We start from the raw sequence: 72,089 nt of genomic DNA on the forward strand, positions 1-72,089 counted from the left end.
ATATTGGGCGTAGGCCAGTTGCACAGCTAAAGCTGTCTGACAGAAAGTAACTGAAATTATGATACATTATATAAATCTATAATTGTTAATATTCTAATGATAATTGACAAAAATAAATAATTAAGTAATAAAACATTTTACTCAATTTAACATGCTTTTTAAATTTCTAATTATCGCCTCAAAGTGATTTCACAAAAACTTAAACGAGACGATTTTATTATGAGACTGTCAATTTGGGCCGGTCCAATTTGCACGTGTAACAATATCATACGCTTTCCCTCGTTTTTTTCATTTTCTAGGTATTTATTAATTTTGACCTTAAAGATATCAATTTCGACCTTAAAGGTATCAATTTCAACGTAAAGTAAAACTTAAACAGATCAATTAAAATAAAAAAAATTAATTTGGACCTATAAGTGATCAATTTTAATGTTAAACTGATCAATTTCTACCTAAATATGGTTTTGTTTCACAATTTTAGAATGAAATTATATAAAATGGTAATATTCTATCATTCTATGGATGAATTTCAAACAACAAATGAATGGTCAATAAAACTATCAATAATAGTGTTAAAACTATTAACATATTAAATTTAAACTAAATGCTATATAATATTTCTATACAATTTAAATACTTATTTTTAAAAAGATAATTGATAATTGGAAGTTCAAAATTGAGTTAGATTATGAAACATCATTGTCAAATTATATGTTATAATTTAACTATTAACATATTCAATTTGAACTAAAATCTATACAAGATCATTATAGACTTTGAATACTTATTTTGAAAATGATAATTGATGATTATACGTTCAAAATTGAGATAGATCATAAAACATCAATTGTGATAATTTAACTATTAACATATTCAATTTGAACTATTTACAAATATATATATATATAAATGTGTTGAGGAAAGAGTAATATCACTATTATTGATCGATAATTAAAGAGTACAAGTACTCTTATATTCCATTAGAACCATCATGTTGCATTGAATAAGAGTACTTGTATTGTGTAGTACAATGTTTTAACACTATTATTGATAGTGTTATTGACCATTCATTTTTTTTGTTTGAAATTCATTTATAGAATGATAAAATAATATTATTTTATTAATTTCCTTCTCAAATTATGAAACAGAACCGTATTTAGGTAGAAATCGATCAGTTTAATGTCAAAATTGATCACTTATAGGTCAAAATTAAAATTTTTTATTTTAATTGATCTGTTTAAAGTTTACTTTAAGTTGAAATTGATACTTTTAAATTCAAAATTGATACATTTAAGATCATAATTGAAAAATGCCCAGAAAATGAAAATAACGAGAGAAAACATATGAGGTTGTTACACGCGCAAATTAGGCCAGCCCAAATTGACAGTCTCATTATAAGGTCGTCTCGTCCAAGACGAGCTGAAGTGATTTACCAATGCCGGCATTCGAGTTTGTTAAGGATGGTGAAACTCACAACTAGGAGATAAATGTGGATGAAATATGGCATGGTAAAACAAATGTAAAAAAATTGTATACCCGGTGTTTTGAGAGATCGTGAGACAGGCCCAAGCTCATTAAATCTTAATTAAACTAAAAAATTATAATGGGATGATATCTCAAAGAGATCGTTTCTCACAAGAATTTGTGAAAATGTAATATTAATACAAATTGATTAATAAATAAAATCTTAAGAGTTCTATCTATAGTAAAAATTGTACTACTAATTATTAATTTCGTTATATAAAAGTAACAGTGAGATTTTATTTAGTAATTATAGTTCAAGTTAACGTTCCTCTTTGTTTCTGAGTTTAAAATTAATAATTGATGATATGGTAATCATGTTTGAAGCAAAAAAATAGAAGTTATGTAGTCTAATTGATTTAGTGTGTTAATATGTTTTATTGGTGGGTGAGATGTCGTTATCATCCTATCTAATATATCCCGCTCTTAGAAAACTAAGATCAGGGTCTGGGGAGGGAAAGACGACGGCAACTCATACCCATAAAGGAGGGCGCGGCTAAAGGAGTCTCCCTGCTCGAGGAAGATAACGGGACGTGATTACATGTGAAAGATAACATAGAGGCCTATAAAAGGTAGAACCACTATAAAAGGAAAACAAAGGACTAATAGAAAAGAAACGATACAAGCAAGAGGTTAAGGACACTAAAAGGTAGACTGAGAGGACATCAGTAATCTAAGACATGGATATGGTGTCTCCAACTACTCCTATCCCTAGTTAGTTCCGCAGAGAGGCTTAACTCATGCAAATCAACTTTTATTTGCTCATCCCAAGTTTTTCTGGGTCTTCCTCGACTCCTCTTACCCTCTACTATGATGCTTTCTATCCTCCTCACAGGGGCGTTGAAAGTCTTTCTTTGCACATGACCGAACCACCTCAATCTATTTTCACGCATTTTTCTAGATATAGGGGCTACCCCTAGTTTATCCCTAAACTCTTGGTTCCTAATTCGATCCATCAATGTGTGCCCACACATCCACCTCAGCATAAGCATTTCTGTAACTTCCATCTAATGTTCGAAAATCTTTTTACTGGCCAAAATTCAGTCCCATATAGCAGAGCAAGTCTGATTGCCGCCCGGTAGAATTTTCCTTTTAACTTGCTTGAGAATTTCTTATCACATAGCACTGCGGTGGCTGCTCGCCACTTGAGCCAACCCGACTGTATATGATGATTTACATCTCCGTCAATCTCCCCATCCCTTTGAATGATCGATCCCAAACACTTGTACTTGGTTATACTCTTAACTACTGTTTCATCTATGGACATCTCTGGTTCACCTACCGGTGATGTCCCGCTAAAGTCACAGCGCTACTCGGTCTTCATACGGCTAATGCACAGTCCTTTGCCTTCTAAAGCTTCCCTCTACTCATCCAATGTGTTACTGACCTCCTCTCTAGTTTCTGCTATCAGCACAATGTCGTCTGCGAAAATCATGCACCATGGTACCATCTCTCAAATAAATTTTGAAATCTCTTTCATTATGACAGTAAAAATGAAAGGGCTTAGAGTCGATCTCTATGTAGTCTCACTTTAACCGGAAAAGGCTCTGTTATCCCCACTGGTGTTTGAATGCTAGTTGAAACTCTGTCATACATATCCCGTATCGCTTCAATGTACACTGAAGAAATACCTCTAGCCTTTAGGCTATCCTAGATAACACGTCGTGGTATGCTACCATATGCTTTCTCCAAGTCAATAAACACCATATGCAGATCTTTCTTTCGGGGGGTGAGATATCAATATTCATTATTATGGAAAGAATATAGGTGGAACTTTATTTTATAAAGTAGTGGCATCATTTTGAGTTTTAGACTCATGAACACTTGATGGTGATTTCTAATTTTTTTTATTAATTTTGTATACACTTAATTTATTAGTTTATTTGGAAAGAATAAATTTTACTAAAATTCAAATATTAAAAATTCTTATTTAAATTTCTTATTTAATAGAAGTAATAATTATGAAAATTTAAATTTCTTATTTAAAATTGTCTAACCGAGAGATGCTCTCTCATAAATAAAGTATTAGTTGTCGCATAAATTTTTTAAATGAAACGGTCCTATGGTGAGAAGATCTCTATTAAAGAGGCCCAATATACACTTATTGTCTTAAAGTTATCACTTATATAACTTTACAGTAAATACTAAAGTTTTAAAGTGATCGATTTTTATAATCTTAAAGTGATTACTTATGACCTTAAAATGATCACTTATAAATTTAAAAATAATTAATTAAAAATTAATTATATTTTATATAAGTTCGTTCCATAGTGAGACGATTTCATATAAAGCTACTCTTGTGATTGTCTTTCAAAGAAACAACCTCAAAACAAGAAGCTGACATATTCTTGTTTCCTATTTTATTTGTATTAAATGGTCTATTTAGCCCATATATCTAATACATCTTTTAAAGAGACTGTCTCTCATAATAATTTGTATTTCATATAAGGCTTATTGATAATGTCGTAGTGGAAGAAAATATGTATTTTGGGCTTCCTTGTTGTATTTGGCCCATTAGGATAGTAGAACTTTATGTTAGGCTTCTTTGGGACCTCTGTTGGTGGGCATCAGTGGGGACTGGGGAGGAAGTTTTGATCGGCTATTACTACTACTAAGGGGTGTGAAAATTTGAAAACAACAATTTTTTTGGGAAAATTTTTTCGAAATAAGCTTTGGAAAATTTTATTTTTCAAAATAAATGTCTCCATTTCAAAGTTGAAGTCAAGTATTTATTCACTGTTACTAACAGCAAACAAAGAAGCTGGTAAAATACGTTAAAAATTTTTGTTAGCTGTTACTATCAGCGAACAAAAGAAAAACAATATCATAACATTTTAAAGAACAAAAAAAAGTCATTTCATAGTTTGTTGTCAATAACATTGAACTAACATGTATTTGTTTTTTTGTCATTTTCAACGTTATAACATTGTCTTTCTTTTGTTCGTTACTAGTAACAGTAAATTAAAGATTTTGACCTTTTTTTACTAGCTTCTTTATTTGTTGTTAGTAATAGCGAATAAGTCATGACTTTATGCTCGGGCACAAAAACGCTTATTTTAAGTATTAAGATTTTTTGAAAGCTCATTTGGGGAATTTTTTTCTAAAAAAGCTTATTTTATTTAATTTTTTCCAGATTTTAATTGGCCTGGTCTTGGAAGTTATAACTTATAAGATAGTAAGTAAACGCTTTAAAATTATAATTGTATATTACATTAATTCAATTAACACAAATGGTTTTACCGCCATCTCACTTGACAATTTTTGTTGATTTAATGCTAAATAAATGTAGAAAAATTGAAATAGATAAGCTAATTTATAAAAAAAATAAAAAAATAAAAAAAAACCATGAAATAAGATGCAAATCAATTTATTTCAAAAAATAAACGTTTAATTTCCAAACCTGAGGTTTGGGTCTGTTCAAAGTTAGTGCTTAATTTTTTTAAAAGGCAAAAAAGTTGTTCGCAGTTACTACTGTTAACTTTTTTGACCCTGTTCGTAGTCACTAACAGGCCCATTATGCTCGATGGTGTTCGCAGTTAGTAATTGCGAACAGGGTCAAAAAAGTCAACGGCCCTGTTCGCAATTACTAACTGCGAACAACTTCTTTGCCTTTTTAAAAAATTAAGCACATGTTCGCAGTTAGCCAACTACTAACTGCGAACAGTACCAAACCTCAGGTTTGAAAATTAGACGCTTATTTTTGAAAATAAGTTAATTTTTGTCTTATTTCGTATTTTTTTTTAATAATTTAGCTAATCTATTTATTTTTTCAATAAATGTAATAGAGAGGGCTAAAGACCAGGCCCATTGACCAATAAGGCCTCATGTCCTCGGCTATTGGGTCCATGACTAACATCAAAAGTTTACTAAGCATTTTTTAAATGCCCAATATCGCAAATAAGCCCAACTAAATCTCAGAACGAGGTTAAGTCCACAACCGTGTGAAATTAGGAACTTTTGACAAAATTGAGTCTTATTTATAAAACCATTAAAAATTCAGTAAATCTTGTATGAGACCGTCTCACTATAAGATATGTCCATACAAATAGTCCATCAATACAAAAATAATAATAAAACAATAAAACTTGAATTTATTTTAAAATAGTTTGGACGGACCTAATTGAATTCGTCTAACGGTGAGACGACCTTAATAAAGAATTAGTGTTTAAAAATTAGACTTTATTTTTGAACTATTTTAAAAACCACATATTCTTGTATGAGGCGGTCTCACGTAAGACGACTCCATACTTTAGAAGCCTAATAAGAGAAATTTCACGTGGTAATTTTGAGGTATTGGGTTTTACACATAGTAACCAACGCTTTTTAAAAATCCACGTGGTAACCCTGAGGTTCCAAATTATTTTCCCCTGACCTTTTTACACAAAAATGTTTGAAAACGTTAATTACAAAGTTTAAACCTTATTGTACGACTATTTGTTTGTTTCATCGGATCAAATTGCATCAGTTTTATAAATTTCCTTCAAAACATAAACCCTATCTCTACCAACTTTCCTTCAAATCACATAAATTCTCCCAAATTCAAACCCTAGTTTTTTTTTTCAATCTCTTCTACTATTAAATTATGAAACTGATGCAATTTAATCTGGTGAAATGAATAAATAGGCATACAACAAGGTTTAAGTTTTGTAATTAAAGTTTTCAAGCATTTTTTGGGTAAAAAGGTCACGGAAAAAGAATTTGATAAACCTCAAGTTTACCGCATGAATTTTTAAAAATGTTGGTTACCACATAGAAAACCCAATACCTCAGTCAATATAGTAATACTCTATTTCTTTTCTTCTCAATATTTGATTAATTTTGACATCATTAATTTTATTGTAAATCAAATTTGACTAATTTTTCTTGGCTAATTATCTTATGTCAGCTGAATTAATATATGACTAACGCGTCCTATTTATTATCAATTTAAATTTATATAACTTGACAATTTATATCCACATCTTCCATATATACTCGATTCTTTTGCCATGACTCCATATCTTTTTACATAACTATTCCCTCATCTATAATCTATAATTCTCTCTAATTTACTACACCATTTTCTTCTAATTAATATCAAACTATTTGATATTTATATTGTTTTGGTTACAAGTCATATACGTTTGGTGTTGAGCATCTAGAATGATATCGATTAAAAATGAAAAATGTCCAAAAGGTTATAAGGGCTAATATTGGTAAATCAAACAACTGCTTTTGTGAGAGATCCTTATTTAGTGAAACGGTCTAAAAAGAAAGAGTTAATTTTCTGTTTTTAATTTATTTACATTAGTTGGGCTATTTAGTTTTTATATAACATGTGATTCACAATGAGACCGATTAATAATATAACAACTTATGTAAGTCAAATGTCCAAGAAGTTATGTATGTATTTTTTTTTTCTTGAATTTAGGTTATGTATAGTTTAATTAATTGAATTAGTAATCTTTTTGTAATACAAATCCGTTAATTCAACCCTAATTAATAAAAACAGATTTAGAATTCATTGCCATCTCTATAGCCAATAATTGTTCAACTTCATAAAGAAGCTTGCACAAATCATAAAAACCATTAAAACTTGTAAATGACAAATGAGTTTTGCAAAATGTCTTAATTATTACAATATCCTTTGATTACGCGACAATAGCCAATTATGTCCGACTACAAAAAAGGGAAAATAAAAAAAATCAGCGATTGGTATCTTTGGGGAATAATCTATATATACCTTAATAGGAGTATTAGATATTTAAGTAAAATATAATGTTAAATTAATTTTATTTATTAATAGTTGTTAATAGTATTATTTTAGGAAAATTTTAAAATATTAATTAGCGATCCAATTGATCCTGGTTCATTCTAGCAACCAATATTTTATTCTAAAACTAGATACAACAATTCTTTATTATCATATTTATTCTTTACTGCTTAGATGATTCTAGAAAATAATTTGGTCTCGATATTAGAAAAATATTTAAACTTTTTATTTTTAAAAACTAATACAAAAGTTTACCTATTGTGAGTATATACAATAAATTTTAAATTAGATTTTCGGTATTAAGCCAAATCACTAAGATAAAACAATTAATTTCTTTATCTAATGGATTAGAGTTATTCTTTTTATTTATTTTTATTTCAAACTAATTACGACAATTCATGTTAGTGCCAAAACTCATGACTTTGTTCACATAATCGAACACGCTTTATCATGCACCTTAGAGGTGGATGGAGATTTATCGAATTATGGTGAATTGGTGTTTGGAACGATCAATGAAGTGATCACTATGGATGTTTGAGGCTTCACTAAAGGGTGAGAAACCATGTCTTGAACAAGGCAAAGCATGGGAAGTGAGTTGCTCGAACAAGGCAACGCGCACTACAAAAACATATCAATTTGGCGACAAAACTTAATTCTGAAAAAAGAGGTTAAGTGACAAAACGCTTTGTCGCAGGCTGGCGACAAAACACTTTTGTCGCTAAAAAATAAAAAGGACACTATCAGAGAAAATGAGCGAAAAAAAGTAAATTTTGAACTGTGAAAAGGTTTTAGCGATAAAGCTTTTGTCACCTACTTTGTCGCTTCGTTTTGAAATTTAAAATGGTAAAAATTTAGCGACAGAGCAGGCGACAAAGCTTTTGTCGCAAAGTTTTTAATCCGGATTTTAAATTTACTTCAATCTCTTTCTCAATTCATTTTTCAAACTTATTCATCTTCTTCTCCAATACTTCACTCAACTTACTAAAAATTTCTCCTCCTTCTCTCTACTTCAAGCCACTTAATCCAACGAATAGAGCAATTTTTCAGCCACTTTTCTTGTCTTTCCTTAGGTAATCTCATCTCATACTTTATAATGTTAATATACATTGTTGTTTATACAATTTAATGGCTCTTTTTATTTTTATTTTTCGAATTGCATGTTGTTGATTTTTATTCAATATTTTTTGTTCTTCATATCTTCATGTTCATGTTTATTTTTGAATTGAAAGTCGGTTTCTTAGGTTGCATGTTCATGTTCATGTATTTTGTCTTTAATTTTTCGAATTGCATGTTCATGTTCATGTTTTTGGTCTTTAATTTTTCGAATTGTATGTAGATTTTCATGTTTTCGTCTTTCATTTTCGAATTGTATGTAGATTTTAATATTTTTGGTCTTCCATTTTTCATGTTGTTGTTTCATGTTATTGTTCCATCTTTCTTTTTTTAAAAAAAAATTTATGGCTTTTATTTTTCAAATATTTATGGTTATTCATGTTTACAATTGTTGTTGTTTATGGCTGTAACTATTTATGTTTTTAGAGTATTTAGTAATTATTTTTTTAATTTATTTTTTATTGTATTACTTAGTGTTGATTACATATGGGAGGTAGCCTTGGTGGATTTGGTGGTTCCCGAGGCTCGCATAATACCCGCGGTGGTGGTAGTTGCTCTAGTCGTGGTGGTTATTTTTAATTTTTGTATTTCTACGTTTATTATTGTTTATACATTGATGTAAACAATTTTGTAGTATATATATATATATATATATATATATATATATATATATATATATATATATATATATGTATATATATATATATATATGTATATATATATATATATATATGTATATATATATATATATATGTATATATATATATATATATATATATGTATATATATATATATATATGTATATATATATGTATATATATATATATGTATATATATATATATATATATGTATATATATATATATATATATATATATATATATATATATATATATACATATATATATATATATATATATATATATATATATATATATATACATATATATATATATGTATATATATATATATATATATATATATATATATATATATATATATATATATATATATATATATATATATATATAAAATTTTTAATTTAATATTAATTTATTCATTAAATTTCAATTTAATTACTTTTGTTGTTTATATATAGTGTTTGAGTATCATTTTTTAAAAAAATTGAATATTTGTTATTATTGTTAAATAATAATAGTAATAATTACTATTAATATTTAATAATAATGACAAATATTTATTTTTTTTATAATCAGAAAATCAATTTAGCTACAAAATAGGCTACAAAACCTTAGCTTTGTCGCCAAGTCAGTGACAAAATAGGCGACAAAATCTTGATTATGCAACAAAAAATTAAGCGACAAAGCATTTTGTTGCCTATTTTGTCACTAAATGCCTTTTGTGACAAAAAAGCTTTATCGCATAAATGCTTTATATTTAATGTGGCGTAAAAATAATGCAGAAGCAGCAGTTAAAGTTGCTCGGTCGAACACTGCTAGGCTCGTTCGAGTAGATCTACTAAAAACTCTCCCGAAGACTTACTTTCATGACTTGTTAAGTGGGAAGCAATAAATCATATTACATTATATCTTATAATCATATAATATCATATAATTATATTATATAATAAAACAGTTGAAAAATGAAAAATAATAACTTTTCTATCATTGTTATCTTGCTAATTTTTTATTACATTATCATTAACAAACATCTCTAATTTCTTGATATTCTTAAAGATCACACTTTTGTAATTAATTTAAGATCCAAATTGTGGTGTAGAAAAGAATTCCTATGGTGCAAGAATGGCTGATGGAAAAAAAAAATTAAGAATTCATTCTTAATTACGCATATATATTACTATGATTAAAAATTCTCACTACAACATAATATTAATTTTACTAAATTTTGTATCAATTTTGCTTCATAGAAAAATATTAAGAAATAGAGGGAATAGAGTATTGAAATATAACAAAATGCAACTTCTTAATTCAAACCTTGTCAAATATATTAATTTAATAATAGAGTTAAAACTGATTATGTGACACTTTATTTTCCTAAATTAATTTAAAGTTAAATTAGGTTTAATATTTAAAAGATTTTTTTACATTAACTAGATAGTGCTCGTGTGATGCACGACTTTATCAAACTTTCTGACATATTTGTATAAATTAAGAAATTAAAATTTTAAAAATAAATTGTACATTATAGTTATATTACGTTTCACTCTGAATAGTTGTATACATTACGTATATTATATCATATTTTACAATAAGCACAATATAATTATATTTATACTTTTACTTTTTTTATTTTAAATAAAAGAGCAAATGTATCTTGAGTACAATGAGAAATTATGAGTTTTTTAATAAAAAAAATAACATACCAATTTTTTCTAACAAAAGTAACTATTACCTTAGTTTATAAAAGTATTAAATATTACTCCATTACTATTAATTACACACTTTAAAATCAAATATAGATACATATAATTATGTAAAATTATTTTTGTTAGTTTAAAAGACAAAGATAATTTTTTTCTCATAAAAATATAAGTGACTTATATAAAGATAATCATAACCTAAATCATATTAGAATTAATCATTGCATTTAAGTAACCAAGAGTATAAATAATAAAAAAAAATCCTAATAAAAATATTATTATATTTTAACCATCTCAAATATCCAATACACTAAATAATGTTCATTTAATAAATAAAATTGAAAATTTCTTATACACAATTGAAATAAATGAAATATAATATATAGTTTTCTAATACATTGAATGCGATTTAACCTAAAAAATAAAAAACAATTAATAGGAATAATAATATACTCAAAATAAGAAAGTAGTAACTCAAAGAAATCATAATAACAATGACATCTTTATTAATTTTTAGAGGAAAATTTTTTAATAAAGAAGCGACACGAAAGCATTTTTAAAAGGTGATGATGTCAGTTGTGTTTTGTTTTAGTAATAGTTATAGATCCTTTACATTTAAATACGAATCTAATAAGATTAAGAAATATATATATATATATATATATATATATATATATATATATATATATATATATATATATATATAATTTCATAAAAAAAATGAATATCTTTTTATATGAATGGTAAAGTTCATATTATTTATTATTGTGAAATTGATTACTAAATATATAAGAAAAGTTAAATAATATATTATTCTATTGAATTGTCATATGTAATAATAAAATAGACAGCCAAGGAGGTAGTTTAGACAATGAATTAATGTAATTCATTCGTTAATCGTACATAAATGTGACATATTATAACTAGTTAGAAATATAGTGTAATGCATTTCATATTGATTACGTTTATATATATTCATTATTTAATTATATTTATTTAATATATAGGGGTCGAATCCCAAACTTTATGCTCTACATGCAGATGTTCTATCCATATATATATATATATATATATCTATATATATATATATATATATATATATATATATATATATATATATATATATATATATATATATATATATATATATATATATACTCGTTAATTATGTTGTCATAGTTATTTTATTTCGCTATTAATAAGTATATAAAATAAAATTGAAAATAAATACTTATAATAATCTAAAATGTAAGATCACCGAACGTGTATTGTACGAGAATATATACTAGTATGATAATATTAGTAATGAACTAATTATTGTAAAAAGGACTACACCTTATCAAACTATTTTACAATGACTTGGTCCAACCCTAGTTGTGTTAAACGATTTTATTTAGGTAGTACTTCCTTCTATTCAATTTAGATGTTTTATTTATTTTTTGGATACTATTCATCAATTACTTCTAAATTGTATTTTATTAATAATTTAAAAGTTAAAACATTATCATGTGGAATTTTATTTGATTCGTTTTAATGTAAAAAGTTTATTAATATCAACTTTATATAATTTTTAATTATACATAGTTAGATATATTATAGATTGAATAAGTGTATTAGATATAATGCATAAAGTAAATGAGACACTTAAGAATTTGAAAAATTTTAAAATCATATATTTTAATTCAAAATTACTAATTAATCATTGTGATTTGTAAATCACCATAATAAGACAAAAAATAATAATAAAATAGACAACACCAAAAAGAATAAGAATAATTTACGAATTACAGCCTTAAAATTTAACACTTTGCGAAATACAGCCTCAATGTTTATTTTTTGCGAATTACAAACGTCAAAGTATAAAAGTGCAAACTTCCGACGACCAAAATGAATTGGAATTCTGTATTTTGGCCTGAAAGTGCAAACTTTAATACTTTGGCGGCTTTATTTCGCAAAAAATAAATATTGAGACTACAATTTACAAAAATGCTAAACTTTAAGGTAATAATTTGCAAATTATGCAAAAAATAAATTAAAATCACAAAATCTTCACCCTATTAAATCCTACCATTTAAGAATAATTTATTAACTTTAGACACCAATGTTATTTACTAAAATCTCGGCTATTTTAATTTGGTTTTGATTTGATGTAATTTTAATATCTAAGTCGAACCAATCAACTTAAATATTCTAAGTATGAGTATGTCACGTGCCACCTGTAAATCCTTCTGGACCCCACTTTTCTTTGTAAAAGCCACACAAATGAGAAACTTGGAGATGGAGAAAAAGGGTCAGCCCGGCCGCTCTCTGACTTGCTCCACGTCTCCACCCCACTTTGTGAAGTACTCCATTTTTTGAGTTTAATTTTTTTTTTTGAGTGTAAATCTATTTTATTTTGTTTGCCGTAAATTTCGTGCAATATATTTTCACTTATTCCATTTCAAAAAAAATATTCAATAAGTTTCATCCAAATATGAAACCATGATAATTTAAAGATATTAAAAAAAATTAATATTAATAATATAATATTTTTTCATTCCGCTAAATAATTAATTTTAGATTATTTTTTAATAAGTTAAGTTTTGCCTTTAGTTTAATAGGGAATGTTGATAGTAAACTTAGGACAAATGTTCAATTATAATAAAATAAAAGGTTATATTGATAGCAAACTATAGCCAAAGGTTGAATTAATAAAAATAATTCAAAAGTGGATTATTGCAGAATCACAACGGATGAGTAAAAAGGTTCGATTGTTAACATTAATTTTTCTTATTTTTTATGGTATTACAATATTTTAAATTTAAACTTATACTCTCATCGTTCTATAGAAATTACAATAAGTATATTTAAGCGTAGGTTTAAAAAGGTGTCTTTTAAGACAAAGTGAGAGAAAAATATAGATCACAAAGAAAATAAGATAATCATCTGGATGAAAATTAAAGAATAAGTTTGAGTCATAATAAATTATTATGTTATCTATTTTAAGCCAAGTAGCCAACTCATTCTAAGAATTTGAGAATTGAGTTTGTGCAATCCAAACAATCATGATAAGAGATGATTCACTAATAAGGCCATATGATGATAACTAGTTCAATAGTTAAAATCAAGTAGTAGAATTTACTCTTCAATTTATAAAGTGATATGTTTTATCTTTTTTCGATGTAAAATTACACACATGTTGGCAACAAATGAGAGTTCAACACTCTCAGTATATATGAATGTTCTTATAATTTTAGTCCACCAAAAAGGTGAAATTCTAATGAAAACGAACTTGTGGAACCCAAAGGAGAAGAGGTTATTCACTTATTAGTCCAGAGGAGGTTTACTAACCAATTGTTGATAGTAAATGTTACTTTTTAAGTTTCTAAAGTAGTATATATACCCTTCTCTTTCAATGGGAAATAATTCAAATATAGACAATAATAAACACTTCAATAACCATCACATATTTTTTATAGCACTTTTTTAAATGGCCTCATAATAATATTGCTTATAAAACTCTTTATTATGTTTAATATGTAGAGTTTGAGATGCACATCAGTAATCAACGAACTCAACATAGACTATAAAGATTCAGGAAAAATAGCTCATATTAATCCAATCTTTTACTAATTTACATACAATAATCTTAATTTTTAATTAACCATAAATAATCAGAACTAATATATTACTTAACCAAGAATGTTGATGCTCAAATAGTAACGTTTAAATAAAAATAAATTTTAAAAATAACAAAATTATTAAGAATTAAAAGGAACACCCACTACCACCACCCTGCACCGACCACTCCACTCCGACCACCCCACCTCAGTCAATCCCCTTGTTTTCCTTCTTTATCCCTGCTGTAGCCATTCTATTGCAACAAAGAAATGCACAACAAAATTAAGCACCCTAAGTCTATTATAATTCCATCTTCTATTTCTTTTCCCTAATTTATTAGTTGAAAATGCAAGATATTAATGTATTATATTTTTTTAAGAGAATAAAAAGCATTCTAAAATAGAGAGGATGAGATGGTGGCAGTTGTGAAGGACTGAAGGGTAGGGATAGGGGAGGGGGTGGAGTGGGGGGAAGGGTCTTGGTGGTTAATTTTTTATTTATTTATTTTTTTTAACAGGCTATTGTGGTATAACATATATTACTAAAATTCAGATTATTTATTATTAATTAATAATTAAAATTATAAAAGAAAAATCGAATAGAGATTAAATTATTTTAAATAATTTTTCCATGAATTATTGCAATTTTCATAAAACATAAAAGAGTATTAGCATTCATCAAAACTACTCTTGGCAATATAAGGAAATCAAGTAAGTAAGAATAATTAGTAAACTGATCTTACACATCCATGCCACACTAATTAATTTATTTTAATTTTTTTACGACATTCAAATAAAAGGTAGTTTAGTGAAAATCAAACCAAATATTAATTTTTCTTAATACATGAAAAAAATAATATTTGCTTCAATGAGAGAATACTTTATTCTTATATCACACCAATTAATATAAAAATTTGCTACTCTATATACTTGAATTTGTCATTGAAAATAACATCTTATGAACAAAACTCTCAGTTTCAGTTCAAAATTGTTTAAGCAAATAATTTTGCAACTACAATCATCAATGTTATGGGGTCAAATAAATCAACCCGAATTTATTTAGTTAAACCCTAAACCACTCACCTTAGGCTAATAACTTCTTAAAATAACCACCCACTACTCACTATAACCTACCACTCATCCATCATGCTCATGATTTCCACATTAATTTACCATCTAACCTCCATTCTACCATTATAAATACATATTGCATACATCATTTGCACGCGACTAAGCTTTGATCTTCCTACCGTAACTCCATAAAAATACACCGTCCTTCTACTTACAATCTATACTTAACCAAATATCCTTCAATTGTTCTGAACTCATCTTACAATCCGTTAATCTTGTATTCATTCAATATCATACATTCATTGATTTCTGTTTCCCGATCTGACTTGAGCGTCGGAGGGGTTTTCCGGGAAATCACCCCCGGATAAGGCTAATGTTAGACTGTAGTTAGTAGAAAGATCATAAGCACTTTCATCATATTGACAGTTGTCCCCGATTACACCTATTTCCAGGTATTTTAAGTATCTTTTGCACTTTTTCGTTTTATTACCGAAACAACCAAATATAATTATTCGTAATCAGTTGATTGCATGAACTACATATCAAAATATCTAGGTAGCAATCTAGATATTACCATAAAAAAACTACATATAAAAATATCTAGGTAGCAATCTATTTTTTTAAAAAAGCTACGATTTTTCGATCTAATCTAGTCTAAAAATAAAATACAGAGACTAAATCTAAACTATCATCTCATTGAAAAAAATTAAACCAAATCATTTATACAATTATAACATTGGTCAAACCAAATACTAAAATTATAATTTATTCGATTTTTCAATTTAGACTAAACTTTGCCTAGAATATGAAAAAAACAATGACCCCATGGATAAAATAACAAAATATTCACATTTAACAAAAAAATAAAAAAAAAACTCCACTCTTCACCCAACAAAACCCAACACTCGTCCCATCTTTCCATCCATCCCTTCATTTTCGTTTCTTCCCTTCACACAACTTTCTCTTTCTTCCCTCTCTCTTTCCCTTTTTCTCCCTTTCCCTTTCGCTTTCTCTCTCCGCCACCACCTCACCTTACCTCATCTTCTTCAACAATGAAAGACGATTGGTTTTCAGCAGCAATCACCAACGATAATATAGTTGCAGGCCTTCTTCTTCGCTTAAAAGAATCTCCATATCCATCTTCTTCTACTACCTCTACACGACCAGCTTCATTCATTCTTAAACCTCTTCCTCCTTCATGGGGTTTACGTCTTCCTCGTTCTAAACCTAATACGACGTCGTCCTCTTCACTTGGTGCCGTTGTTTGTGACGGTATTAAAAAGCGACGAGAAAGTACTAGGCGTAGTCCTACTACTCCTCTTTCTTGGAGTTGCGGCGGCGCCTCCCCTAGTGACGGTTGTGATGAATCTCTCTCCTCTCACCATATTCTTCCTCCACCGTCCGATCGGTTCAGATCCAAGGTTTGTCATTATATAATTGTTTACTTTTTTTTTATTTCTTATGTTAGTCATTAGATTTACGTTTTTACCCTTGTCAGCAACCGGATCTTTCCTTTTCCGGTAGCTATGTCGATTCCTATACGCGTGTATGTTTTTCCATTTTCTGGTCAGCTGTCATTCTTGTTTTCCGCTACTAATTCCTCCATTTTCATTTTTTGGGAAAATTAAAATGTTATTATTCTAGTTATTTTGGGTGGTGGGGATGGTGGATTTGTCGGAAGTACCCTTGAGGAGGGTTTAAGAATATGGGAAGGACAATATTGTCAGAAAAAAAGATACAATAGTCATTTAATGACTGATGACTTTCTTTCTTTTTTTCCTTTCTGAAACCACCAAATTTAAACTCCATAGCTAATTCTTCACCAGTAAGAAGAAACTTCCACTCAAAGCCTCCTATTTTCTCTCTCCTAATTATGACGAAAATGCCCTTGTCATTCTGTATGATTCTCCATGGGTCAAAAATTCATATAAGGGATATTGTTCAGGTGGGTCCCAACTCCCATATAGATTCAACAATGGAAGGTGAGAAGAGAAAATAGGTTGTTACTTGGTGTATCATGAGTAGCGATAAGAAATCGGAAATTACCATATCTACTTTGCAATTATTTTAGGTGGAAGAAATAAACGAATATAATTAAAATTATTTTTTGAACCAATACTCTGAATATTAAACAATTACTCTTATTATAATCATTATAATAATTAATTTCAAAGAATTCAGTAATTTTTATATTGGGTCGTTATTTTTCTCGCCGAAATAATAACTACTCTTATGCGGTTTGAATTGATATATTATGCGAATCGAAATGAGAGATTTTTGGGTAGTAAATTTAAAGGTACGGATGATGTGTTTAGTGTTAACAGATTACAAATCGTGAAGTTCTAGGTTTTTATCCTATACACGCGCCCCTATCTAATTCCCATGCGCCGCTCTATTTTTCCTTTTTTAAAAATTAGTACGAGTCAAATAGGTCTCCGTGAAATGCCGCTTATTTTTTCTTTTTTGTAAATAAAATATTTGACTTATATTCTTTTTGAATGAAATAGTAGTAATAAAAATTAAAAAAAAAAAGAAAATAATAGTAATAAATTGATCTATGTTCGTGGAGTGTAGTAGTGTGCAAGCTACCATCCTACCATTAGTGAAATCCCACGCGTTCTGTCATTAGTCATTAGTGTGTGGGCCCACGGAGTCACGTGATGTAATCAATCTCACGTGATATTACCACCGGTTAAACTCGTTAGTCGTTCACATGGCGGTTACCGATTACTGGTTGTGTGTCAACTAGAAGCTATAATCCCCGTAGATGCTGATACTCTGATCTGATGGAATATTAATGTACTATGTTTGATCGGGTGCTATGCAGCACAATGTTCTTACAGTGGTCCTTAAATCAGAGCCTTTTATGATCTGAAGTCTGAAGGGAATTGTAGTGGGGTTAATGATGTGATAGAGGGTTGGATACTTGGATTTTCTTGGGACACCTCAAAAATGGGACCCACACAGGGTGGTGTTAATTCTTGGATGGTGGTTTGAAGTTTTATGTGGAGTGATGGATGGGTCATGGGTGGGAGTTAGTTGCTTATCCAATAATCTAGGGCCCACTAATTTTTTATTTTTATTTTTAATTTTTATTTTTGTAAATGAAGTATACATGTTTTTACCAAGGTAGGTAGGCCAAAGTTTGAATCTTTTGAATTGATGCTCAATCTTTCTCAAAGATTTTCAAGTTTTTTGAGGGGTCTTAAACTTTGATTATGTTGCTAATTACAACCATCAATATGATTACCATTTTCTATTTTACTAATTTTATATTGTGACTGTCTTATTGTGAGACGATTTTTAATTGGATTAACTCAATTATTTTAAGAGAAGAAACTGCTTCCCGTACAAGTATGAATTCAAATTTCATTAGGTGATTGCCCGTGCTAAGCATAGGTTATTAATACGTAATTATATTTAACATATACTTTTATAAATAAATGAAGAAATTATCAAAAAAAGAATAAAATAAAAAATAATTATTGGTATTTGCCTAATTTTGACCCATATATATATACTAATGAAAAATAAAATTAAACAATATATATATATATATATATATATATATATATATATATATATATATATATATATCTATATATATATATATATATATATATATATATATATATATATATATATATATATATACTTACTAAAAAATGGACATATTAATTTATATTAAACTATATCAACTATAAATATTTAACTACCTTTTTAATTTGTATACAACATTGTATGTTGAAGTATAAATATTATTATCATCATCATATATTAAAATCTTTAGTATTTGCCTAATTTTGACCCATAAAACCACTACATATGATTCATTATGCTTTAATACGTACTGGTAAAATTTTAAAACTTATGTTAGGTAATAATCAAATGATTTAATTCTAATTTTATATCTTGTTCTTTATTTTCTTATCAGAACATTCTTAATGTCAAGTTTTTAGTAGTTGATCAAACTAAATAAAGAAAAATAAAATTTTAGATTTTAGTATTAGGAAACAATATTATGATTGTTATTGTCAATTCTTCTCAAGTTTTATCGCTCCTTTATAAATATCTGTGTATCTCTAAATGCCGTTTACATCGCCTCAATTTGAATAGAAAGTCAATTTTTAACTACTAAACAAAGAAGCCAACTAAATAAACCATCTAAATTTAATTATCTAATTAACAATTAATAAAATTCAAACTTAATATAAAACTCAAACAAAAATATCAATTTTATATATTTAGTGTTGTTACTTGAAATTTAGTGTCTAAAATATCCTTACTTCATTGTTATTTAACTTGCATTAGAAAAAAATTTACATTTTAAGAAAATGTATAAATTTTAGATTTTTATTAGAAGTGATACAAATTTAATATTTACAAAGAATGTAACTTATGGTATACTTTATATTCCTTTTACGCATATATTATTAATCAATGTAAATAAGATAAAAATATATTTATCATATAATGCCTAAATTCAATAAAATAATGGTAACAAACTAACAATTAAATTTCCAAAGATAAATAAAGAAAATTATGATAAACAAAGAAACTCGATTTAAATATAGAAAATCATGATAAACAAAGGAACACCTTTTATATCATAATAATTGCATCACTTAGCATTTTATTCTAATCAAATATAATATTAGTCTTCTTTCAAAAAAAATAAATAAAAGTTGTAGTTTCATTTATTTATTTTCACAAAAATTATGCTAAAAACATAAAAACTTGTATTGTAAGAAAAAAAAAGTTGTTCGAAATATATTTTCTTTTTGTAACTAATGACGGAGATATGGCCCATTCATCGCGATTGATTACATGCTTTACTTCTCTTTTTGATTCGAATCAACTAACCCAAAAAAATCTATAGAGAGATAATTAAAATACAAAAAACCCAATTTTTAGATATGGGAACAAAAAAAAAAGGGATTTTTTTATGAGAAAAAATAAGTAATCTTCTCCCACAAGCTGCAAACATGTGAGACTTAGATTAATGAGATAGAAAGAATAAATCTCTGATTTGATGAATGAAAGCAAAAAAGGGAGAAAAGAGAAAATGTGAAGAAAACAACGAAATTTGTAAATGATATATACTTTCTCTGTTTTAAATCACTTGCAACATTAGCAATATTTGCATTATTCACTTATCGCCCTTAATTCGTAATTAATTCTTAATCTATAAGTTGAAACATATTTAAGTGAGATCTTGTTTGATTTGTCTCAATGCAAAGATTATCAATATCAAATTTTTATAATTTTTCATTATGTATAATTAGAGATATTAAAGATTGAATTAGTGTATACGTGAAAAAGTAGATATTACAAGTAATTTAAAACCAAATATAATTAATATTATTTTATTGCCAATAACCCACTATTATTCTATTGCAATTACTATAAAGTGTCTCATTCCCTTTTTATATTATAGCGCCTCTCCTGAGAGACTGTCTTTATAAGAGACGGTTCTCCAGGCCCAGGCCCAACAATTAAAAAAAAGAGAAAAATCTAAAAACTGATGCGTGTGTTTGACCTTATTTGGAGTTAGCGTTATAACCTATTAAAGTTGGTGTTATAACTTATTGAAGTTGGTATTATAACCTGTTAAAATTGGTATTTGGAGTTGGTGTTATAACCTATTAAAGTTGGTATTATAACCTATTTGGAGATTCCAACTTTAATAAGTTAGAATACCAACTTCAATAAGTTATAACACCAACTTTAAATAAGATTACACAACGCGCGTTTTTCTGATAGTTGTTTTTTATTAATAATGGACTGGCCCATTTAAGACCCGTTTTTTATAAAGACGGTCTCTAGTAAGAATGTGTTTATATAAAGACAAGAATTAGAATTTGGTATATTAAAAGTATCTTGAATTATGGAAATGACTATATGATATATAGAATTTAGAATAATGTTAATACATATAGTAATAAAAATATGCAATAGTTGATTATATTGTATTGTACAATATGTAATTTAGGATAATTGGTACAAAAATATACAATAGTTGATTATAATTAAGAATAAAAGGATTGTATATCACATAATTATTTATTTGAACATTAATTAAAAGGGGTTATTAATGACAATAGAATTCTACTAATAATTGGGCTAATTAATTAATTATGATATCTTTAATTCCACTTTTTCGGTCAAATTTGTTTCCAAAAAATGTTCGTTAGAGTAATAATTAATAATTAATTAGGGAAAGAATTGTTTCCAAAAGATGCACTTAGAGTAGTATTTGGGAGGGGGGAAATGTTCTGAGAGCTAGACACTTGTCATTAAATGGTGTCTGTTTTAGTATTAGATATAGATAGATAATTAGATTTTTTTAATGTTTTTTGTACTAATGTACTGCTTGTATAAATCTGTTTTACGATAAGACATTTTCATACGAAACTTGGTGTATTTGTATTTATTTTTGAGGTGAAAAAGGTTAGGATGGAAATATAAAAAGTTTCTATTTTAAAATTGTGAATGATAAGTGTAATTGGTACTCGAAATGTTCTAAAATCCCTTTTGTAGTGGGTCCCTCATCAATGAATATCTTAGTTAATCATCAAAATATTGAGTTGATACTGAAATTAGAAATGTTGGTAACATAATTTGGACTTACATGAAAATGGAGTAATGACTTGTGTTATGTGGGTATTATTTGTTTTGTTGTAGTTCCCTTTTTTGAATCAATAAACAGTTATAGAATAATAATCAAAGTTTGGTAGCCAAATAAATGTGTCTTCATTACTAGAAATTGTCTTGAATTGGGATTCTTCTTATTTGTTACATCAAGTGTATCAAAAACTGACCTATTTTGATCCTTCTTTGTTTCAGATTACTGCTTCCACTGAAACCCCTTCAACCACTACAGGCAAAAGACCTAAAAGGAAGAAGGTAAGTAAACTTTGAATATTCGATTATATGTCGAAATCGAATGTCTTGTGGGAATGATGATCTTATGCGCGCGTTTTTGTTTCAATTTTTCAGACATTTGCTGAGCTTAAAGAAGAGGAGAATTCTTTATTGAAGGAGCGAACAATCTTGAAAAAGGTTTGTTGCAAGTTAATATACTTTGCTCCGTTTTGAAAGAATTTTTACTGATTATATCTGCTCTTTGTTTTTCTACAGGAATTGGCTTCAATACGCCTATCAGTGAAAGAGCAAAGATCAATAAATGAAAATTTGAAAAGAATTAAGGTGTGTATGTCTTCTATAGTGCGTGTTGTTCTGTTCTATATTACTCGGACCGTTCATTTTGCTTCACGTACCCGAGTCCAATCCTTGATGCTCGGACATTGATTTGGCACATAGACAGTTCTTTTTTGGCTTAAAATTGAGTATTTAGACGTATCCTTAATGCTGTCGACAGTGTCGAGTTTGAAGGTGTTCAAATGTGAATACTTTTAACACGTTATATTTATTCTACATTTCACTATTCGTTAGAAGTTTAGAACGTTTGTTAACTACAAAAGATTGACGTAATTTTGATGATGTTGTGCAGCTCGACTTACAAGTCAAATCCCGAATAAAATCAGAAGCAAATTCAGTTGATGAACGCAATAACGATAACACGAACAATAGAACATCTGAAGCAGCCTGTTCGAGTGTAACAAGACAAGCCAATAAAACCGATGATGCTTCAGAGCCTGAATCACAAAAACGCGCAACATCACAAGAGTCGCTATTTGTGCTACCGGACCTAAATATGGCCCCGGAAGAGGATACAACCGGTGGAATGAGCTGAGGAAACGCCTTTTCTTTTAGAAATCTCGTGTCTAAATATTCGAAACTAACTGTTGGTAAGGTTTATTGGCAATTTATTCGTCCTTCGCGCAGGTGTAATTACAGCAGGAGTTAGGGGATTCACTTGGTTGTTACTGCCCAGATACTAATACAAATCTGGGTAATCCTTGGGAAAAAGTTTAGTATTCTTAGTCAGATAGATATACGAAGATACTTCAGATTTTCTACGTTCTTTGGAACAAAATACGTAGAGATGTGTATTTTGTGCCTTGATATTCTTTGCTTAGGTACTAAGAACAGTAGGTGTACAATACTTATTAGAATCTATCTAATTTTACAACATAATTCTCCTTTTGCTTCATTCCATGCATTTTCATGTATGATTGATTAATAGCAAAAGCAACTTTTGTCTCATTGAGAAAATTTGGCTTTCTTCAAACTTTTAGCTGATATTATATGAGACTGTCTTATTATGAGATGAAGTTATATGATCTTATATAAGACTGTCTTATTATGAGATGAAGTTATATAATTAGTCTATTTTTCACTTTAAAATTGTAAATGATCACTTTAATAGATTAAATGCACATGGATCAGCCTAATAGAGACGATTTATCATGGTATTGTCCTGAGACTGTCTTATTTAAGAATTATAATATTTTTTGTATTATTTTTTTGCTTTTTCATCTGTACTACTTTAATCAATTTCTTTTTAGTTTTGTGGTGGAATCGATTAAGTCTACAAAAAATAAAAATATTTTGAAGTTAATTGTCTAAAATGATGGGCTAATTTTTTTTTGAATTATATTGCGCCAAATACACATACCTAATTATGAGTTCAATCGATTATGATTAAAATTTCTACATTTAAAAAATTTCTTAAAAATATTTGAGATTTTGCAATATTTTTATAAGAGATTAACAACTTGACCCCACTAAGAATCGTTTTGAACCTATTATAAGTTTTTCTAAATCAGTAAATACGTGTTCATTAGCTTAGTTAGATAAGTTGTAGTATGAACACCAAATTATGGCAGCTGAAGAATTTAGGTCAAAAAAGTTTCTGGAATTCATAAACATTTGAATCTTGTGATTTATTAAAAGTTGACTATTAAGTATTTTTTTTAATTATTTAGATATTATTTTGAGTGTAAAGTTTAGAAGAAATTGTCAAAATAAATTCAAGGGATATGACTTATTCTAGGTGTCCTGAATTAAGACCAGAAGTTCTGATGTTCCTCGCTTATTGGAAGCTTCATGCCATATTCAAACGTTAGGATGCATTACTCACGACTCACGACACATAATTGGGCTGAATTTGTAGAGATTTGTTGGGCAACATTGCACATATTTGGCCTCCTTTGAGTTGTATTTAATCTTAAACTTAACACAAATTCTTGTGTGAAACGATTTTACCGTGAATAACAAGTCTTATATGAAAGCGTCTCACCTTGAAACGGACTCAAACAAGTAGACTATATAAATTTTTTTTGAAAAATTAAGTAAATTGAAATGTAATTGAACATGACATACTTGATAACTGTTTCTTTTATTTTTATTTAAATTAATTATTAAATCAGCTCATATTAAACTGTCTCACGGGAAGACGGTCTTGATGAAAAATTTGTCCATCATGAAACGCTTTTCATACATTGATCAAATAGCCCAACTAATACAATTTTTAAAACATATACTCCTTAATTTAAAGTTGTCAGAATAATATTAATTATAAAAGTACTACTTCCTCCGTTTCTTTTTGTTTGTCCATTTTAAGTTTTTCCACTTTACGAGAGAGATTTTTAAATTTGATTTTTGAAAGTATATATATAAGACAAAATATATTCATGTGAGATTTTGTTTGATTTGACTTGATGCAACAAATGTTAATATATAATTTTTATATTTTTTATGCATACTATAAGATATTAATGCTCAAAATTTACATTAAAATACGCGAAAAAAATAGAGTGGATAAACAAAAAGGACCGAAAAAATTATATTATATATAGGAATTTTACTAAGGGCGAAAAATTGTAGAAATTGAGTATAAAAAAAAACAATTTTGACTTGTGATTGACACCTATAGTTGAGCTACCACTGATTCCAAAAAGGAAAAAAAAGTAGAAGTCAAATAAAGACAATATGAAAACATCCATACAAATTGACACCACCATAAATATTTTTTGGTTGACTTTAAATTTCACTGTTGTTTGCGAAAACAATTCAACTAGCGTGATGGGCCCACCGCCTTCTATATGAGTCATAGAGAATCGTATTTTATTTTAGTTTAAAAAATTTTCAAATTTAATCTGCTTTTTTTTAAAGATAGAGTAATGAATATGTCAAAGGGCTCCATGCCTTTATTTCTCAAACTTGTTCTCTTCCTTCTATGATTTTACTAATTTTATTTACAAAAGTTACTATTTTCTAATTCCTTTTAAGTTACTTAATTCCTTTGGTGTATACTTTTTATGTTCCATAAATTAGTATTAATTTTTTATTTAATGTTTTCAGTTTTTATAACCTTATACTCTTCTTTTTTTAGTTATGGTCCACATTATATTTTCTAATCATATCTATATATTTTCTATTTACTTATTATTTGTCTTATTTATTAATTAATTTTAAATATTTACATATTTTTAGAGAGATGTAAATTAAATAGGAGGCCAAGTAAAGTATCTATTTTATAGTGGTTACATATTACTTCTATCTTTTTTTCATACAAACATCTTATCCACATATGACAAAAATAAATTAGAGCACAGCTCATAATATATACACTATTGTTTATGTTGCCACTATCATTGTGAGAGTTTTTTTTCACTATTTTATATCATTTCAAATTATAATATAATTTTCTTTTACCAAAATGATACAAATAAGTCGAATAGAAGACGAGTGAAGAGTGAAAAGTAAGGTGCGGAAATGATCATTCGATGGATCATTGGTCTTATGGATGGGCTTGATGTTTGAAACATATGACCCCCACTTATCCACCTATTTAAAGTGTCTTGCTTGTTTTTGCATACTTTCAATGCACTAGTACAAATACAATTTTTAATCTCCAATTATTCATAATTCAAAAGTACTTCTACAAAGTTTGATATTAGAATTTATCTCATTTGTTCAAAAAAGCTCTCACAGAAAATAGTTAAATAAGACAAACTCAAAGAAAAAGAGTACTATAGTAATATACTAATAAAGAAACAATTTCTGACTCGTCTTGACTTCATAACAAAAATTTTCTTAGTCTTTTTACTTTCCTAATTAAGGAATGTTTATAATTAGCATAGCAAATCCATCTAAAATACAATATTAATAAAAAAAATAAAACAGAATAAATATGCCAACTAAATGGATACAAAATCTAACCAAAAGGGACAAAATCAATTGACCTTCACATCTTATAAACTCAAAATTTAACCAAAAGGGCCATTCAATATCCATGGATGTTCTCAATTGAGATTTTGAAATTTCAGAAGTCAACTCAAATAAGAATATAACAGAGACTAAAATGAGTAAGATTTTGAAAACTAGTCTATATTACAAAATTAGTGAGAAAACTAGACAACATTATCATGATTCATAGCACTAGAAAATATTACCTTCATGATTGCTTGATGTTCTCCTCAACCAGTTCTATACAGCGATACAAAACGAGATTGAGAGGGTTTAATCCGCTCCATATGTTGATCACAGGTTCCTGGAAAGCGCTCGTGTTCTCTTTATGTATCAACAAAGCTCTGAGAGGCAAAAACCATTTTTTGTAGGCCTTCTCTAAGTTGCTTTTAGACAGTACTCCTGTGTAGTTCGTTTTCCCTGCATCGCCAATTATTAATGTCAATAATCAATCTCCTTGCATCGCCAATCAGAATACAACATACACATACAGAAACTAATATCACTAAGATCTCACTTTACGAGTTGATCAAAAGGCGGGTCAAGTGGTCCATTTCAGGCGGAGACTCCATTGGTCTAATCTGAAAATGATTCAGTCTGGAAATGTCTGCAAGGTTTTGGGCTGCTCTCCTCTACACCATTCTAAGGATGTTTAAGCCATTATAGAGCCTTTTCCATTACTATTACATAAAGCTCCATCATCTTCCATTGGGTAATTGGACATATCACATACTCAGTTTGCATGTTTCTTTAAGGAAAGAAGCCAAGATTTATTGATGCAGCAAATCAAGCCCAGTTGAACAAAAGACTGCTTTAGGGTAAAAAAGTAAACCATTTCTACATCATATGATTTCAACATGCAGTATGCAAGCAATCTCCAGATTGGTTAAGATGTAGCGGGCGTGCACGTATAGGTATCCAGAACATAATAGCATTTTAATTTGAAGCAATAAGTGTGTTATGCTTTTCACTAGCAGCAATAATGATTTAAAAAGAAATTCAGCAATCTGTAAATTGTAGCTGAAACTGAAAGTGGAGACAAAGGAAAGAAAACATATACTTAATAGAGGTGTTAGTGAAAGTGCTGATTCTCTTAGTGTTGGAGATGATCAATATCATAGCCCATTGTATGGCTTGCACTTTGGAGGAGGATGATGTGTGTGCAAATGGGACGTGGGAGTTTGAGGTTTGGAGGAGGGTGTCTTGAACAAGACAAGAAGGTGCACAACAAGAACCTTGGTTCATGCCTTGAACGAGGCAAGGATGGGTAGGAAGGCACCTTGAACGAGGCAGCTAACAGAAGAAGTAAATGCTAAAGGCATGGAGCTCATTCGAGCACATATAGTGCTCATTTGAGCACCCTAGTGCAGGGCGCAATCCGACTTTTCTCTTTTGGTCGATACGTTGTGGGAAAGTTGTCTATTTGTCCTCAGGTTTATTCCACTGATCTAGGAGCCTATTTAAGGGACTAAATCAGCAATGGGAATAGCTTGTGGAGGCTAACACAAGGGAAAACAGTTTTGGGAAACCTAGAGTGCCTTGTATTAGTGAGTGAGTGTAATCTCCATCAAAGGTGAGATGTTTGTGCTTGAGAGGCTGGTCTTAAGGCTTGTGAGAGTTTGTTTCATTAATATGATGTTGATTAATCAATGAATTACAAGCTTGTTTGAGGGAGAGGTATTCAAAATGCCTCATTAATCATTTTTGTGTTGTTGCTCTTGCTTTTGTTGTTCCTTAGTGTATGCTCTGTTTTTCCATTGCTTTTTCATCTTGTTCTTCATCATAGATAGTCCTCAAGCCTTTTATTTCAATTGGTATCAAAGATGCAATACTGGGAGTGATATAGTAATGCAGTAGCTAAGAGAGGAGAAAACATCACTATTCGTTTAAATTGGTATCAGAAATGCAATACTAAAAGAGTCAATTTCAGTCTTTTGGATCAATACTTTTTTTCAAGGTGGATAGTTATACCCGTACCTTCCTCAAGCATAATAGCATCTTGCTCTCAAGATAGCAATACTTAGCAGCACCTATCTCTATGGTTAAAGCCTTAGTGTGACTGCTGTATTTGATAACCTATAATCCAAGAATGGTACACATTACACAACATAGGATAATGCTCCTTTATAGATAGGAACAAGTTGACAATTTTAGCTTCTCTTCACCAAAACCATCATAAACCAACCCATCCTTACTGGCATCCCTATCAACATGCAACTTAGTCCTTTAGATCATTCTTGATATATCTGTTCAATTATCTCAGCACACCTTTTCAGAGCAATGACTAAGGAATTTAGGATCTTTTCAGTATGTCAATTGCTTCCCAGGTCCAGAAATCTTACTCGGATCAATAAATAAATTTTAGAAGGAGCCTGTCAGATGGAACCCTCTCCCTCCTATTTGAATTTAATTCAAGGACACATTTCCCAAGAGTCCAGAAAGTAAAGGACAAGAGCAAAAGAGTCAAAAACTAATAAAACCTAAATCAGATTCTGTGGCTCTCATTCAAGATATTTTAAAGCCATGATTTACAAGGCTTCGGGTCACTGGCACACATGCAACATGCATCATCCCAAAGCAATTCAGTCTGTAAATCCCCCATCTTTCTCATTCCAAGTCTTATAACCTTTTAGATCACTAGGTATCGGGTTATTTGTTAAAGCCGAATGGGGCTTGGGCAACCTGAAATTTTTTTAGGTCATTATATAAAAGCAAAAAGTTGCATTACCATTATAATAAAATATATGTACCTTAGTGGTTAAGAATATAGTTTTCAAACAAGAAATTTTGGGTTCGAATCTGACCCCCTAATTTTTTGGCCCTCTCTAACTTATGGGCCAAGATCCGCCACTGCCGTGTGTCATACTTTGGTTCAATATTCAATACTGCTGGTGAAAATTATTTCGAAAACAAAAAAGATAAAACCAACTCATCCAAAGCATAATAAATTGAACCATGTCCTGAAGGCAAAATGCTACTTGTAAAAATATGTTCACCTGTTTTCTCAGTTATTAGAACATATCTGTACAGGTTAAGAGCTGAATGAACCTGCGATATAAGAATCAGCAAATGTCAACAAAATTGGAAGCAGAAGCTCACTCATCGCAGAACATAATATGAGAGAGACCAAAAATACCAGAATATGAACAAATCAAAAACAAGCAAAAAACTCTAACACTTGTTCTGGATTTAAATACCTTGTCACATTGCTCAGGGAGAGAAGGAGGTCCTCCATCAGGAGGCAACAAAACAAACTCCACCAGGTTAAGTATGCTAGCGTTCCAAAAAGTACTACTACAAGATAATACTTTCTCTTCTCGCAGTTTAATATGATCTTCTCGAAGGTTCTCTCTAATGCAATCTAAAAGTAAGGCCACCTGCAAAAATTCCAATTGGCTATGTGAGTCAAGAGAGTGATGCAAAGGCCAATTGCCATGACCGGGGGTATACGCCACCAAAATTAAGAGTAAGAGTACGGTTAAAGTCTAACCATGGATGAAGAAGTGCTAGTTTTAATCAAAACGTGCATCATGTCAAGCCTTAATGAAGATGGATTATCAGCAAGTACCTGTCAATCAATCGGATCTCAGGATGATTAATGAAAGCATGTATATATTCTTAACATAGATAAAAAAAAATTTAATGCAGACTGCACAGAAAAAAACTATTCTAGGTCAGGAAAGAGATTGAGAATCATGAGCAGAAAGCAACAAAAATACTTCATTTAACTTGAAATTAGCAAAAGGAGAAACAAAATATACAGAACAAACAGTGATAAAGTGTAAATGCAGGAGTACTATGTAACAGAAAATAGCAGGTCACACTTAAGTAAACAAAACAGGGGGAGAACAGTAGGTGGAAATTTGAGGCATCCAACAAACAGTTCGATTCACCGAGTACTAAAATCCAGTCCATTAAAGACCAGCCAGGAGTCTCTAGCCATGGCCCATGCAGCTCAGTTTCAAATCCCATGGTCCTAGCCTTTAACCGAGGAATGGGGCTTTACCATACGAAATTTGCTTCCATCATCCCAGCACTTCTTATTGCGGGGCTACTAGCAGTGTGGATATAGGGTCCTCACGCCTCAGTTCTCACAGAGTGCCCAAAGATACAATCTGCCATACCTGACCAGCTGATGGGCCAACCTGACAAGAAAAGGTGGGGCAGGAAATTTAATATCTGTCTTCTTGGGTAGCCAAAACCTGTTGCAAATTTGGATTACCTCCTGATTGGTCCATGTAGTCAAATGACTAAGACTCAAGACTAAGTAATATATAAACATAAGTTATAAGTAAATTAAAAGTGTACAAGAATATTAATGGGTTGTTGTTGGTCATATCGGATCGTGAACCTAGAAGACATAATTTGAAATGGAGACATAAAAGTGGATCTTGAAGTTGGAGATACTAATGACAATGAAAGAAAACCATCTATGTTGGTTTGGCTGTTTGCAAAGGAAAACCAAAAATGATACAGTTAGAAAAGTAAAAAGTTAAAACTTAGATGAGTTTAAAAGAGGAAGTAGGCCGAAAATGACCAGGAGCAAGAATGACATGGAAAATTGGGATTTGATGGAGCATATTACAATAAATAGGAATGAGTTGAATAGAAAAGAATATATACATAAATGGTCATTGGAATTGGTTTTCTTAGTTGTAGATTAGTATAAATTAGGTCGACTAAAGGTATAATTTTTGTTGCAAAAGATCTCTCACACTGATTGTTTTGGTGGCATGTAGACAATCCTAAGTGCATTGTTGTGATTTGTAAGGTACAATTTTTATCAATTCGTTGTTTGACTAATTTTCATTTGTACTTCACGTCATTTTATGAAGTACCACTGGTATCCTAAACATTTTGTGTGGAGTTCTAACTTCTAACAGATTTTGGAGGACCTAGCAGGTTACCTTGTCTTGTGAAGTTCTAACATCACGTCAATAATTTTAAAATTTCTGCATACCCAGTGACCCAATCCGGTTACTTGAAGTACCGTCAATCAAGTAACCAGTCTTTACAGGTAAGACCAAGAGCTGCATTTTTAACTACCCTGAAAAGGTAAGCACATCTTTTGGTACTTAAAATTGCAGGTACCGATTCTAAACACCCCACAGTCACACTGACACACCGTTACAGTCATATATAGTACACAAGGAGAGAATCTCAATCATAGCATTTTCTAAGCTTCATTCTTGACGAGTGGTTCAGAAATGAAAGCAAAAGACAGACTGTCTTCTTTCTGGCATATCATGTAACACAAGACCAAAAATATTACCACAAATTCAAGAAGATATTGTTATGCAAGATAGCTTAATAATGAGAAGGAAATCATCTCCTTGTAGCAACGAAATGAAATGCAAAAGACTAAAAAATTTCACCCTTTTCAATGCAGCAAAAGCAGTCTTTCTTAACTCAGCATCAGGAGCATTCGTGATGACGGATATAATAGCCTGAATGTTTTCTAGCATCAGAGACAGAACATATGAAATGATGTAGACTGTCTTGGGACTAAGAAAGACACTACCTGCAGAGTAGAAATAACATGGGGTGTAAAGATTGAGCATATCATTTCTTCATCCATATCTTGTTGGTCACAGTTTTCCGTTATGACAAGCAAGAAGTCTGCCGCATGCTTCTTTAAAACACAAGGCAGGTTGGATAAAGAAAATATATACTTCATCATCCCAACAGCTAACCATCTTCTACTTTGGGAACTCCTAAGTTCATCCTTGAGAATACTTTCATCTTGTCCAGCTGCCTGAGCGACTTCATCAGATATGTGCCCCCAAATCACTGGCTCAAAATATGAAAAAGAGGAAATGTCACAATGAAGCAAGACCATATGTATTAGCTAGTATAGTGGATAAAGAAAATCATCATGGTAAATATAACTTGCCTGAAAGCACTGCTCCATGCTTGGCATAGCCAAAACAATCCATCAAATCATCAGTTTCATCTAGACACAGCAGAAGGAAGAGGTAAATCAACTTCATGGATCCCAGGAAAGTTTCCTGACTGAGAAGGTCTTATAAGTCATCATGGTGTGTCTATTAATACTGTCAAGAAATTTGAAATTGAAGAGGTATGCTGAACATTGATAACTCAATACCACATTTAAGATTGATAAGTGGATCAGCTCCATGATTAGTTAAAAGATCAGCATATGATAAACCACAATATGTAAAGAAGCTTGATAATCTTTTCACAACGGAAAGATGGGATGAAACATTATCTCTCGTGACAATCGAAACAACAGTCTGCAAGACAAGTAGATAAATGTATAAGAAATAATTAGTGTGGTACACCTACTAATTTGACAGAAACAAGCAGAAAATGAAAATTGAAATATAAACGTCAGAAAGAATGGAATTAGGCAAAGAAAGTTCTTCGCAGTTAAGAGGCATAGACATGGGCAAAATAATTGCTCCAACTCTGAAGTGCTCATAAGCAAATAACATTGGGAGGTGGGTACGTACCATCATTTCCAAAACATATAATCGAAGTAAACCACAAAGTTGTCCATTTGTTCCAACTTCCTGTTGGTCAAGGAATTAATAAATTTAATTAGCCAAAGAGAGATTTTTGAACATATTAAGATATAAATAATTTCACTATGAACGAACAGGCCAAAAATTAACAGACCAACTTTTTGCAAATTTCCAATATAGAATCGGCAATGCAGACTGCTCCTTCAAACAAATTCTCAGAGTCTATATCTCTATCATCCACATCAATGGCAGCAGCCTTCACGGCATTCAGGAGAATGGGAAGAGCAACTTTTATTTGCTCAACTTGACGTCTTTCTAGGGAGAGAAATGCTGAAAGACAAAGAGAGAACCATCATTCTTCAGGCTAAATAATGAATTTTATTTGGAGGTACAGGGTAGGTTAAGGGAAGGGGATGGGGACAACGAGAATCAAACCCATGTTTCTCCCAGGTAAAGTGGTACATGCTTCAACTGAGAAAATACCTAATTCTCCATATTAAGAATATATGGACATTTGAATGGAGGTTAGATATGGACTTGTGGGGACAAATCAGCTCTATTATAAATAACAGTTTATATCATCAAATAAGAATACATGTGTCACATCATAACAATCCATCTTTACCTTCTAGAGTTATGCCCTGTGTTATAATTCAATATTTCTCTCTTTTGTACTTCTCATTCCCAACGCTAACCAACCTATCTATGAACATTAGTACCTGTTGAGAATCCACGTAAAATAGCAGAAACATAACCAGGAGAATCAGTTGTTTTGCCATAGAGATCCAATGCCTGGTCCAACATATCAGCAATTAGCAAAAAAGTAAATCAAAATTAATAATAGACAAAAATAAAGAGTCCCTTCCACATCTATTGTCAGTTAAGATGTGACCAAAATCATTTTACTGCACATATTCTACAATGAACCATGAAATAATTAATTTATTAAGCACACAAGTATCCGTATGCAATTGTATGCGATTGGTAGCAGAATATAGGAGTTGTTTGGTAAATGGACTTTGGGTTGCCTTTTGGCTTGTTGATTGGTCAAAAGGGCAAAAAAAGTATTTGATAAATAGCTTTCTCTTAAGCCAAAATGAAAATGCTAGCCTTGTCAGTTTTTTTATATGACATTTGGGTTGTTGGTCCAATTTTCCTCTAATAAACAGCCAAACATCTGAAGGAAAAGTGCAACAACTGAATTTGACTATCATTGCAGGTATCACAAGAATTGGCAAAATGACCTGAGAAAATATACCTCGGAGAACACGGAAATCATATCACGCGGGCTACATTTTATGATAAAATGATTGATAATACTATCAACTACATCAGAACACCTCTGGGACGTTCCTGCAAGCTTGGCAACAACTTTAGGCAACTCAAACGAAAGGGCATCAACAATAGCCTGTAAAAGACAGCCATAAAACACCCATTTTAAAGTTTTTTCACTTGACAATTGCAAGAATGTTTACATCAAATATCTCCTTAACCCCGAGCTTGTTTTAGAGGCATACCACATCCCCCAAATGTTTGAAACAAGAGCAAGGCTAGGTTTGATATCATTTATGATTTGCAGTTTAATGTTCACGTTAGAAAACAAAATAAGATAGGAATAAAATTATCAAAGTTAATTATTTTCTTAAATTTTTAAATGATATTTTTAATGATATCTTTTAGTTTAGGAATATATATTTTTTCTTTATTTATATGAAATTTGTTAGGTTTCTTATGTTTTAGTTCGTTAAGGAAATGTGTTTCCTAAATTAGCTAAGATTCTCAATACAAATAGAGGTCATTAAGTGTTGATCAAATATATGAAATATAAGCAAAAAAAAAAAGACATTATTTTTAGAAACTCGCTTTTCAATTCGTTCTCCCACATGAAATACTTCTATATGATTTCTCTTTCCATAGGAGGTTGCCTCGGTTAATAACACACATCGATTTGCAACACTTATATGTGTGTTATTGACTTTGATTTTTTCATTTCAGTAGCTAATTTCTTGTTCATGTGAAAGAAGATCAACAATCAAAACTAAAGATTAACTCGTAATTTTGCCACTAAATATTTCATCTGCAACAAAAACTTACTTCCTCGAACTAAACCCAACTATTCCTAAGTCTACATTTGTTACGTAAGTGACTTGAATAGTCATGTAAGAGGATAAAATGGCTCGATGAAGGAGCAGTTACATTAGGAAAGTTGAAAAAGTGGTGGGCTCAAACCGGCGTTGGACGTTCAAACAAGCGGAGAAACACAACAACCATAAGCTCCAAACCAGTTGTGCTCAAAAAAGCACCCCTAGACCTTGGTATTCAAACAATCACAAGTATGCTCGAACGAGCATATGGCACACTCGTTTGAGTACTGAAAGGAGAGGTAATAAACCTCACTCAAGGATCACACGTATGAAGTTTAAGTGGATGCTTGTGTTGTGTCTTACTGTAGGAGCCAAATAATGCAATATAATGATGAATGGCAATAATAAGAAAATAATCAAGACAAAGATTTAAGGTGGTTCACCAATCTTGGGCTACATCCACCATCTAGCCTAGGATTATATTAATGTGTTTAGAGGAGAGAATACAAACTTGAAGGAATTACAATGGACGTTAGTGTAAGGGAAGAGAGGAGCCTATTAGGGAGTAAACATGAGCAAGTAAGGTAGCTCTATTACGTGAGACTTTGGTGCTATATAATGAGGTCCTAAGGCAAGTATATTTATAGCAAATGATGGGTCTTTAAGTAGTACAAAGGGGGCAGCAGTAAGAGATGGACAGCAGCATGCGTACAGGAGCAGCAGGGACCGTGCTCGACCTACGCTCGACCATAAGTGGGTCGAGCGAGCTGCAGGCAGCTTTCTGCTGACTTGTGTTGCTTGCCTTTCCTCTTTCGTGTATACCCACGGTCTTCAAAGCTTCTTACACCTTGATCCTTGGACTGATTTTTGCACTCTAATCCTTCACATGTGAAGATTTACACTATCAATAGTACCATGTTAATTCCCATACAAACAAAATCACCCAACATGTGATTGTCCTCTTCTAACCTTAACACTAACATGAATGATTAAAACTCTTAATCATTGTCCTAATTACTTAGTGAATATGAGTCACCCATAATCACAACAAGTACAATGTCCCAACAAAGGTCGACATCTATTTTGCAGCGATGTGTTTACATTTAAACTCTAATGTCACATTGAATTATAAAATAACCCTAATGGATCCACGATTATTAGCCACAATAATAAGGTCTAGTAATCTACAAGAAACCATAGTCTCAAACACATCAAACTCTAGTTATCTCTCAATTATTATTCTTCCTTTGTGAGTTTTTTGTCATCAAGTCCAAAATTGTCCATAAACATCGAAAGAATCGTGACCAAGGAAGACATAGTCCGAACTTTGTGCCATTTTTTGTTTTCTTTACCACTTACACGCATATTATTATCTCAAATTATACATTTTAGTGTTCAATATTCACCGAAACACTTTACCACCGATCTTGGCTCTACAATTCCATTTCGCAATTATATTAAACAACAAAGATTTCGATCGGCTCACAACACAATCTTTATTAAATTGTGTACTTCAATCTTCAAAAACATTCCTACGCACAAAATCATTTTCCCAATAAAAAAAAATCCAAAACACAGAAAGAGAAAACCAACCTGATCAAGAGATGGATTTGTTAGGAAAGAACGAATATGATGGACAGCCAAAACACAATTACTTTGGATTTCTTCATCGTTGGGATCGGAAAAAGCCGGATGAAAATTTGAGTCAAGATATTCATCAAGCTCAGAAATAGATTCTTCTGATCGGCGGGAATCACCAGCTTCAACTGCCTGCATCAATAAATTCAAACTGTAATTGTTTTCTTTGATCGAATTTATTATCTAAACAAAATCAATGGAACCTTGGAGAAGGATTCAAGGCATCGTCGAATAGGAAGGAGAATTGAAGAGGAATCAGTAGAAATTTCTTGTTCTGCTGACATTGCGACTCGTGAGAGACTTGATATTACTGCAGTGGGCTAAAATGGCGTCGAATTAGCGGGAAGATCGCCAATTTATTATCTCCCGATTCTAGTTATAATTGATATATTTTGAAGTCTTTTAAGTTAAAATTGATTTCTTTTAGTTTTAATTGGTAATTTAATTGATTATTTTAAGACGTGTCAAAATAGAAAGCTTCAAGAAAAATTATTTTTAGTCAAAATTGAAAATTTTTATTAATTTATTTTACAAAATAACTGATCATTTAATTAATTACTTTATATATAATTGATCATTTTTAAATTTGATTTGATAACTCTAACGTCGAAATTAAAGACTTTAAAATAATTGATTAATTTAAGATTATAAACTTGTAAGTAAAATTGATTAATTTAATGTCAAAATTGATCAGTTTTAAGTCAAATTTAAAATTTTTATCATATTTTAAAAATATATTATCTATATTACTCCTCGTAAAATTAATAAAATGACAAATGACACAATTCACACAAACATGAAAAAGGTGAATATATTATTAAATTATGTTGATAAGATTAAAAAGGAGAAAAAACATTAGAATATGTATAGATTATTAGAGAAAGAGGCGAAGACATCACTCAAAGTGAAAATGTTATAGTGAAAATGAGACGGGTCAAAATAAAAATATTCAATTCTTATTTATTGCGATATTTTTTATTTGTTGTCACTTTTTCATAAAATTTCCAATTTATTCAAAAACTCTTTCAACTCATTTATATCTTTAAATCTCAAAAACTCAACATTTAATTAACTTAAACGTAAATTACATATAAATTTTTGTTTTAATTTATTTCAATTAATGTAAACCTAATATATGACGACAAATAATAATGCTGTATAATCTAGATAAATAATGACAATGAAAGTATAGAGCCATAAGGTAGTTTATAGGAAAATTCTACATAGTAAGCATTAAATATGACGACAATTTTTAAAAAAATTTTCACAAAACCAAAAACATTAAACAGTAAAATAACACAAATACCCTTATTTAATTTTAATGAAGGGGAGCATCTCCTTTCTCTTCCTTTTAATGTCTGATTACTCTTCCACTAATATTCGTTCTTCCAACATAAAGATAAACCATATCCTCAATTTTCATACACTCAAGAATTTCTTCAAGATCTCCATCAATCTTCTTGCTCTTCCATTAGAACATTAAAACAGCTGAACATTAATGGAAGAATTCCCGAACTACCCCTAAATATATTTCCATTCCAGGACGCCAGGAAGCAGGCAGTACAATTTGTTGGAAGAATCCTTTCTGGAAAAGAATAGAATCAAGTATTTATAGAATTCTTCATAGAAATAGAGTAATAAAGAGTATTGATTGATCTTGATCATCCAAACGTACCCATCAACAAGAACCATTGTAGTTTGTGTCCATTGGATGCCATACCTCCAAACACAGAATACCATTCCCCTGTTTCTCCTCTTTATAACCAAAATGAAGTTTTGGTCACTGTCTTGCACAGAATTAGTATGAGAATTCTATTGTACTGAAAACTTCTGAAGAGTGACTGAAATTTTCAAATAACCCTTTGAAGGTATCTTCCTTTTTTTGCTGATTTTCTGGTGTCTATCCATGTATAGTTTTTATTTTATTTTTTTTAAAATTTTTTTATTCTGGTAAGTTTTGATGTTAATTTTGAATTGGGTGTGTTTTGTTTTCAATTTTTAGTTGAAATTATGAAGTTAGGGGAACTGGGTTTAAATTTTGTCTAAATGCATGCTATTTGGTTATTAGGAAATTTATGTTCTGCTTTATCATTATAGTTGGGATCCATTTGTGGAAATTGGGATGGTAAAATGTTGTATATATTGAAATTTTGTGTAATTGTGTTGGATTTAAGAGCGAGGATGAACAGAAATTTTATGGTTTTTGTTAGGGTTTTACATTGTTTGTAGTAACAGGATTTCGGGATTTTGGTAATTTGTCTTGGGCACAAAGGGTTGATAACAACTCCAACAACACCCACACCAAGATCAATTTAGGCAAAACAATCAACTAAATTGTTGAAATATAGTGACTCGAACAAGTCATTATATGGGATGAAGATTTGGGAAATGGATAAAGCAGGTCGCCAGGTAGAAGGTTGTGCGCGGGGCGCGGAGCACTACGATTTTCGCGGAAAGTTAGTTTTGGCACGTTTTTGGCCGGTTACTCTTAGTTTTTGACGGTTTCTTTTGTATTTTCTTAACCCTAATTTCTTTTTATTATGAGGTATACTATATAAAGGTCCCATGTAATTAGAATTAGAGCATATGATGCAATGCAAAACACAAAGTGAGGAAAACTAAGAGAGAAAAAACTTGGAGAGTCATTGTTGTGGTTTCTCGTGTTCATCTTGTAATCTCTCGGTTTATAGTGAAAAGTTTATTCTCGGTGCCGGTGGATGTAGCTATCACGTTGATAGTGAACCACGTTAATTTCTCGGTGTGATTTTCTTTTTGTTTGTTTGAATCTTTATTGCTTTCATTATTGTTTTCGATCTTTGCTTCCGTCGTCGCACATCAATGACCGGTGCTTTGGCTTCTACATGGCCATGGTCGATGCTAGTCAGAACCTAGGGGCTGGTGCTAAGGGTAGCTCTCTGAAGACGTCCAACTCGCTTCGCAAACTCAGGGACTAGTCGTAACCATCCTACATACTGGGATAGCAGCTCTACGGCGACTACATTGCCGCGCGGAACGCGCAGAGGATAGTTTGTGGCTTTCACGCTTGACTTGGAGGAGAACGCATCTGCGAGTGGATGAGTGGTGTCTGCATTCTGTTTCATTATCACTTTCACTTTAGTAGTTTAGCTAGTGGTGCTCTTGGCTGCTAGCAACTTATCACGGGCCTGGACCCACGACGAGTTGCTGAGCTGCTCGGACACCGCCATAGTTGGCGCTTCCTGGTTGGTGAAACACCAGACGTCACGCTATGGTACTAATAATGATAACGACAAAACCTGCCGACGAGCCGGGCCCGCTTGCGCAGAGCGCATGGAACATCTTCAAAGACCTGCCAACTTTCGACATTCGCAATGGTGATATGTCAGACGTTAGGACGGTCTTTATCAAAGCCACAGTCCCTCAGATGTACCACTGGGTTCCCGTTGAGGGTGTGCAAGCCGAGGACACTCTGAAAACGTTAGACGGTTATATCGTGTCCCACATGCACCAGGTGAGTGCACATGGGCCCCCCCACTGGAGCGCGGAAAAGAAGCGGAAGATCACGATCATAATGGGAACTCCGAGCAGTAATGACCGCATTTTACCGCATCTTAGACGAAGACCTCATCCCTGGAGAGAAGGCTGCCGCCTGTCTCAATGCAAGGATATCTAGGACTGGCAAGGTGACATACACTCCCAGGCAGGAGCTAAGGACGAACCCGTTGTTCACTACTCCCCTGGTGCTCAATGAGACAGAGCAAGCGGTGATCGCGAACCTGGTCAAATGCGGTTTAGGCGTGCTCCCGATGCAGGCTACTCCCTGGTGATGTGTTCGCACCACTACCTCTCCGACCTTGCGACACAGTCGAGGAAGTGCTTTTAGGTGGTGGAGAAGGCGTTCTGGGCGGGGAATGGGGTCGCAGAGTGGTTCGCAACTGACCTGCAAGAGTTCCAAAGTGCCGCCTGGCACAAAAGTGGGCACCCGGTGCAAATGTCAATTAAATACAAGGTGGCCATGGATGAGCTCGTGCCTAAGAAGCTGAGGGACGCCGGCGCGGGGGCATGTGCGTGGATTAAACCTGAGTTATTGATGCCAATCTATAGCAGTTGGCCGGTCGATGACGAACGTGGGGACCCTGGATGTCTTCACAATATCTGGAATCCTTACCCCCGGGACGGGCGACGCCTCCTTAGCGAGATTGAACGCATCCTCCAGGAGGCCAAACCTCAGGGTGACCCCGCATATCTCTGCCAGAGGGGAAACAGTCCTGAGAACAGTCAGATAGTTGTTTGCGGCCCTGAGTTCGGACTCCAAAGCCGGGAGACGAGACGCACATGCCCCGCGCCGGCGTCCCTCAGCTTCTTGGGCACAAGCTCATCCATGGCCACCTTGTATTTAATTGACATTTGAGCCGGGTGCCCACTTTTGTGCCAGGCAGCACTTTGGAACTCTTGCAGGTCAGTTGCGAACCACTCTGCGACCCCGCTCCCCGCCCAGAATGCCTTCTCCACCACCTGAAAGCACTTCCTTGACTGTGTCGCAGGGTCGAGAGGTAGTGGTGCGAACACATCACCAGGGAGTAGCCCTGCATCGGGAGCACGCCTAAACCGCATTCGACCAGGTTCACGATCACCGCTTGCTCTGTCTCATTGAGCACCAGGGGAGTAGTGAACAACGGGTTCGTCCTTAACTCCTGCCTGGGAGTGTATGTCACCTCGCCAATCCTAGATATCCTGGCGGTGAGATAGGGGGCAGCCTTCTTTCCAGGGATGAGGTCTGCGTCTAAAATGCAGTCATTACTGCTCGGAGCGTTCCCAGTATGATCGTCTAACGTTTTCAGAGCGTCCTCGGCTTGCACACCCTCAACTGAAACCCAATGGTACATCTGAGGGACTGTGGCTTTGATAAAGACCGTCCTAACGTCTGACACATCACCATTGTGAATGTCGAAGGTTGGCAGGTCTTTAAAGATGTTCCATGCGCTCTGCGCAAGCGGGCCCGGCTCGTCGGCAGGTTTTGTCGTTATCGTTATTAGTACCATAGTGTGACGTCCGGTGTTTCGCCAACCAGGAAGCGCCAACTATGGCGGTGTCCGAGCAACTCAGCAACTCGTCGTGGGTCCAGGCCCGTGATAAGTTGCTAGCGGCCAAGAGCACCACTAGCTAAACTACTAAAGTGAAAGCGATAAAGAAACAGAATGCAGACACCACTCATCCACTCGCAGATGCGTTCTCCTCCAAGTCAAGCGTGAAAGCCACAAACTCTCCTCTGCGCGGCAATGTAGTCGTCGTAGAGCTGCTGTCCCAGTTTGTAGGATGGGTACGACTGGTCCTTGAGTTTGCGAAGCGAGTTGGACGTCTTCATAGAGCTACCCTTAGCACCAGCCCCCAGGTTCTGACTAGCATCAACCATGGCCATGTAGAAGCCAAAGCACCAGTCATTGATGTGCGACTGCGGAAGCAAAGATCGAAAGCAATAAAGATTCAAACAAACAAAAAGAAAATCACACCGAGAAATTAACGTGGTTCACTATCAACGTGATAGCTACATCCACCGGCGCCGAGAATAAACTTTTCACTATGAACCGGGAGATTACAAGATGAACACGAGAAACCACAACAATGGCTCTCCAAGCTTTTTCTCACTTTGTGTTTTGCATTGCATCATATGTTCTAATTCAAATTACATGCGGCTTTTATATAGTATACCTCATAATAAAGAGAAATTAGGGTTAAGAAAATACAAAAGAAACCGTCAAAAACTAAGAGTAACTGGCCAAAAACGTGCCAAAACTAACTTCCCGCGAAAATCGTAGTGCTCTGCGCCCCGCGTAAAACTTCGCGGCCCGTGCACAACTTTCTGCCTGGCGACCTGTGTTATCTATTTCCCAAATCTTCATCCCATATAATGACTTGTTCGAGTCACTATATTTCAACAATCTCCTCCTTGACGAGAACACGTAGTCAACCACTACCTCATCAAACCATAGTGAAGCAAAACCATTCTCAAGCCAAACCCGATGCAAAACTCAAGCATAAGCCATACATCCCGACTAGTCTCCAACCAAGACCCATCCCGATAAGTCTTCAACTAAGACCCATCACATACTCGTTTCCAAATATAACAACTCATAATGCTCAACTAGCATCACAAGTTCACTCATAATGCGCCATATGCATCACGAGTCCACGAGGCAAGCTCCACCTTGAGGTTGTGCACACCTCCACATGTGAGCTCCCTTACACCACCCCTAAGGGCTATGCTAATGAATCCAGCATAGTAAAGAATCTACTAGGACTGTCAGACCATCCTACCTTCTTTACCTCTATCTTCATGTACATGCATTCCGAATGAAATCTGACCACACCATGCTTTTCCCGAACATCAAGTACTTGATCACTAAACAAACAATCATAGTACACAAAAGCTAACCAAGGTTGATCACGAAGAACCATCACCGAGATCATAACACAATCAAACTCAGCAAACACAACCCAAGGTTCAATCGATGTAACAAAGCACTTAGCATCATTCCCGTACATAAGAAACACAACAGCTAATCCAAGCAAACCGTAGAGAGAACAAATCTCTACCTGCGAGTGCCCCCACTTAGGTTGGGTCACAAACCTGCAAATGACACTTCTGACATGCGCAAAACAAGTACACATCACAGCATACTTCAAACACCGAACCATAACTCTAGACATGTAGACCGACTTAGCCTCAAAATGAGGTGATGTAATTGAGCTAAGTAACACTACCAGTCTATACAACAGTTCCCACACTCTGCTCATAGGTAAAGTCATAGCAAGCCACTGCGCCCACTCACTATACTCTACTACGTGCTCATAAGTTGGAGGTCCAAGTGACTCCCTAAAAATGGCTACCAACCTTGCCAATCCCACAAGGTTCAATGCATAAGCTACCACACTTATAGCAACCAAAAAAACACTCCCTACAGCCAACCTATTAGACTTCTCGATAACACATATAGGCTTTTCTTGAAAACCTTTAGATCGGCGGAATGTTCCCTGTAATGACTCCTTTAAACTATCCACAGAGATAAAGATAGCACCAGAAATCACAGTTAGAGAGATACCTGGGATAGCATCAACACCATCAATATGGGTTAGAACAGAAATGGATGAGGAGTTAACCTCATACTCCGCCTCAAACTCGGTAACACTATCACCATAACCAGCTGCTGCAAAATACACAACAACACACCAAAACCCTAACAAGACTCCAAATATGAGATAATACGATACCCTACTGAGCCAAACCACATACATACTGGTCACCTCTAATCCCATGTGTAAACTTCGATCGAACAAACTAATCCAGTATCTACTCAACAACCAAGTACCAGAGAGCATGTATAAGACTCTCCTTAACAAGGTCTAATTTGTTGCTCCTGTAACACCGTTCTGCAATGGTGTTATCCCATAGGTATGATGCCGCACAATACCTAAAACACAGGACATAACAAATCCACAAAACGAACTATCCAAATGTAGCCAACTAACCATCTTACCATACAAGTGATCATGAGCTTCAATGCTAAGCTCACACCCGTGTTTAAACCCAAACACCCAATGCTTGTCTTCCTCAAGGTAGGCATCCTTGACACATGTAAGACGATTTCTAATGGACATAAACTAAGACTAAACCTTAACTCACTTCAATCACCAATAATAACCAACAATGAGCATCAAAAGACAAACAATAATGAACAATAGTCAATAACAACACACAAGGATTTTTACGTGGAAAACCCCTTCGGTGTGAAGGATAAAAACCACGGAACTAGTCAAGGGAGTCCACCCAAGTCACTCTTATTATGATAAAATCAGAGTACAAGCGCCAATAGAATCCAACAAAGTGCACTATCCACCATCAACCATCAACAACAAGAGAAATACGATAAAAGAAGAAAAATGAGGAGAATTTCACCAAAAAAGGACAGCTACTGTTCTGGTAAGTTTTCCGGCACACCAGACCACCAAAACCGATCATCACCGTTCAGATTGAAGCCTTATGTGTCCCCTACAACATACTCAAAAATGAGCCAAATCGGACACGTTTGCCCCTCCATCGGATGTGTTGATCGAAACTGTGCAGATTGATTTTTAAATGAACAACCCACTTTCTCTCTCTCTTTTTCTACTGTTTTTGTATGCTGATTTTTAGCAACTGCTGCCCCCTTTTGTTGCTGTACAAAGACTTAAAAAAATGACAACTTAAAGCTTCCAAGGAAAGCTAACCTAAAGTTATAATAAGTAGGTCCAGACCCAAAAATATTATAACTCCCAATTGTTGGGTTGTTGATCATTTTACTTGTCATTGACGGGTCTAATTTCTATAGGTATATCTTTCTACTTCTCTTTCACATTTTTTTTTTCTCTCAATTCCTACTTAGTAAGTTTCCTTTTTTGGTTATTGATGATGAGTTTATTGAAATGGGTGTGTTTCTTTCTCATTTGTTGATGAAGCTTCTGAAATGGGTGTAATTTTGTCGAACGGGAATGATTTGTTTTATATGATGGATAATTTGTCAAGAGTGCATGATATTGTTGTCTTGCATGTCTTCTTTTGTTGAATATTTCCACGAGATCATGACTATCAGTATATATACTTGGATCATGTGAGAATCCTTATTGGTATGGCTGTGTTTTGTTTGGATGCCATTGTATTCTTAAGTCTATTTGTTTTTGTGTCTGTTCTATGGAGTTCTTATGTATGACGAAGCCCGTTTATTATGTTGGGGATTCTCATTTGCCCTGCCTTTCATTAGTTCAGAAGCATGCATTTTCATTCTTCTCTGTCGTTTTTATTGGGCGTAAGTTGTGGTATCATTCCCTTTGCCAATCATTATCATGCTCGGAGGGTTTTATACCAATCGGAAAAGCATTCTGGACAAGCTGTTGGGTATTCCAGCACAAACCCAAATATGCGAGTAGATACCTTGTCCCACCAGATGTACTACCCGCAAAAGCCTCTTTTCCGATCAGTTCTTTCTGATTGTCTTGGAAAGCCGTTAGGCCAGAATCAGATAATTCCTAGAGAGGAATTTTTTAACGGCCAAAATGGTATCGTAGCTGTGAACGTCCATCTAGAATTCAATCAAGAAGATTCAACAGTAATGAATCGGGCTTCCCTGGAACGAGGCATGTTTAGGACTGAGCACACGAGGAGCTACAAGGCTGAAGTTGACAACAATGAATCTTCTGATAAGAGGCGCAAGTTTGAGGACATTGTGAGTTTTGGGAAAATCCAGAGCAAATTTGGACGCGTTGACAATCTTGATGATGATGGTTTTCCATTCATTGGAATGAACCTGCATAGAGGAGATTGTTATGAATGGTATGTGTGACTTGAGTGCACAAGTTAATGTGTGTAATCATGTGTGTGACTCTTGGTTTGTGGAATGTAAATAGATGTAATTATGTGGTGAGTATTCATGATGAATTATGGGTGTTAATGAAGATTAATGAAGAAGAAGAAGGGACTTGATTTATGGTAGCTCGATCGAATTCTGACAGAAGGATCAGAAAGGTCGCTCGACCTACCCGCTCGACCGAGCGAGTCATTTTGGTAGGTCGAGCGGTTAGACAGAATGCTGCTGATTCTCGCTCGACCGAGCCGCTCGACCGAGCGAGCTCCCTGTTTCGGTCGAGCGGATGTTCTGACATGCATGGGATGCTAGTTTTCGACCTTTCAAGTCCTTGGAGTTATTTCATATTATTCATTACTCAATATTAACTATGTATTCAAGTGAGCTATTGATATTCTAGTATCTAGTACTATATATAGGGCTCTCATACTCACACATCAAACACAACCCCTAAGCCAAACACATAGCCTTTTGTTTTTATCTCTTACTCAATTGTAATTCTTCTTTGAGAAGTGTTGTTTATACTCGTTCTTGATATAATATAAACAGAAACTACACACCACGGAGGACGTAGCCATCATTGGGTGAACCTCCTTAAATCCTTGTGTCCTTTTTGATTAGCTTACATTGTCAAACGTTGTTTTGTTCATTGTTGTTTGTATTGTTCTTAGCATCGTATCGGTTTTGGCAAACGTTTTCAGAGATATTATTATTGGCAGGTGTGCGGAATCTGGGGCTGATCATAGTGTCAAACTGAAGCATACCGAAAGAGGAATGGTGCAAAAAGTCGTCTTGTCTGCTTATGATGATGGAAAGAATTTTGCTGTTGTATCACTTAGGCAGGCAATTTGTGCTTTAATAGCTATTATCGACGGAATTTAGAATTGGCTATTTATTTTGTGTATGTTTTGTGTCCATATATACAGGTTCGTTCACCATGTCTTGGTGACAAGTTTTCATTGATGTACGGGCAAAAGGGTGTCCTTGGATATCTGGAGTCACAGGAGAACTTTCCGTTCACTAAACAGGGGATAGTTCCCGATATTGTCATCAATCCTCACGCCCTTCCCTTGAGACAAACTCCCGGCCAACTGCTGGAGGCTGCCTTGGAGAAAGGAATCACTTGTGGTGGCTCGTTGAAATATGCTACCCCTTTCTCTACTCTTTCTGTGGAAGCCATAACAGAACAGCTTCACAGGTTAGTAAGCCATATTTAATGTTAGGGAAATTCTACACGGTAGCATCGAACCTTCATGAAACACAAGTGGTAACTCTTTCATGAAAGTTCATGAAACGTGAAGTAAAGGGAAATAAGCAAGAATTTAACCGATAATGCTACGTCGGTTAGATAGTGCATAAACATAATGCTACCATGTTGAAAAATCTTACAAAAATGCTACCATTCGCGTTTCATGAAAGTTCGATGCTACCATGTAGAATTTCTTTTTAACGTTAACTTATATTGTTGATTAAAACGACCAATGAATGCAAAGAAGATAATATTGTTAGTGACATTATAATTAGGGGTGTGGGCATTCATGATTATTAAGAATGTTGTGCAGGGCTGGGTTCTCAAGATGGGGGAATGAAAGGATGTATAATGGTAGAACCGGAGAGATGATTCGTTCCCTCGTATTCATGGGCCCGACTTTCTACTAGCGTCTGATCCATATTTCCGAGGATAGAGTAAAGTTTCGCAATACAGGTCCCGTCCACCCTTTGACCCGGCAGCCAGTGGCAGACAGAAAACGGTATGGAGGTATCAAGTTCCGGGAGATGGAACATGATTGTCTAATTGCTCATGGTGCTTCAGCCAACCTTCACAAGCGACTCTTTACTCTGAGTGACTCGTCCCAGATGCACGTTTTTAGGAGGTGCAGGAACATTGCAAATGTCATTCAGAGGGCGATTCCCGGAGGCAAGAAAATCCGAGGGCCATACTGCAGGCTCTGTGAAACAGTTGATGAAATTGTGAAGGTAAATGTTCTGTATGGAGCGAAACTGTTGTATCAGGAGCTGTTTAGCATGGGTATCTCTCTTGGATTTGATTCCCAGCTTTGTTAAGATTAATCTTCAGCTGTTTAAACATATCATCCAAGTCTAACCTACTGCACATGTTCATAGTTTTGTTAAAATCTCAAAATCTAGTAATATGGTAGCGTTATCGCTTTTTGTTGATGTAATTTCGGTTCTAATAACTTAAGTCATTTACTCTGTTTCACAAGGATATGGTTTGTCGTCTTTTGTTTCTCAGCAGACCCGGTTTATAACATGGATCATATCGCTTATACAAATACAGCTATACTTGCCTTGTAATACGATTAATGTGGACGATTTTGTGATCGGGAGTTTGGGACTAAGAATGGCAATGGGTAGGATTGGATCGGTCCATGTCAAATTGATCTCATAGAATCGGATCCAGATCTTTGCAGATGTGGAAAAGTGGCTAATGTGATTGGATTTAACGACTACAAAAACATTAAAGTAAAGTATAAAATAATTCCAACATATAATTATATAATTGGCAATTGTCTCTTAAAAGACCATTAACATAATCAATGGAGTTTAATATGAAATAATTTTTTCGAATTTGTGTTAATCAATGGAGTTTAATATGAAATAATTTTTTCGAATTTGTCTTGATAACAATACGCAAACTCACAATGATAATGTCTTTTGAATAGGCACATTAAAGGTATAGCAATGTTGAAGTCTTACGGAATCCTTTAATGATCAAATAATGAACAGAGAAACAATGATCAAAATATGAATGTTTTGCATATTAATCCTTAAAAAACAAGTTTGTCTTAAATAAACTAGAAAACTATGAATTTGAGGAAAGTCATAAAATTAAATTCAAGTCAGAGTCGAGTTGAATTGTCAAATTTTTTATGTAATCCGAATCCGTCTAAAATGATCTAAAATCATATATTATTTTTATTTAAAAAATCCAACTCGAATTAAATTGTCATCTCTAACTCCAACTAACATCGTCTACCAAATACACATGTTGCCTTTGGACTCGATAAGTAGCCCCCCACAAGTCAAACATGAGTCAAACTCAGGTCTATTGTCTAGTAGGTAAATGTAGAATTTTTGAAATACTTAAGCAAAAAAAAAAAATTAAACTAAATTCTAAACTTATTCCAAAAGTACGCGTGAAAATCTCAAACCTGAAGTTTGGGTTTGTTCGCAGTTACTAACTGCAAACAAGTCAAAAAAGACAAAAATAGCTGTTCCCACTTAGTAACTGGGAACAACTATTTTGTCCTGTTGCTGTTCGCAGTTACTAACTGCAAACAGGTCAAAACAGGTCAAATAGCTGTTCGCAGTTAGTAAGTGCGAACAACTATTTTGTCTTTTTTAACCTGCTCGCAGTTAGTAACTGCAAACAGTCCCAAACTTCAGGTTTGAAAATTTCACGCTTACTTTTGGAATAAGTTTGATTCATATTTTAATTTGTTAATTTTTTTTATTTTTTCTCTTATATTTTTCAAATTTTTCGTAAATGTAAATCTACGAACACTGTTTATATGATGAATGGACTAATCCACTTTACATAAAGTTCAAGCCCAACTTCGTGTAGTGGGGCCCAAATTGGGCTAATAGCCCGACAATTGGGTATTAATATTATTGCTGCAAGTATTCCATGACAACTTCTCCCAATAAAACCGATACATATAATTAATTGATTTCTTTAACTAATTATTTCAATATTGTAATTTATAAGTGATTACTTTAAAGTTTTAGGTAATTATTTTAAGATTATAAAAAGCTTGAGATCACTTCAAAATTGTAAGCAATTAATTAAATATTATAATTCGCCATTTAAAATTGTTCACTTTAAGACTATAAGTGTAAATCAGATTAATCCAATAAAAACGGTTTTATCGTAAAATCGTCATATTTTAATTTTTTTTTTATAATATTAAGTATTAACCATATCCAATGCCCATATGCTTTTTTAATATTTGTAACATCAAATCATTAAATAGAAATATTCTCTCATACCAAACAAAAGAGTAATCAACATCAAGTAACAGAAAATTTATACATTTATAAACCTTTTATATAGTTTTTACCCATTATTTTCATTGTATGATAATATAATATCACATAAAATGGCAAAAATGAAACAAAATAATAAATTATATTATTAAAATTCATATAAAGTCCATTGTCTTTTTCTCCATTCATGTCTTTGCCCTCAAATCCCCTAGCTTAGCTCATATCTTGTCATTTCATCAACAATTTGAGGATTGAGGATTGAAAGTTTTCTTTGTGGGGTTAAGTTTATATCCTTTCACATGAATAGTCATAAGATAGACCATATTATTCCAAGTATTAAGGATTGAGTTTGACATATGCATTTAAGATTTATGTTTCTTCCCACCCTAAAATTATATACTTGTAAGATGAATGGAGGATGTGGGCTTATGATACTTATTCAACAATGACCCACTTGTTGATAAGGCCAAGCCTTGAAAAGCACACGTTAATATATACCTAATACTGTTGTCTAAATATTTATTAACATTATTATATGATTCGATTTAAGTTGGTATAACACGGTACCTAACAAGCAAATTGAAATCTTTCCTCACCTCTTCTTTCGAATTTGAATCGTCTTTTGTAGAAAAGACAAGGATATATCTCTCGATTCTTTTTTATTGCTTATATTTATTTTATCTATTTTTTCTATTATTTTTAGGAGATTGGACGTATCCTTAAGTTAATCCAACGAACATAAGACAAACATTTCTATTAATTCTCGTTCATCTTTTCTTATATATAATCCATGGCTGTCCATTGTCTATTTCTTGATAACAACTAATTAATGCATCCACTAATAAGCCCAATCTTTTCTAGTTTTATACATCTCAAACTTCATTTCTTTTTGAAATAATACTCAATCTATTTAAATAAATGTTTAGAGTATAGAATTCAACCAAAAGCTTAAGTTAAGTTGATGGTTGAGACATGGGATATGTTATATGCTCTAATACGCCTCCTCACAAAAGAACCTTTTAGACTAGAAGTGTATATACAGCATAGACCCTCCTCATACCTGACGCTAAATATTCCACTTTAAATGAGGAGTGACTGAGATTTGAACCCATGACCTCTTATGACGTTACTTTAATACCATGTCAAAAACCAATTCAACCAACAACTTAAGCTGATGAATGAGACCAAAATATATTATATACTATACTACAATATACATATAAGAAAAATTATTGCTACTCCAAAGTAAATTAAAGAAGAAAAACAACCCAAGTAATATAAGAAGTAAATTGGGAATAATAAAAAGGTGTTTGGTAATGGGCATTATAAGCTTATAAGCATCAATGATGTATGAGGTGTACAGTGAAGTGGGACCCATTAGTATTGTATGTGGGTGAGCAGGAAGCTGTAATTGATCAAACTGTTGTGATTCAGGTCTGAAGGAGCATCAGCTTGTAAATATATACATGTTAACTTTGGAAAGTGGTATTGTGGTCCTTCAAATAAAGGTTAGGAAGTGGTAATGTGGTCCTAAAACTTGGATAGCAACCTTAGAGAAGGTCTTAAGGCTGGTAAAGGAACATCAACTGCCCATTTTGGTTTGGGATATTAATGCCCACCAATCAACCATTGGAACATATTTATAGCTACTTTCATTAAACACCAAATTATCTCTTCTCAACTCCACTCATCCACTATAAATTATTCTAATTTTATATTATTTTTTAATAAAATAATATTTGCCTTTAGTTTGCTATCAGCATACTAATAGGGTATGTTGATGGCAAACTAAGGGTGGTAAAAGTTGAATTATTATAAAATAAAAGGTTATGTTGATAGCAAACTAAGGGTAAAGATTGAATTATTAAAAAATAACTAAAAGATAGAAATTATTCAGTATCCACAGCTAATAGGTAAAATATTTAAATTATTAATATTAGTTTTTCCTTTATTATACTAAAATTTTTTAATTTAATTCTCTACAAACAAGAGGATAAGGTTTAACAATTTTTGTAAATGGTAAGTGTTGAACCCTAGTGACATAAGTAAAAAAAAAAAAGAGTTTTCAACAATTAACTCGATTTAAATTTAAATATTTCGAGTTTAAGTAACGTATTGAGAATTTAAGACAATTTAAATATTTTGTACACTTATGTTACATATATATATTAATAGAAAATTAGAAATAAAACTATCGAAGTTTTTATTGGAAATGATTTTCTTGCCTTCATTAATGATTTTGGGAGAATAAATACAAAATGGAATAATCAAGTTTTAGAAACTAAATAATTATAAGATATTTACTAATAATAAAATAATTTTGCAAGATATGTAAAATATACGAGATACACAAAAGATTACTTCTAATAGTTTTTACATTGAATCACAACCACTAAAGTGAGTAGCGCAGCCACATGGTGTTGGGGGAGGCCGAGCCCGGCTCCAGTTCAAGCATTCGTCCTATTGTGTTTTTAATTAGTCTGAGTCCTCCTATGAATTTATAAATACTTCATATAACATAATGGTTGATGAAATTTCAAATACTACTAAATTCAATGGTCTAAAATTAAAATTTGAGTTATGTGTTTTTTAAACTAATAATTTAGCATAGAAACAATTTTAACTTGTTTTAATATAGTTATTATACTAATGTATCGATCATTTAACTATAAATTTTCTATTAATATATCGACTATTTGCCCCAAACTTAATATCCCTGACTTCCCCTAACTAAAGTTACTAATATATTTCTATTATTTTCATTTTTTTTTTTGTTAAAGCTCTGTTAAACTTATTTTTGTTAAATTTGACTTATTTTGTTAAACTTGTTTCCATTCAACTTAGGGTATTTAATTTTTACAAGAATTTATTTCTATAGATTCATTTTTATTGAGCTAAATTTATCTCGTATTTAACTTAATTGAGTTTATCTTTACTAAATTATTTGTAACATTACTTTAGTAGATTTGATGTGAACTAAACATAGTCTAATATATTCAATTCAGTTTAATATCTAAGGGCTCATTCGATAGTATTTTGATTTTTTAGTTTTTAGTTTTTGATTTTCAAAGTCTTATGATATGGAGTATGTCCTATAATAAATAAAAAATGGTCTAATTTATTAACACCATAATTTTGAAAATTAACAACGAAAAAGTAAAAGTTATTTTTTAAATTTTTTATTTTTGATTTCTAATTTTCAAAAAAATTGAAATCTGAAAATAAAAACGATAACAAACGGACTTTATATAATTGGTTTGATGATTTACATTTTATTACTTATATGTTTTCATATGTAACTAACAACTTGTGTAACAAATAAGTTCACTTAAATTTAGCAAAATTAAGTGAAGAAAATACAAGTCTTTTAGTTTACTTTCAAATCTAAGTGATTCTAAACAAATCTTAAACTGATATTTCATCATTTTTTATCTATAAGAATTTTCTAACCTGTACTCAAATAAAAAAATTAGTAACATCAATGAGAAAAAAGTTCATTTAATTAAAATTTGAACAAAAGAATCCGGAAATTCTACGCTAGGAAGGATGTAAAGCCGATTTTAATACCTTTAAATGGCATAAATATGGGAACCCACATTTTTTAAAATTCCTATCCATGATTGAAAACCAAATAAATTAGATATAAAAAATTGACAAAAATAATCTTACTTTTCAGCCATTTATTGCAAATAATCTCACATTTAAATTATTATTTAATAATTTAATTTTTGCTATGTATTTGCTTTCGACTAATATATCTAGTGATCTAAATCACCAAGTACAGCTCCAATCCTAAACCACCACAACCTCACCCTTTTCCTCCTATATTTTGTATACTAAAAGCAACTACATATTAAAGATGAAATTATTAAAAAATAATCAATAAGTGAGATTATTAATAAATAATGAGTAAAATATTGTATTATTTTACACAATATTTTTCTTTGATATATCCAGCTTTTTAAAAAGTAATGGTGCACACATATACAGGTAGTCAGCAGGCAGCCCATGAACTGTTTGGCCTACTCCTATTTGATTATCACACATTATTATGAGAGACGATTTTTTTGAGAGACTATTTTTAATTAGACCAGCTTATTATATATTTTTTAAAATATTATAAGTAGGTACTAGGCATTAAGAATAATATAAGTAGACATTTAAGATAAATTGAAAGGAGGCATTAAAGATACGGTAAGTAAGCATTAAGGATAATATAAGTAGGCATTAAGCATTAAGAACACGATAAATAGGTATTAATTTTTAATGGGTTGACTTTGAGATACGGCTCTCAAAGAAACGGTCTCTCAAAGAGATAGCCTCTCAAGAGACTAGTTGTTTGATTATATCCTTTTATCTCTATTATTTTTGCTTTGTCCATGAAATTATAACTAGGATTACTAAATAATTATAACACATATAATTTAACGTTTTCAATGTAAATGTGAAACTATGACTCCGATTCATAGAATCTATTCGTATTAGTGATTAATTAATTGGACTTTAGATGCAAGAATGTCTCAATGATGTGATATTAATTGGAATTATAATACTCATCTCTTGTAATTGGTTGAACAATTAACTAATTAATTATGATAAGTAAACGAAATTATGATTTGAATACAATAATAATGTGACGATGGGTTTTGTTTTGGGTCCAAGCCTCAATTTTATTGGATCTCAAAATATAGTCAAAAAGAGTTTATGATTTGTTTAAGCCGAAGTTAAAGATAATCTATGAAATAATAAAAGCCGATCAAATATTAGTCTGTTTCAATAATTATTAATTAGTAAAACAATTTTTTTAATATTATTATAGAGCCAATTACTATAAATACTCACAAACATGTTAATGAAGTAAGTTTTATCAAGATTTATCTAAGTAATTCTAATTTCAGATTCATATTCAATTTTCATATGATTTAAAAATCAAAGGGGTTTTTCCAAAGCGTCTATGTTAGTAACATTTGGGGTATTTGAAAATCTCCAACCATCGTCTTCAAGCATCTTCAATTGAATTCAATATCATAAAACTACATTGGATCTTTAGGTCGATATGTAGACAATTCTATTTGGACAAATAATAGGTATCACTCTTTCTTCACATATCATCATTAACTCAATATCGCGCTCAAAATAAAAAAGTATGAATTTGTAATTAAATTTGAACGGAAAATCAAAAACCAAATATAAAAGTAAAATTTTTTAATTGATAGAAATATTGTGATAAATTGACATTGCCTTTTATTATCATAAGTATATAGAAGTAAATTATAAAAGTAAGCAAATTAATTGGGAAAATGTAAATGTTTTTTTTTATATTTTGTCCTTTGCCTACCTCCATGGATGAATTATATGTTGGACCAAAGTTTAACGTTGGGCTTATATGTAAATATTTATATGTCATTATAATTAATTAAAACTGTCTTTATGCCCTAATTAAATTGATCTAATTAAAGTTAAAGGATTTGGGCTCGTTTTATGAATGGGTTCTATGATGGGCCGAATACTGGTCACAAATTATTATATATATAGAGCAGTTATGGTCCCTAAGTTATACATATTGTCCTTTTCTTCAGCTATCCCATTATCAGAGAGAATTAAGAGTGATAACATTAAGGGTCGTCACTTTAGGAAATATGTGTTAATCTAAAAGATCTAATCGCTTCTGCTTCCAAAATTATATCCTGCGTCATAAAATTAGATATTCTCCAGTTTTGTGCTTTTATTTTTTTCTTATAATTCAACATAATTGATGTTGTTTGTTATTAAAGATATTCATCATATTTTGTCCCATCATAATAAGGTTAAGATTAAGAGGTAGATCACATCAAGGTGGGACAATTTAATTTGTCACGCGTGATGAAAACTAATTTTGAAAAAACACTATTTATTCATGTACTAGATTTTTATTCTTTCACTTATCTCTTTCTCTTTCTTTCAATTGTAGGAATCTCATTATTTAAGTGTCTGTCACGAGTCAAGAAACTCTTTGTGCATATTTTTCTTTATGAGTATGAGTTGTCATCTTCTATCTCTTGACTCTTTCTAGAGCCTAACCGTAGTATCTATGAGCGGAATACGCTGGATACGATAATGATAATGATAATGATCTTTTTCTCTTTCTGTCCCGCTCTTTTGTTTAATTTGTTTTTGTGTATTGCTCAATTTTAGTTTAGTTTGTGTTGGGTTTTGCAAGTCGCTTTTTTCATAAAGATTTGGTGTCATTCATATCTCTATATGCACGGCTCTATCTATTTGATGAAATATCTTTTCTTACTCAAACCTTACTTTCGAATGGGATACTAAATTAATGACTATGACATTATATTTATTCACATCAACCTAAAAGTTAGTTTTTGCCTACTTATATACGCTAGCATCATGAGTGTATTATGTATATTACTCTCTTCTTTCAAAAATACCTGTATTAGCTAAAGAAGATACAAGTATGAATTCTCGGTGTGTTCGCTCATAAGAAAGTTAGTATAAATTTTGAAAATTTAGATAAAGAGAGAGATTGACTATGTAAATGATAAACAAGATTTTTTACACACCTTTTAGTTAGTATTTTCTTATTTTCTATTTAATAAGTATCTTTTAATTTTTATTTTTTGAATTGAAAGGTGCATATCATCATATAATACTATAAAAGAACTAAAAAATTTTACTTGTCGATTTCATAGAGTATTGCATTAATTATGATTTTAAATATTAAAGGTAAGTTTTTAAAAAGATTTTTATTAGATCGAATCGTACAATCATACATCATATCATATCATACGATACAATCATATTGTATGATCATACAATACTATAAAAGAAGTAGAAAATTCCACATGGCGATTCTATTGAGTTTTACATTAATTATGATTTTAAGTACTAAAGGTAAGATTTTAAAAAGATTAATCATACAATACGATAAAAGAATAGAAAAATTACAAATGACGATTTTATAGAGTTTTACCAAATAAAATCACTTTTACAAGTTAAAATGTGATTGTAGAATATTCAAATCATATTCACTATAATATACAATTGCATCAACTTTTTACTTATAAATATTTTAATACATATAATTCCGTGTATTGCACGAATTTGTATATTAGTAATATATATTTTAGTATGAAGTAAGTCTGGGGGCCGGGATTGATGATGAATCTCACATTTAATCACAATTCACTGTTTTGACTTTTGACAATGGATGGCAACACATGCAATAAGCAATTAAGGTTATGAGTAGAATATAAAGAATACAGAAAAACAATATATTATATCTTTATCGATAGAGATAAGGAGGTTACGATTAATTTTGATCCTAATAATTCAATTAGAAATTATATATACAATCTAAATTTTGCCCAAAAAAATCTAATAATCTTTTTTATAAATGCAATTTGATTATAATTTATATGGAGCTTATTTTTCATTGGTTGAGTTTTAACTTTTAACTTATATGATTCCAACTTGTCAACTATTTACATGGAGGTCAACAATTTGAAGAATTCTTTTTTCAAGAAGAAAGTGCTCTTAGATGGTATTAATGCGGTTTGTTATTAATCAGACAAGTGGGGGACTATTTGGCCGCATCCTCTTTTATGGGTATTGGTTGCTGCAATCTTTTCCATAGTTCCTGTGGACGAAAAACACTGAGTACGATGATGATGTTATTTAATGAGACAATTGAGAAACTATGCAATTTAGAATTTTCATGTTTTGATATAATCTGAGCTTAGAATTCGATTTTCTATTATTAAAAAAATACAATAGCCATGATAACAGGTGGCTAATGAGTTTGTAAAATTTGTCTATTTTAACTTTTTTTAATGTTTGAGTTTATTTCGAGCTATCTAATCCATTCAAGATGGTTTGTTTTTCTCTACATTGGGATTGTATATGATCTTTTATGGCAATACAATTTCTCTAAACCAAAAAAAATAATTAAAAAGATGATAACAAGTATCCCAACAATAAGATATCTAATTATATAACAATCTCCCTTTCTAAAAATAAAATTAAGGTTATAACAATAAGATACCTAAACATCTAAGAGAGAATTTAAGTTTTTAAGGGGCTATCTTATTAAAGTAAGTGATATATAAAATATAACAAGGGAAAGAAAAAACCCTTTAAAAGGAAGAACTTTAAAAGGAAGAACTAGAGGAACTTTTTCTTTTATGTTTCAACTTTGGAGCTTTAGGAGATGTCATAAAACATTAGGAGTTTTAGGAGATGTCAAAAAATATTTTTTTTATGTTCTACAAAATTTGCTTTATATTATAATAGGATAACAAATTTGAAAAGAAAAGATAGAAAGGGAAGAGAAATGAAAATTAGGTTTTCACTGTTTTTTAAAAGGATAAAGAAGGAAATTGTATGTTTTCATTCCAAACCTTTCCACTTTGGAGATTTTGCGATCTTAAAAAACTTATTTATTCATGTTTTCCCTCAAATCCCTTTCCTTGTTGATATTGAAACAATCTCGTCAAATCTATATTCTTCTTTTCCCTTCATTTACTTCTATCCAAATATAATGTTATTTTCTTGTAGTCTCTCGTACTAAATATGTCATATTTATATTTTTGACTATAAATTATATTTTATAATTTTTATCCACACATTTAATTTTTTTTTTTTATCTTATCAACTATTTTTATGGCTTCTACACCAAATGTGTATTAGGCAATTTTGTGGGAGAGTAAAAAGAAATTGAAAGAGTTTTTTTTTTATCCATCAAGTGATGGCTCCCTTTTCAAGAATGATTCTCTTTCAAGGTTATGGATGTTTTTGATGTATGTATTCAATTATTATAAGGATGTAGATTCCACATACCTTATTACTTCTTCCCATGAGCATATTAATATTACTACTACTTGATTCCTTGTTCTTTTCATTTAGCATATTGTCCAAGAAAATCAACCTAAAATGTTTGTCAACCATTATACACCATCAATCATCATGGAAGTATCATTTATCATTGTACATTTAACAGCATACTCCATTATAAATTGTAGTACACTAGCTACTAAGGGCTCATTTACTTTTAAAGTTGTAACTTTAAACAATCTCCACTTATTGTACTCTCATACGATACAACTCTTGTAGCTAGGTTTTTATAATTTGTCCTCAAATACTTGTCTCTTGGCCCCTTGGGTATACTATTTATTCTAAATACTTGGTGCAAATTGGGTATACTTGTCTCGATTTATGACGATGAGTTATTGATTATCTTATTTTAAGACAACTGTGATCTATAATTGACTATCGTCAAAAAATTTTAGAATAGAAAATTCAAATGGTGGGAGAACTATGAGAGTTGTTAAATCGGTGAATATTTTTTTATTAGAAGATGACACTTTGATAAATTACTAAGCGTTCTTATGAGAGACCGTTTTTTAATGAAACGACCTCAAATCAAGAATCTCATATTCTCATAATTTGTATTATTTTAACTTTTAAATTAACTCATATTAATTCAATAAGACCGTCCCATATATACAACAATTTGTGAGCTAAATTAGAGTTGATGAAATTCAAAAATTAGATTAGGCCTAATATGCTTTATAAACTTAATTAGTTTATGTTGTCTAAATATAATAGGAGTATTTAAAATTATTAGAACAGTATTTAGTCAAGGATATTAGAAAATGTGATTGGGTGATTTTAGAAGCTTACCTAAGTGTAGGGTTTGAAATTCAAATGCATGTCATGCATATTGATTACATATATACTTCTAATTTAATATATAAATAATAAAAATTATGAATGATATCTCTTAATTTTTTCCCTCTAAGTTTTTTCGATTATCAATTGTATACTTGTATTATTACGCGTCTTATAATCGTAATTTTTTCTAATTTTTTTCATCCAAAATCGTTAATTTTTTTTCTTTTTCTTTTATTTTTCAATTTAAAACATAAAAAAATAAAAGAAAAAGAAAAAGTTAACGGTTTTGGATGATTTTGGACGAAAAAATTAGAAAATATTACATTTGTAAGACGCTCAATAACACGAGGGTACCATTCATAATCGAAAAAACTTAGAATACCATTGATAAAGTGCAAAAATTTAAAGATATCATTGATAACTTTCCTATAAATAATCAAATAAATATATTAAACTATATAAAAAGTCAAATATAACAATAATATTAAACAGATGAATAATAATGATAATAATAGTAATAATAATAAATAATTCGAGTGGAAAGATGCTTTGAAATTGAGCTTGAGGTGAAAGGTGGCTCCGTGGTCGGTGGTTGACAGTCCTTGGAGAAGATTGATTTTAGTTATAACTAAACGACAAATTAAGAAAAATATTTCAAACGTTTGAATCAATCATGCAATTAAAAGCTTTTAAAGTAATCAACGTACAATACTTGTCGTATTGATCTAACACATAAAAAAAAATTAATTTTAGTAATTTGTCAACTAAAATGGATAAACAAAAAAATAAAACAATCTCTTATACACAGAGAGAAAGTGTTTAATTTTAAAAATAAGAAATACTTTGAATTAAATCAGTTTTTATAAGTTCTATTTGAACTTATAATAATACTACTTTTAGAATGTATTTAATTTGGGATTTATATATGTAGTCTTTGACATTGTTGTAGTAGAATTCTAAAAACTAAACTTATAATAATCTATGTAAACTTACTTGAATTTATTAACCCTGATATATGTAAAATATATAAGTAATATAAAAATATATAATTAACTTGTTAGCTCGCCTCTAATTAACCATTATCTAAAATCATCATTTTTATCTACTAATTCTCCATCATCTTCTTTGAAAAAAAAATAAATAATATGAGATCCATAAATGATGCCTATTTTGTGATACTGTTGATTGAGCTTTAAAAATAATTGATAGATTATCCATATCAATAAGGTGGATATTCTTTAAATACAAGATCGGATAGCCCATTTTCTAAAAACTCGACAGTTAAGCGTGCTTGGTAGGGAGTAATCTTAGGATGAGTGACTTTATGTGAAGAGTTTTCATAAGTATGTAGGTTATGGTATACTGAAAGGACTTGTGTTGATATGTGGGGTTAATCCATAGCCTAAATAGGTAGTCATCAATGGTTTGATGGGACCGAGTGTTACATATCTTGTGTACAAAGTTGTTCTTTTTATTGTATGTACTATATAATAAACCATAGGTACATTATGTAATATTGTAATAGATTATATTAATTAATACTTTTTGTTTTTTAGTAAATACACTTGCTATCAAGAAAGAACACCATGTGTATTGCAATAGAAGTATGTATTAAATATTAAATATTAAATTAATAGATCTTTATTTGATTGTATGTGTCTGGTAAAAATACATATCCACTATGTTTAGTTTAATTTTTTAATTTTCTAGAAGTACATTAGAAAAATCTAAACCTTGCATTAGCATGAGGAATAAATCAAAGACTTTATAGGAAAACCTAAAAGGAGCTCAATTAGTGCTAATTGTGATGTTAGCACTCAATACTTTCTGTTGTTTAGAACATTTAAATATGTAAGATTTACCCCAAAAGATGGACAAAAGGAGACAATCCCCTACAATTAACCAATTTTTTAAATGCCACAATTATGCATGATTTGAACTTTCTTCCCTCATCAAAACCTTATTTAAGGAAGTTTATATATGCTCCAACTAAGATAATATTGTACCTAATTTTCTACTCCCTAGTCTTTCCTATTCATCCTAATAGTCCTATTTGATTGGGTTGTGGACACATTTGTCAATATAATAATTCTATCATTAATCATTAATATTTTCAATTACGCATAATTAAAATTTGTAAAAATTGATATTTATAATCTTTGTATCGAAACAAATTAAATTAACAAGATCCCACATTTGACTATGTTATGACTAATAGATTAACAATAAATACAAGTTAAAATCAATAATTGATGAACAATGTCAAAAGTCGAATAAGACTAATAGCTTGAATAGGGGGAATTATTTTTTTGATATTGATTAGTTGGTTGTATGAAAAAAGTATCAGTACTTACTCTAACTAAAAAATATCTTATCCAGTTATCTGCTTTGTTTTATTTTAGATAATCTTAATTTATTTATTTTATATAATTAGTGGAATCAATATCTATTTAATTGTATTATAATTTATCATAAAGTACTAAAACCATTAGTAAAATTAAATGTACTTTAACCTAACAAAGTAGAAAATGCATTCATTAGATACTACTCATCTATGATTAAATGATTTAATATGAAATTAGGTAAGATCAATAAATAATACCAAAATAAAGCTCTTACGTTGTCCTATACGGGGTGCAAAGACAAAATAGAGAGGGGCCTATATATTTTGATACATGCACAGACTTGTCTACTTTTAATTGGATCGTCGGTGCCTTTCACAAATAGAGTTTGTGTATGTTCATACCATGTTTTCATACTTGTATCTGTAACACAAAATCTAAGCTAACGGGTATTCTACGTAATCAACTTCCATGATAGCTAAGTAGCCGACTAAATGCGGTATTAGAATTGGGTCTTCTCTCCATTAAAGATCAGTAACTACGCATTTTTTTAATAAAAACACCATACTTAGTACTTTTTAATAAAATAGATTGAGGTGGTTTGAATATGTGCAGAGAAAGACTTTCACCGCCCTTGTGAGGAGGGTTGAAAGCATTATAATAGAGGGTAAGAGAAGTCGAGGAAGACCCAGAAGAACTTGGGATGAGCAAATAAAAATTGACTTACATGAGTTAAACTTCTTCGAGGACCTGACTAGGGATAAGGGTATTTGGAGGTGTCATATTCATGTTTTAGACTACTGATGTTCTCTTAGTTTACCTTTTGGTGTTCTTGGCATCTTGCTTCTCTTGTTTCTTAATATTAGTTTTTTTTTTTTTTTAAAGTTGGTTCTACTTTTATTTATATGCATTTAATTTATCTTTCTCGTGTAGCTACGTCTCCTTATCTTTCTCGAGCCGGGGGATTTCTTTGGCCGCGCTCTTCTTTATGGGTATGAGTTGCTACCGTCCTTCCCTCCCCAGACCCTGTTCATAGTTTTTTTATGAGCGGAATACACTGGATAGAATGATGATGATGAGTTGATGACGATACTTGCTGCTTTTTTGTATGCAAGTTTGGATTTATTTTTAAAACAGTGTACTTTTTGACGGTGTAAAATTTATTTTTAAATGAGAGTTTAATTATAGTATTTGAATTAATAAATTGTAAATAATACCTTTTAATTAAAATTTTCAAGATTTGATGTTTCGTCCATAAAATTGACTAAATTTCATATCTCTAAATTGTAAATTTGCTAAATATAGTTTTTGGGTTAATTTAACATCTGATAAATAATTTAAGTCGGCAAAAATACTACTCCTATAAAGGAGATTTAATGTATGAGCATATTTGAATGACTATTTTGATAAGCATTCAATTTTAAGGTAAGTCTTGTGGTGACTTAGGATTATTGAAATAATGTGCACTAAACTAGAATTAAGGGAGTATAAGTTATCAACTGTCAGAAACAAAGAGGAGAGTGAAAAGTATATACTAGTGAATAAATAATTAGAAAGTGGAGAACAATAAAAGTATTGTGATATATATATATATATATATATATATATATATATATATATATATATATATATATATATATATATATTTGCATTATTTGAAGTTTTGCATATTCCAACGCTTAACTTTTTTCATAATTTTACACTAAATGAGAGAATCATATTGAATAGAAGGAAATTAAAGGATATAATAATTTCCTTTGTTTATGAAAGGGGAGATTTAGAAGAAAGGAAAAAAAATAATACTCTCTCTATTCAGCTTATGTGTCCCATTTTCTTTTATGGTCAAGTCACCTTAATTGTCCTATTTCTATTTTTGGTATGGGTTTATGACTTTTATGCCCTTAGTAGCTTTATCATATTTTCAATTATACCCTCTATTACGCATACTAATTTTCCTCCCTTACATTAAAAAATCCATAATACCACTCTCTTTCATACCCTTAGGGTCCCACTTTTGATTCTCCTTAAAATCCGTGAAAAATCTAATGGAACTCCTAAGGTGAATAGGAGGGAGTATTTATCTCTATGTCCTTCTCTTATCCGCCAAAAAATTAAAAAAAATACTTTTACTAGTATTCCATCCTCTCTTTTCAACCTCTCTATCAATTTCCATTAACATTCCAATCCGTGTTGTTCTCCAATAAATTAATTCAAACAAAGCGCAAATTTATTATTCAGACACATAAAGAGACAAGGAACATTTTATCTGTCATTATTATTAATTTGTTTAACATAAAAAGATGTGTTATTAGGCAATAAGAAGAAAGAGAGAAAATCAGAATACCAAATAAACGAATTTTGTTTAAGTAAGAGAGGAATGGTAACAATTTGTAAAAAACCCAATATTCTTATAAAAGGGATTGATCAATTAAAGCAATTAGGGTTTTCATAATTTTTCAAAATTCAATGGTGTGTACATAATACTCCCTCCTATTCAGCTCAATTGTCCCATTTGTTTTTTCACACTTGCCGAGGCAAAATTTTAACTCTTAATATCTCAAATTATGCTTAATTAAAAATTATAAAAAGTTGATATTAATAATCCTTGTATTGAGACGAATCAAACAAGATCCCATATGACTATGTTTTAACTTATAGATTAAGAGTAAAATACAAATTAAGAGTGATAAGTGAATAGTGCCAAAAAAAAATGGGACAATTCAGCTGAATAGGAGGTAGTATTAAAGATAAGACATCATGAATTATTCACCAATTTCTAATAAAAGTGTGAAATATTGACTCACATCTACAAATTCCCCTTTGCTACTAAGTTAACACTGTTAGTTGAATATTATATTGATCAATGATCACTCAATTATTTGTTAGTTAGCCTGCAAAATTCAAACTTGAATATAAAAATTTAAGACTAGACACAAATTAAACGTAATAGCAAGTAGGGGCCTCTTTTCTGCATTTTAGAAATATTCATCATCATCAACTTAATATCCCGCTTGAAAATAGGGTTTGAATGTGGAAATGTAACAGACTATCCATACTTGTACTCCTTAAAAAGAAGTATTAGAGGAAATCGGTCAATTTTACCAACACTGCATAGAAAGAAATATGATTGACACTGTTGCTTCGAGATCAAAACTACCTGGTACTTAGTAGCATTTTAGAAATACTACTTATTCTGATCAAACGTTAAAACGTAATTTTATAAATTAAAATACAACTGTCAAAAGACCATCTGACTGCTAATACTATACTAAGAACCAACTCAACTAAAGCTTAAGTTAATAGTTAAAGTCTCAAAATATGTTATATCGTCTAACAACAATGAGCCATGTTAGGCCGTGACAATTCGTCACACACCCACGAGGCACCCGTGGGCTAGGACCTACAAAGCCACAAGTAATAAGCATCGCCTTGCATATAATACTAAATGAGTGTCAGTTATTCCTATAACCATATGGTATTAGGAGCATTACTCATCAAACATAGGGGTGTTTGGCTAATTAGCTTATTGAGCAATTTTAGCTTATTTTGATACAAATAGAGGGTTGGGTAGTCAAACCAGCTAATGCTAGTGTTTGGTGAAATAGCTGGTTGAAACAACTTATTGATATGAATAAGCTTTTTTTATCAAGCTTTTCATAGCAGCAAGTTTAAAATCAGCTGGTCAAACCAGTTAATTAAATCAACAGGTGAAATCAATCATTATAATCAGTTTTCAGCTATCAACTATCAGCTGTTTACCAAGCACCCTCTATATATAAGTCCACAACACAATATTTTAGCAATGTGAAATTTTTGCACCGATAAATCATTACGAAGCACGCGTAGCATGTAGGTAAACGCAGAGAACAAGTAATGGATGTCTAAAAGATACTCCATCATCCATAGACAAAAAGATGCGATAATAACCAATTAGAAATTGACGTTTATAAGAAGCTGTGTATGAGACTGGCCGAGGGGACCCTGGTTGAGGAGGGGCCTTAAGCACTGAGTATATACTGTACTACTCTGGAAGTTTGCCGTCTTCTTAAGGGTATTTTGTATACTTTCCATAGCTGTCCTACTCTTATTAGGGTGGGGGACCAACCCATAATATACCATGCGATAAGCAATGAGGCAAAGCCCATACTAAACATGCAATCATGTATGAACAAAGACGTATGTGTCAATCATTTTTCATCTTTAGGTTTTAACACCTGCCTCCGTTTTCAAGAGATTGCAACACTTTTTCTTTTATATACAAATATTAAGAATGGCATTGACCAGTCTCTAAATTGTCTAGATAGTATAAAGTGAAAGAAAACACGAGAAAGTGTAAGAATATGAGTTAAAGAAAGGAGTGGGGATGCTAGCTAACAATAATAAAACTGTTGTATCGTTTAAAAGACGAACGAAAATAGAAATTTTGCGGCAAATTTATAGGAACAAAGGGAGTATTTTTTGTTATATATAATATATGTATGAGAAAATATAAATCATCATGGGTTTGACTTAGTTATTGAAGATTTTCTTTCATTCTTGTGATAGAGGTTTAATTTTCACTATAATTTTCACTATGTACAAGAGGAAAATCAATTTCCCCTTTCACTTTTTGCATGTAGTGGATTCTCCTTATACTTAAATCAAATGTATGAGAAAAATGAATACTTATTCAGATTAGATACATATCAAGTTATCATTGAATGTAAAATATTATTCTATTTTTAAATTTTGGCGATTTTGATCACAAGCCAACAACAATCATGCTAAAGCTTTAATATTAAGAAGTTAGGATCAACTAGACAAACTAGTAGATCGGCTCTTGTTGTCGTCTAATTGAATTCTCTTTCTCCATTTAATCATTTTGGTTTTCAGTCATCTAAGAATGTAAATCTAAATATTTTAGTATCTTTTTTTTTACTTATGCCCTCTAAACTATCTTTGTTTTTTCTCGTCTTCGTTTTAATTGAATCCCTCATCTTAAGCATTCAATTTTATTTAGAGGTTCGTGAATACTCTGTAGTTGCATAGAAATTCTTAATCAATCACCGTGATTTATAAATCACTATAAAAGACAAAATAAAAAAGTTAAATTAAAATCCTAAAAGTCCCACCCTATTAAATTCTTCCACATAAGGATAATTTACGAATATTACAAATTACTGTTATTTACTTGTACTATCTCGTTAGCACGTATCCAAACCACTTAAAAGATTATGTTCATCTTATACTCGATCACAATAACTCTTAAATCTTTGATGAAATTACTCCTAGTAATTTGAGTTATTAGTTTCCAATCAATTTTGCTCAACTTTGTTTGAAATTTTACCACTCATTTTTTCTTACTAAGTAATTAAATAAATTTTCATGTAGTCAATGCCAAGTTTAATTTAATTTAATTCAACCTAATTACTTGATCATCAATATTTTTCTTCAAGCAAACAAGCATAATAGCCAAGGTTACTAATCGGCATCTCTCAAGTCTATAGATGGACAAACACAAAGCTACAGCAACAATCGAAGCTCAATCACAATTCACAGCAATTACCATGCAAAATTTCTGAAAAGTACAAAGGGAAAAGAAAAAGGCAAACAATAAACCAAAAAAATATATGACAAAAAATGATTAGTCCTACAATGGTTAATACAAAAAAACTAATTAATAGTTACTTCCCGTTCCGAAATACTTGCTACATTATGGTATACTATTTATTATTCAAGATTTTTTTATATATTACAGCTAATGTGTAAGATAAAATATAATCGTATATTTTTATAATATTAACTTTTATAATTTTTAAATATGCATAATTTAAAATACAAATAATCAGAATAACACATTTAATATCGTAAAATATCAAATTTAACAAATATAATAGAATAAAAAAAAAATTACTCTTATATCATTTGAGTTTAGTACCAAGACTGATATAATATCACTTCAATAGTAAACTAAAAGATACAGATAAAATATAAAATCTATGATTTGTACCTAGTACAGTATAGCAGTGTAGAAAAAGCTTAGAATGCTCCTCCTCAGTCTTGATCAGAAGTGAACCTAACAATTTAATTATTTGTCATCCCTTATTTTCCACTTCATGTCCCCATTTGGATTTTGCATAATTCTCAAAATATGGATTTAAGTTTATTATCTTAAATTATTGTTCATTTTACAAAAAGTTACAACAAAAGTATGTAGAACTATACTATATAATAAAATTTTTTACATTCAGACAAATCTAATAAAATTTTACATAAATATATTTAATTGATAGATTCCATAAAATCCATGTATGTACAACAATACAAGTGAGAAAACACCATTTAACTCAAAAAAAACCTCCCACGTATTTAAGTCAACTATATACTCTAACATGCTCCTTGGCCCCCTTCACACGAGAGTCCATTGTGTTAGAAGTGTAAATACAACACAGACCCTTCTCATATTTGACGCTGAATATTTCACTTTAAATAAGGGATAGTCGAGATTTGAACCCATGACCTATTATCACACTAGCTTCTGATACCATACCAAAAAATCAATTCTATCAAAAAATTAAGTTCTTGATTTAAGACCTCATAATACATTATATAGTCTAATATAATGAACATAATCAAAAGCCAAATGTAACGGAGATTATGAGGAAGGAGGAAAAGTGGTAGGCCGGATTTAAACCAGTCGCCAGAGATGGCAGAGGAAGGGACAGAGGCCCATAAATTTGGCCGGCGGCGGACATAGGAAAAGCAAAGCCGGGCACTTCTCTCAGAATTCGGTCAGTGGCTAGCTAGGTAGGCCTAGAGCTGACCTACGTACAGTCATAAGCATGCTGCATGCCCCCTTTGGAGTACTACACAGGACTCATACTATTACTATTGTTTTAATCTGCAACTTACTCGAACTTTCGACTACTTGTCCTCCGTTTCAAACTACGTTATACTTCTTTGCTTCCGAAATATTTGCTACATTATGGTTATAGGCACTATTTATCAATTAAGTTTATTTTAATATTATAGCTAATTTATAAGTAAAAATATAATAAAGTGAAATCTTGTTTGAATCGTCTAATCGCATACTTTTATAATTTTTATATGTGTATAATTCAACATATAAATAAACAAAATAACACATTAAATTACGTAAAAAGTCAAAAGTAACATGTATAAGAAAAATATAATCAAGTGAGATCTTATTTGAATCGTTTAATCGTATACTTTCAAAAGAAGTATTAACTTTTTATGATTAAAATAACACATTAAATCGTATGAAAAGTCAAATGTAACATGTATAATGAAAGAAAATATATACTTATAATATTATGTTTGACAAATGAGTTTAATTAGCTAGAGATGTAAACTAAAGCTATTTGTTGGTTTTGATAAGTTGGAAATATCAAGTCAATTAGTGCTTGGCAATTAATTTTTTTAGTTTATTCATTATTATTGTTTAAACAACAAGAAAAACTTCGTTAATTGGCTTTTAATATCTCAAATTCTAATTATTTAGAAAGTTAAATACATTTTTTTTATTTAGAGATCCTATTTTTATAGAATCCCTGAAAATCAGAAGAAAAAATAATTAAATTTGTTTATAAGATGAATAAAAAAATTTATTATATCAATTTAAATATACTTCCTTAATTGATACAACAACTTTTACTATCTTTTCTGTTTTGGTCCGCCTATAAAATCTGATACCAAAATCTCACTTTTACCTTAATTTTAATCCTTAAATTTAATTTTATTTATTTTATATACACATTTTTTTTCTTTTTCATAAATCACATTTCATACCTATTATTTTATATCTTTTTTATTTGCTCAAAGTTTGTGCTAGTACCAAATTCTAGAGACACATTTTTGCTTAAAAGACTTATGATGTGACGTGATGTGGTTCAATCCATGCTAAACCTCCAAAAAGAAGGGTCCAAATGACTTTATTAAGTGATCTTTATAAAATTAGATTAATTAATTATAAATTAGTAGGATATTGTTGATCATCTTTCTCTATTATCTTTTACTTGGAAGCGCACCAAAATCGTATCTTGTTATTCTAATGATGCCAAGTCATGAGAAAGATCAATCAATTTTAAGCTTGGAATCATCAATAATATAAACTAGGTACTTTTCAAGATATTTGTTGTATTTGGATTCATTTAACCTTTATTTGTTATGTTTCTACTATTCTAATTACAAAACTTTATTAATACCAAGACCAAACCTAAAAAATATGATATGAAAACGCCTCATCGAAGAGGTCATATACCAGATGCTGAGTCACAGGCCGACTAACCATAACACCTAAAATGCCAAAAACACAAAGATCAATACACCTAGGGAGTGTCACTAGACGACCCCCAACAAAATAGATCAAAATGCTCAAACAATAATGGCCTACCAAAGACCTAGACAACTAACCCTAGAACTAGTACAAGAAATGAAAGCATCAGTCGCCAGACTCTCTGAGGACCTATTATCGTCAGAACACCAATTGACGCCGCCTGATAATCAACCAAGAGGAGACAACCCAATCATCACACCAATCTAAGACAATTGAAAACAAGAGAACGACCAACACCGACAGGCCCTCAACACATGATGGTGACCAGATCAATGTACGTTTTGAAGAGACTACATAAAGCTATAGAGTTTTCAACATTGATAAAAGTAAAATTATATAAATTTGATCTTTGATAATTAATTAAGAACTTTAAGTAAGTTAAACTTAAAAAGTTTAAAACAATGAAAATAAAAATAAAAATACTCACATGATGTGAATCGTGAAACAGATCCTAGCTTTAAGAAAATTGGTATTTTAGCAAAGGGAAAAATGTCAAAAAGAACCTAATAAAAAAAAATTTCAAAAAAGTACGTTATAAATTTTTTTTTTCCAAAACATACCTAATAAAAAATTTTCTTTTCAAAAGAATACCAAGTAACGACTGGGGTTAAGTTTTCCATTATCTTTTTTGCCCATCTTTAAAAAACACCTAATAAAATTTTTCTTTTCAACAAAATACCTAATAAAATTTTTTTGTTTTTAAAAGAGTATCAAGAACACAACATAATTATTCAATACAAACACAACATCATATATAACTCTTAGAACATTGTTATTCCCAACATGCAAAAACCTATGCTCCAACATTTCATGGAATGCCTGGTCACAAGCATTGGCCAACTTCTCAATTGAATAAGCCTCTTCCTCCACCTTTTAGTAATATGCCAGGAAGACCTACAAAAAACAAGTGAAAGCCTGAGTTTGATGAGGGTAGAGATGGAAAGATGAAGAACAAGAATTTTGTTGAAAGAGACTTCAAGCAAAACAAGTGTGGGACTGTGTAGGGCTTGGCCTTTACAAGAAGACTTTATTAGGTACTATTTTGATAAAATAAATTTTATTAGGTACTCTTTTTAAAGATGGGCAAAAAAGATAACGTAAAACTTAACCCCAACCGTTACTTGTTACTCTTTTAAAAAGAAAATTTTTTATTAGGTATGTTTTGGAAAAAAATTTTATTAGGTACTTTTTTGAAAAAAAAATTTTTATTAGGTATTTTTTGACACTTTTTCCTTTAGCAAATTTCAAATAATAGTGTCAGTGGATAGTGACTTACTTAGTACGTAGTAAATGAAGTGTATGTTTAGGCATGGACAATGATGTTATAAAATTTCCCCAATACTCTTGTCATTTTATACTTAACAAAATTTCATCCTTATATTTATTTTAATTCTCATTAAATTAAACTAAACTTATTGTTATATATCAATGTCAATATATGATGGAGAAAATACGAGATATACACACTCATAAAATTTACAAAGGGCAAACCATCTCGAGATAGAGGTATTAACACCCTTTACTTTTTTTCCTTCTCTAAATATGCCTAGTCCTACATACTTTTATTTGTCCAAAATGCCAAAGTCATCATCCATATTTATAAA

At 31.2% G+C, this 72,089-nt stretch overlaps 2 protein-coding genes and 1 pseudogene across 3 annotated transcripts; 2 read left to right on the plus strand and 1 right to left on the minus strand.

The window, feature by feature from the left end:
* Positions 1-16,305: 16,305 nt before the first annotated feature.
* On the plus strand, positions 16,306-23,574 carry LOC130804282 (uncharacterized). Its single transcript, XM_057668669.1, has 5 exons — positions 16,306-16,817; positions 22,243-22,302; positions 22,396-22,458; positions 22,537-22,605; positions 22,910-23,574. Exons 1-5 carry the CDS (start codon positions 16,449-16,451, stop codon positions 23,150-23,152), a joined length of 804 nt encoding a protein of 267 aa, XP_057524652.1. The 5' UTR covers positions 16,306-16,448; the 3' UTR covers positions 23,153-23,574.
* Positions 23,575-25,692: 2,118 nt separating this feature from the next.
* LOC130804048 (aberrant root formation protein 4) lies at positions 25,693-37,140 on the minus strand. Of its 2 annotated transcripts, none has more exons than XM_057668352.1 (14): positions 36,964-37,140; positions 36,716-36,892; positions 34,297-34,446; positions 33,758-33,830; positions 33,193-33,368; positions 33,027-33,086; positions 32,663-32,807; positions 32,447-32,506; positions 32,075-32,343; positions 31,929-32,000; positions 30,044-30,121; positions 29,751-29,930; positions 29,550-29,601; positions 25,693-26,973 (listed from the first exon to the last, which is right to left on the minus strand). In XM_057668352.1, the coding sequence occupies exons 1-14, from the start codon at positions 37,042-37,044 to the stop codon at positions 26,762-26,764; spliced, it is 1,785 nt and encodes a 594-aa protein (XP_057524335.1). In that variant the 5' UTR covers positions 37,045-37,140; the 3' UTR covers positions 25,693-26,761. The 2 variants fall into 2 exon arrangements, with proteins under 2 accessions (XP_057524335.1, XP_057524333.1); XM_057668350.1 differs by having other exon boundaries at positions 25,694-26,973; positions 32,660-32,807.
* A 6,953-nt stretch (positions 37,141-44,093) lies between these two features.
* Positions 44,094-48,428, plus strand: LOC130804049 (DNA-directed RNA polymerase D subunit 2b-like; annotated as a pseudogene).
* The last annotated feature ends 23,661 nt before the right edge of the window (positions 48,429-72,089 follow it).

This window comes from Amaranthus tricolor, chromosome 17 (assembly GCF_026212465.1).
Source record: "Amaranthus tricolor cultivar Red isolate AtriRed21 chromosome 17, ASM2621246v1, whole genome shotgun sequence".
In the NCBI taxonomy this organism is placed as follows: domain Eukaryota; kingdom Viridiplantae; phylum Streptophyta; class Magnoliopsida; order Caryophyllales; family Amaranthaceae; genus Amaranthus; species Amaranthus tricolor.

What these genes read in the sequence shown, in the direction of transcription:
- LOC130804282 (XM_057668669.1), top strand. Translation starts at nt 16,449, where the DNA reads ATGAAAGACGATTGGTTTTCAGCAGCAATCACCAACGATAATATAGTT. An exon ending in AAAGACCTAAAAGGAAGAAG is followed by an intron (nt 22,303 to 22,395) that starts GTAAGTAAACTT and finishes TCAATTTTTCAG; the next exon opens with ACATTTGCTGAGCTTAAAGA. An exon ending in AGCGAACAATCTTGAAAAAG is followed by an intron (nt 22,459 to 22,536) that starts GTTTGTTGCAAG and finishes GTTTTTCTACAG; the next exon opens with GAATTGGCTTCAATACGCCT.
- LOC130804048 (XM_057668350.1), bottom strand. Translation starts at nt 37,044, where the DNA reads ATGTCAGCAGAACAAGAAATTTCTACTGATTCCTCTTCAATTCTCCTT. An exon ending in ACTTATCAATCTTAAATGTG is followed by an intron (nt 32,507 to 32,659) that starts GTATTGAGTTAT and finishes TGCTGTGTCTAG; the next exon opens with ATGAAACTGATGATTTGATG. An exon ending in TCTAATAACTGAGAAAACAG is followed by an intron (nt 26,974 to 29,549) that starts GTGAACATATTT and finishes TTGGCGATGCAG; the next exon opens with GGAAAACGAACTACACAGGA.